This window comes from Clytia hemisphaerica, unplaced genomic scaffold (genome assembly GCF_902728285.1).
Source record: "Clytia hemisphaerica strain Z4C2 unplaced genomic scaffold, Clytia hemisphaerica genome assembly, whole genome shotgun sequence".
NCBI classification, from domain to species: Eukaryota; Metazoa; Cnidaria; class Hydrozoa; order Leptothecata; family Clytiidae; genus Clytia; species Clytia hemisphaerica.
The window spans coordinates 416739-487852 of NW_027104561.1; the positions used below are offsets into that span (position 1 = coordinate 416739).

A 71114-nucleotide genomic window follows, 5' to 3' on the forward strand; every position below is an offset into this window, starting at 1 on the left:
TTGTTAGGTAAAAGCCTAAAATAAAGCACCGCTAAACCTTCCAGTTTCGTTAAGAAATTCAACAACAGAACAAAGAATAGATTTATTTAGATTTGAAGTCAAACTTTCATCCCCATATAATAAAAGCCGACAGAAAAAAGGAGGGTTAAGTGGCGGATGAAAAATAATGCCTAGGGTCTGAAGTTTGTCGAACAAAGATTGTCTTGCATGGGAATATATAGAGCAGTGCAGAAGAAAGTGTTGAGTGTTTTCAACAGAGTTAGTTCGGCAACCACAGAAAGGGTCTAAAGTGTCGCGGAAGCCATGTCTAAATTTATGCTCGTTGAGATGGCTGAAACCGACCCGAAGTCGATTAAGAAAGATCACTCCTTGAATGTCAGGAACATCAAAAACATGGGATTGCTTGGGTCTCAAAAATTCATAGATTGCTTTTTTGAAAGTTTTAATTGAAGGTAGATCTCGTACATTACCTCCCAGAACATTCCACTGAGATATGCAGTACGGAAAAAAAGTGTTACGGAAACGTTCAGTTCGTATATTAAGAGGATAAATAGGATTTCTTGTTCTAAGGCCACCTGGTGCTGTAAGTCTTACTGGCAGGTAGTTACGTAAATACGAAGGGGCTAAATTGTTAATAATTCCATAGAAGAATGTCATTCTTCTAGCAAAGCGCCTGTCAGCAAGACTTTCAAGACCAAGTTCTGAATATAGTTTTTCTTGAGACGTTCCACGAAAACAGCCTGTTATAGCAAGGCTGGCATTATATTGAATAGATTCAAGCTTCTGCACAAAGGTAGCATTTCCTGGGCGGTCATATACGATATCACCATAATCAAGATGAGGCCTAATGAAAGATTTATAAATGGTTAGTAGAGATCTCCTAGGCACATGCTTGCGAAGTCGGTTAATAAGACCAATTCCTTTATTGGCCTTTTGTATCTTCTCATCTAGATGGCGATCAAAAGAAAGTTTTGAATCTAAGATTAAACCAAGATGTTTCTGGTACTCACTGGTCGCGATATTAGAGTTATTAAAGGATATTACTGGAGCATTAGGAGGAGTGAGTCTACAGGTAAAATAGACTTCAACAGCTTGCTTAGATAGGTCAGGGTTAAAAGACATCTTCCATTGATGAGCCCAATCAGTTATCCTGGAGAGATCTCTGTTAAGTACATCAAGGCTCAAGAGTTGATCAATCACAAGAGAGAATAAAGAGGTATCGTCAGCAAAGATCTTGGGTTTTGACTCAAGGTTTTCTGGAAGATCATTAATATAAATTAAGAAGAACAATGGACCAAGAATCGAGCCTTGAGGTACCCCTGCATTGATTCGCTTCCACTCAGATGTTTTCCCATTCAACACAACTCTCTGATGCCTATCGTCAAGAAAGCTGCGAATTAAGGAAAGTAACGGTCCAGTCACCCCATAAGATTTGAGTTTAAAGAGTAAGCCATCGTGCCACACCCGATCGAATGCCTTTGAAATGTCTAAAAACACCCCCCTGGTATCTAGAGAAGGATCTTTGTCAAACCCTGTATAAATATCATGCGTTATGGATAACAACTGAGAAATGCAGGAATCCCCCTCCCGAAAACCAGACTGACAAGGAGAAAATAAGTTGTTATTTTCAAAATATCTGTAAAGTGTATCATAAATACACTTTTCATATATTTTTCCAAACACAGGAAGAAGAGACACTGGTCTGTAGTTTTTGGCTATGCTCCTGTCTCCCTTTTTATAGACAGGAACCACGTTTCCTTTCTTCCACTGTGATGGGAAGATGCCAGAGTTGATAGAAAGATTGAATATACTAAGCAAAGGTTTTACTAGAGACCATACGAGTAGAAATATTATCCCACCCATGGGCCTTGTTAACATTCAAAGAATTAATAATAGACTCGATTTTTTCTTCTTCAAATACAAGATTATCGAGTCTGGAGTTAGTAAGAAATTGTTCAGGTGGCAAAACACTGCCAGTATCGATAAGTGAGCATTGGTTTGAAAAAAAAGAGTTGAAAATATCGGCCTTCTCAGAAACATCGCTTACAAGGACGTTTCTTTCATTTCGAATAGGTGGAATTTTCGGGGTTTTACGTACGTTCAGAAACTGCTTCAGAGTAGACCAGTATTTCTTACTTCCTATGTTTGGATCATTTAAAGAGTTGCCAAGACGAGAAAAATAGTTATCCTTGGCAGTCTTGATGGCCAATCTACACCTGTCAACCATGTCAACAAGTGCCTGACCATCTAAAGGATTTCCCCATTTTCTCCAACGACGATATATCTTAGCCTTATCTAAAAGCATCTGCTTTATCTCAGGAGTCATCCATAACGCATCTTTGTCTCTGATGGTGATAGTTTTATTTGGAACAAAATTAGAAAAAATATTAAGTATATATTCAGAGAGAAGGGAAACACGATCTTCTACGTTGAGTCCCAGAAAGGAGGTTTCCCAATCAATGGCATTCAGGGCAAGCACGATTCCCCTCTCATCAGCACGAGAAAAGTCCCAAATCTTGCGTTTATAGGCTGGAGGGAATGTAGTTTGAAAGTTTAGTTTTACGAAGGGTATCTGGTGGTGGCAACGTGGATTAAGTGAAGGTAAAACCCCGGAGTCTAAAATAGGAGTCCGCGAAGATGAAAAAATAAGATCAATGCAAGAAGGAGAACACCCAGGACGAAGATGAGTCGGCTCATCAATCAGTTGATGTAACCCATATTGTGAAGCTAACTCGCTAATGTCCTCTCCTTGAGAATTTGTGATATCACCAGTCCACCAAACTGAGTTTCTTGCGTTAAAGTCACCGAGAAAAATAGCTAAAGTAGGAGAAACATTATAAATTTTTCTGATAGTTTCCTCCAATTTTTGTTTAAATGCAGAAAATTCTTCTGCATTTTGACTAGGAGTTCGGTAGAGAAGACAAAGAAGAAGTTTTTTCGAACCAGATTTAACTTCAAATAATATTAGTACAAGACACCATTTAGAAACCATTTTGACCCTTTCCTGGCCTTTTGTAGTCTTAAAATGGGCAAAAAATGCCATTGTTACTCATTTTTCGCTTTAGTGCGAATCAAAGACCCCCCTAGGGAATGCTGGATGTTTGACCTAGGAGGTCAAAAATTGCGCAAAATGTCTTACAATAGATTAAATTTTCACAAAAAAATACTACACTTTGAATTTCTTGACTTTGCCATTAATTGACGATTTACCCTATTTAAACGGCTTAAGTTTGTATGAAGGTCTGATCTTAATTAGAAGTGTGCATAAGGTTGTTAAAGATGATGTTCTGTTTTTAAGTGATTTTTGATTAAATTTTCTTTTAGGCAAAATACTACATGGCAACAGAAACACGTGATCGTTTGATTGGAGGTCACATGAACATCAGACATTGCATGGAACAAATCCAAATGAAATTGCCTTATTGGAATGACTCTGATGATAAGGTAAGGCAATTCCTTCTTCTTGAGAGGGTTACTCTTTAGAAAAATGAAAAGAATAATTTTCTAATTTTTCTCGGTATCTTTTTTAAATCATGCCAAGATTCCAATGTTGTGTCAAAGTTTGCCATCTATACATTTTCTATTTAATAAAGGATATTAAAATTCATAAAACAATCCCAATTTTATTTTTCAATTGTATTTAATTTTTAATGACTTTTTTCCATTCCACTCAACGTTATTTTTCAATTGTATTTAATTTTTTAATGACTTTTTTCCCTTTTATTCAACGTTATTTTTCCATTGTATTTAATTTTTAATGACTTTTTTTCCATTCCATCCATTGATTAGAAAATATCGTCATACAGGGTGTCCCTAATTAAAGTATCGAGTTTGAACATGCGATTGAGTAGAAAAGTTTGTGGTCGTGTTCACACTACGACCTCCCTTAATAAAAATGTAGTTAGGAGAATCTTTTGTTGACTACAATACAGAACGTGCATTTAACAAAGAGTCGAACGCGTAGTATTGTAATTTTTAATCGATCTTCCTTAATTAAGAGTCGTAAGCTCTATTGTCTTAAGGGTAGGGTAGAGGCTTCCCTTAAAACAAAAGATTTTATTAAGGAAGCATAAACAAAGAATGCGTGCAGTGAACAAAAAGTTTTACGATTTCAAAAACGAATGAACTGAGGAAAAAATTAGAAATAGTGCAAATGGTGTTGTTGATGTGTAAGATGAATGCAGTTATTGAGTAAAACCATTAGAACAAATATGTTTGCGGATTTCAAATGATGTATGGATACCAATATCAACCAATCACAGGTGAAATCGAAACTCTCAATAAAAAATCAACCAATGAGAAGCCTTAAGCAAAATCAATTACCGTGTTATAATAGATCTCGTGAACCTACAAAGAACTGTAATAAACCAGTGTATTCATCCATCGTAAATCTCTTTGTTTGACTTTGATAGATTTAATTAAGTAAACTTTCCAGTGTGAACGCGCCCTGTGTGTGTTATCGCTAAAATATAAGAACGTTCTCCATCACACTTATTACAAAAAGTAGTTACAACGTATAAATTAATCGTAATAACAAAGAAAAAAGAGGGAGAGCTTAAAATACAATTTTGTGAACACGCACATAAAACTTTCTACTCATAGTTGTGTTTCGACTCGATACTTTAATTAGGGACACCTTGTATAAGTAAATTTCCGGAGAACATTAAAAATATTTGAGATTTCCAAGAGGCTATTAACATCAAAATTATCAAACTCTTCTTTAGAACCTTGTAATGAGCGTCAACATCATTTACAATGACATCACAACCCAAAAAACATTCGAACGTGCCTTAGCCTGGTACAAATATTATCATTGGAGAGCTGCCCTTGGTTTGAACTGGGTCGAACAGGTATGGTTTTAATTTGATTGATTTAGTAAAAATAATTGATAGATAATGATTCAGTATGATAACAACTCGGGTATAATGTCTTATTACTTTTTGTTTACATTTCATGAAAACATGGGGGCTTTTAGAATCCGTAGGATCTTTCGTGGAACGCAACCGCGTGTGATTTGTTACGAAAGGAGATGTTGAAAGGGGCTTTTTATGGCTAAATAACTAACTTTACTGGCAAACTTCCAAATCCCCAAAATAGCCTAAAAATTTTACGAAGTCTCAAAGTTGAATTCAACGAAAATGGTTGATACCATTGGATAGGGCATGAAATTCTGAACAAATTCTGTACTAAACAAATTTCATTAATTATTATTTTCTTGTATCGTCAGGTTCTGAATCAGTTACACCAACAAGTTGGTGACGCAGAGAAATCAGTTCGTGGGAAATACACAGAGTTGAAAAAAGAACGCTTACAATGTATTCAAGCTAAGCTGAAGGAAACAATGGATGTCGATTTCAACATCGAAGAATTGATGAATGAAGAAGAAGGAGAAGATGAAGAAGATCCACTCCTCATGTCTACCATATTTGATGTTTCTATGGATACACAAGAAAGTGTGGAAGAAATGCCGGCACCAAAAGAGAATGAGAATCCGACCTCACTAGAATCTTTTGTGGCTGACGCTGATATGCCGAATGAGCCGGAAGGAGAGGCGCCGAAGGAGAGTTCACCAGAGGGAGAGGATGTAGGAAAACCTGAAGAGACAGCTTCCACAGAAGAAACAGGAGTGCAAGCAGAAGAAGGAGAAAAACCAGAAGCAGATGCAAACGAAAGTGAAAGTAAACCGGCTGAAGACAAACCAAAAGCACCTCCAATCAAAACGATTCCATTGGAAGATTTGGCACCTTTGCCGTCTCAAGATGAGCTGTTGGGTAAGGTAGAGAAACTTTTGGCGTCCGTTGAAAATGCCGAAGAGACTTTAGAGAAAAACAAACTAAAGCAAGAACAGCAATTACAAGAACAATTAAGAAGGCGTCGATCAAGAAGAAAGCGAATGGCCGATCAAGCTAAAAATAATGTTCAAGTTAATCAAACTGAAACCATCCCCGAATCAGAAGAACCTAAACCCGAATCGGATGCACCTAAACCCGAATCGGAAGAACCTAAACCCGAAACGGATGAACCTAAACCCGAAACGGATGAACCTAAACCCGAAACGGATGAATCTAAACCTGATGACAAGCCTACTGAAACACAGGAATCAAAACCAGAATAAAGAATCGCATGAAATTCTTTTGAAAATTAAATCTAAGAAAACCAATAATCTTTGAAAAAAATGCTTTTGAGCTTTCTGGTGGTAGTGATGGTGGTGGTAGCCGAGTAAAGTACTGTTCGCACGCAGTTCTATCGTTGTACTGTCTGATGGGTCTTGTCGACCGCTGTTTCCTAGACATACGAATAACGGATTGTATAATTTACATATAAATCAAAAATCGTCAAAGTGAAATCATCACTATCCTCGAATCACATGATGACGAGTAAAAAAAGACATTTTAAATAATTTGCACTTTATTTTTTTAATAATTTATTGGATTGACACCTACCGCTTACTCTTACGTTCCAAATGGGGGGGGGGTCGAATAAACGGGGGGATTTTCGATTGTCGGGGGTTGGAAATTTTACTTCTGAAAACCCAAAAATAAGGTAAATATAGGCTGAAATCAGACTATTAAGAGCAAAATAGCCTTCTCTTTGACAACTGAAAATATTTTTCAAAATTAATAAACGGGTGGAGTCCTAATAAAGTCTTGGGGGTTGGACAAATTTCGAAAAATTAACAAGCGGGGGCCGTTTATTTGGAACCTAAGAGTACTTGGTTATTTATGTATATGGGTTCCTTAGTAATGGCTTTATTTGGTTGTGACAATGAAATTATATCTCATTCTGCTAATGCCAATAAGATCTTGTAAACCTTGATGTAATATTGTATGATGCTGTATATGTAATTAATTGGCTCTCGCTAATTCAAGCTGGAACGGAAACTATGGAGCTGATGTTCAGTTTTTCCAAATTTTCAAAAAATATTCCCTAGTTTAAAGCTCAGGCGGGAGTCTTTTTCTATAAACTCTCTTGTCAAACCATAAACTTTGAGCCGCAAGACAAACAATGAAGCGGCGCTTGTTCTTTATCACTCTCAAATTGAAGTGTTTACCAATGGGAAATGAAAGCCTTTCCCCCCTTTGGACGAAATTCTGTTGTTGAATTTGGTGAATTACATTTATATTAAGTGTGGTATATTTTGAATTATGAAATTGAAAAGTCGTGTTACTTTTTTGAAAATTTTGTAAATATTTTTTCTCGCACTGAATTTGTAAATATAAATTGACAATTTTTGTTATGTACCAGTTTGCGCTGTAAATATAATGAAATGAATTTAAAAACTTTTTTTTTTTACTTACTTCAAGCCCTGTACATGCCTACCGACCAAACGAAAAACTTTCAAGCTAGTGGAAATTGTGTATAGTATGAGTGACTAAAGTTTTTTGTTTCAGCACTTTCTTTTTTTTTGTGCTTCAAATTGTTTCGAATTCTAGCGGCAATTTTTACTTTCAACCCTCAAACTATGCAGAAAAGTGGTTTCAAATTACACATAGGTGATTCGATTTGACTAAAGGACCATATAACACTAAAAGTGCAAGGATGGAAAATATCTTAATTTTTACAGGTTGAACATTTGCAATAACATCCTGGACGAAAGGTTGAGTTTTTTAAAATCAATGAAAAAAGGTTAAAAATAACTTTCAACCAATTTTTAACCCAGTCCAATATGATTATTAATAAATGTTTTATTTTGATTAAAAGTGAGTTTGATTGACAGCAGGGGCTAGGTAACTTCAGCATTGAATTTAGGTGTTTTTTTTATAGAGTATATAGACCTTTCCAAAGTTTACTGGTGCCCACTACCACCTTAGTGCCTAAGATTGCCTTATTCCGCTATTTTGAGTAAAAGTTCTTGGTTTATACTTTCCTCGCAAGAATTTTCACTTAGAGCATAAATTCCAAACGGAAAAGAAGAGAGCTCCGAACCTCGTTTACTCGAACACAGAATTGCTTTCTAATGAAATGGTTTAGAGAGAATTACACGCTTCTTTTTTTATAAGAATAGTGTACTTTGGATGAGGGTCAACTATTCTTAAGAAATTGCCAAAAATGAGGGTGAAATATTCTTAACGTATTCTTACTTTTTTGGACTACACTTTTTTACAAACATGAGAAATTATCAATTTGACGGACTTTTGAATGAACTTTTGGAACTATAAGTACATTTCTGCCTCAAAGTTTAAGTTCAAGTCTAACAAAGGAAGCAGCTTTTTTCTATTAGTCAAATACAAAATGACTGTATTCGTATCAAATTCTGTTAAAATCATCCTAGAAGGTATTCTTAGGGTATTCTTACGATTAGGTGGATTTGGTCAATTTTCACCCTGATATACTTATATAGAAGATATTCTTATAAAAAAAAGCGTGTAGTTGGAATTAACATAATTTAAATATCAGAGAATTGGTAATAAAAATGAAAATATTTTATTATCAAATCGATTGGCTCTTACGTGTCACGTGATGTGAGGCTTAGAATTAGAGGAGGGCATTGCTTATCGAGATTTCATTCACCATATCACAACAGGCATACCAACAAAGTGTTCCGCCCGTATGTTTGTTTTGGCAATGATGGGGCTTGTTTCTGTTTGAGATTTTAGAGAATCTTAACGATATTAGATTTTAGAAAAACTTATTTATTTTGGCCATTAATTTCATGGTTTTGGATTCTTTCATTTGTGTAACTCAAAAACTCGGTGATGAAAATAAGTGTTTTACATTTCGAGGTTATTTAGTCACTCTTGGGAATTCTCTATACCGCGTTAAAAGACGAATGATGTTTCAGAGATTAAAACGAAATTTTATAACACCATGGATGTATAAAGAAAAACAGGAGTGGATTTGTTGGCAATTGGTCGTTAAAAGTCTTTTGATTTCTTTTATGAAATATATCAAAAGAAAATAGCAAGCTTGCCCGACAAAATACGACTTTTTAGTAGAACTCAAGATTTCTCTGAACATTCTTGCTATTGTCGTGTTTCAATGAAATTCTGAACCCACCACCAAATCAACCCTTGGATTCGTGCAGACACCCGAGGTTACATAATCTCAGGAAACCATTTATCCCCTTCCCCATTTCCCCACTTTTGCATGGTTGAAGTCAATATCAAATTATATTTGCTCCTCAGAAGGCTATTTGCCATTACTCCTTTTGTTTGACCCCTTTAACTACTTTCAAACCCCCTATTTAATTACCTTCCTGTTAAGCGTTCCCTATGTTTTATTTTACGACTTTGTTATTTCGAAATGCTAAGGCTAACGCCATTAACCCCAACCCATATTATGTAATCAGGCAATTAAAATTGAATTTATAATTTTCTTTGTAATTAGACAAGTAGACAAATGAAGTTATTTCAACCTTCATCGATTTATTTTCACAATGTAAGTGTAACATTTTTTTTGGAGCTGGTTATATTAAAGATTATTTTTATCGGGAACTAACTTTGTCAAAGTTCATTCTGCACTCGCCGTCGTCGCTCTTTTTATGTACTCTATCTGATCATGAAATTTAGTAAGTTCAGATGGAGGGCCCAGAAATCTCATTACACCACCCATTGAACCTAGTTTTGTTTTTGACACTGTCAACGTTTTAAAAACCTTCTTTGAGTTTGAATTTCTTAAAAGGTGAATTAATGTTTTCAAATCATTTCGACCAATTTATCTATAACCCCTTTTCAGATTTTCTCTGTTCTGATGAAAATTATATTTTTGTAAAGGTAAGACAGGTAGGGCCTCGACACTATCAGTATTGAAGATTTCTATCCTTCTAATATATGAAAATTTTTCTCATTGATTGATTTTTTATTAAGAGTTCCGATTTCGCTTGTGATTGGTTGATATTGATATCCATACATCCCCTGAAATCCGTAAACATATTTGTTGCAATCGCTGTACTCAATAACTGCATTCATCTTACACATCAACAACACCGTTTCTATTTTTGCGGAACGAGCGTTGAGCGCGCGAAGCGCGCGAAGCGAGTGGAGCATCCTTTCTCTAGATCTGCGCATGCGAGATGTGGGAATTTTGTTGTATATGCTTGAAAAATCAAAAAGTCAATCAGGTTACCACGTGAAATATCTCCTTTGCTAAACGAAAGCCAAAAAGATCTCTTTTGCTACTAAACGATAGCCAAAAGCTGAAAGTATCAACCAAATCGTATAGACCTTTTTTTAATGAGGCCACCCTGTTGAATAATTATGTAGTCCAGCAAAAAAAACAATGATATAGCCATGCATAATTATTATATCAACATAAAAGGGGTTGCGGAACGACCGTTCCGTTTTCGCAAAGCGAAGAAATTTCGACACTAACAAATTATTTTTATAAGTCAAACTTTTATTGATAATGTTTTCCAACTCAACTCTTTCTTTTTTATAAGAATTTTATAAGAACAATACGAGGCTCAAAAATTAAATACGCCGGGTTTTGAGCAATTCAAAAACAATTTCAGGCTCAAAGTGCAAAAAAGGCCAGCCAAACCTTTAAAAAAATTTACTGGTTCTTATAAAAAATAGTGCAAGTGACAAAAAAGAAACACCACTGTTTCTTGTGCAATGGCTGAATGACCAACAACAAAGATATTAACATTAGGCTTTAGGCTGGTAGTTTATCTGAATAATTGAAAGACTTTTATCCCATCTTTTTGTGAGCTTTTGAAACAATTACTTAGCTCTCTATAAAACTTTTACAAAGACCAATTTATCAACAATTCAAAATATTATACATTTCCCTTCAAAATTTAAAAGAAAATAGTGCGTAGTTTGAAAGATGATCTTGAGCTTTTCAGCCATTAGAACCTAGGTATACAATCTCTCAAAATGTGCTACCTCTTTATGATATCATTCACTTCAAATGTAGTATCAATTTTCCGAAAAGGAATCAGCAGCCTAGCAATAATTTCCAGTAACATATCAAGACTAGTGAGATTTTTTGCGTGATGAAATTTTGTCTTTTTGTGAGTCTATTTTTGCGATATTGTGTGTTCAGCAAAAAGATGTTCCCAATGTTTCATTTATAAAATCAATCCAAACCAGTCCAAACTAATTTTTTCAAGAATCTTGCCTTGCAGAATAAAATTAAAAAACTTCTATAATAGACCTTTTCGCCTTTGCGTCCGCCATATTGAATTGTATGCAAAAATTATGGTTGCCGAATTGCCGTGGTGAAATTCCCTTAGGCGGTTATAATAACAAGCATTATCTACAATCTACAGGTCAAAGAGTTTATGAAAATATAAGTTGATTTGCCAGTAAAAAACACTTTTTTGTGAAAGATATCTTGTTTGAAAATATATTCGAGCTAGCATCAAAAGTAACATACAGGTACTTTTATCATTTTTAAGTTGTCTTTTGGGCTAAAGTCATCAATCATGCTTTTGTTATCACTTTATCGTACAAATATAAATCGGCATTACCATTCTAATTGTTGATGATGATCAAGCTCCAATGTTAAACAAAAATCTCTCGAGAGTCAGCAGCAAGCGATAATATGGAGGAATCAACAATCAATCAAGCCAAATCAAAAAGATTCCATTTATCGAATAAATATTGAAGAAATCTTCAAAGACGAAAATAGCAACTAGTAATGAGTGATTATCACTTTGATTCTGCTTTCCAGTACAGTCTTCTCTTTTGTCTCGTAAACATTGCACGGAATAACATGGAACTGGCACAATTTATATTCAGCAGGATAGGACCATTTTAATATTCTCCGTCAATCACAATCTGTTCATACAGTCATAATACTATGTATATTTTGGTTTTATGCTGCTTCTTTGTTGTGCACGTTCACCCACCAAAACTCTGAAACACTGCTGATTCAGCCAGTCGGCCGATTGGTAGTTAAAAGTCACCCATCACATCACAAAAAATACTGTGTATCAATGGCTGTGTGTTTGAAAGTTTCATTGTCAAGTTTGAAAATCCAAAAGGGACAACCACCAATTATATCATCATGAAAAATGACCAAAAGTCCAAAATAGATCATTTTTACAGCATAAAATCATGAGTCGATAAGAAAATAACTACTACTACTACTATAGACCTTTTTTTAAAGAGGCAACCCTGTTGAATAATTAAGTAGTCCAGCATAAAACAATGATACAGCCATGCATAATTACTGTTTCATGCATATTTGCGGAACGACCGTTTTGAGGGCGCGAAGCGCCCGAATAGGGAGTGTAGCATCCTTTCTCTAGATCTGCGCGTGGCGTAAAAAAATCTGTATATGTACGAAAATTTCTGAAAATGAGCCGGTGGGATGGCGAAATATCGACTTTGCTTCGTGTTGGATGGGGTTAAAATTAGTTTAGCACTATTTGAAGTATCTGTTTCATAAATTACTTATTTTAATAGAATATAATCTATGTTTTGAGTATTATAATGTAAGATCTTTTATGAAAATTGCAACTTTTGTACAAATAATAGTAATAGTACCAAAACTTTATCTCCTTTGCTTTTTTCCCGCTTCTTCCAGATGTCTGGGCCCAGTCTTTTTTTCTGCGTTTCATTTTCAAAACAACAAAGATGGCCCTGAAAACGGTGAAAACCAACGAATCTCTTCGGTTTTTCTGTGCATTAACTTTTGGACTGATTTATGGCCCATTGAAAGGTAAATCTTCATTTTTTTTTCACCTTTATAGTTTCAACTACCTTTGGAATGTTACATTAGTACTTTTTCTTTGTGTTGACTTTTTTGTATTAAATTGGATTTCATCTCACAAAACAAAATGTTTTTTTCTCGGCCATGTGTTTCATGGATATCATATGGCCATGTTTTCTTTCCACAGGCTTATTTTTATTCATATGGGTCGCGTGTTTATTTCATTTTACTCTAACTATAATTATTTTCATCTCTTCTGTCTTCAGGGTTCAGGTGAAGTCGAGCTTGATTGATGTGATGGGTGACTTTTAACTACCAATCGGCCGACTGGCTGAATCAGCAGTGTTTCAGAGTTTTGGTGGGTGAACGTGCACAACAAAGAAGCAGCATAAAACCAAAATATACATAGTATTATGACTGTATGAACAGATTGTGATTGACGGAGAATATTAAAATGGTCCTATCCTGCTGAATATAAATTGTGCCAGTTCCATGTTATTCCGTGCAATGTTTACGAGACAAAAGAGAAGACTGTACTGGAAAGCAGAATCAAAGTGATAATCACTCATTACTAGTTGCTATTTTCGTCTTTGAAGATTTCTTCAATATTTATTCGATAAATGGAATCTTTTTGATTTGGCTTGATTGATTGTTGATTCCTCCATATTATCGCTTGCTGCTGACTCTCGAGAGATTTTTGTTTAACATTGGAGCTTGATCATCATCAACAATTAGAATGGTAATGCCGATTTATATTTGTACGATAAAGTGATAACAAAAGCATGATTGATGACTTTAGCCCAAAAGACAACTTAAAAATGATAAAAGTACCTGTATGTTACTTTTGATGCTAGCTCGAATATATTTTCAAACAAGATATCTTTCACAAAAAAGTGTTTTTTACTGGCAAATCAACTTATATTTTCATAAACTCTTTGACCTGTAGATTGTAGATAATGCTTGTTATTATAACCGCCTAAGGGAATTTCACCACGGCAATTCGGCAACCATAATTTTTGCATACAATTCAATATGGCGGACGCAAAGGCGAAAAGGGTCTATTATAGAAGCGTTTTTAATTTTATTCTGCAAGGCAAGATTCTTGAAAAAAATTAGTTTGGACTGGTTTGGATTGATTTTATAAATGAACATTGGGAACATCTTTTTGCTGAACACACAATATCGCAAAAATAGACTCACAAAAAGACAAAATTTCATCACGCAAAAAATCTCACTAGTCTTGATATGTTACTGGAAATTATTGCTAGGCTGCTGATTCCTTTTCGGAAAATTGATACTACATTTGAAGTGAATGATATCATAAAGAGGTAGCACATTTGAGAGATTGTATACCTAGGTTCTAATGGCTGAAAAGCTCAAGATCATCTTTCAAACTACGCACTATTTTCTTTTAAATTTTGAAGGGAAATGTATAATATAATTTTTGAATTGTTGATAAATTTGTCTTTGTAAAAGTTTTATAGAGAGCTAAGTAATTGTTTCAAAAGCTCACAAAAAGATGGGATAAAAGTCTTTCAATTTATTCAGATAAACTACCAGCCTAAAGCCTAATGTAATATCTTTGTTGTTGGTCATTCAGCCATTGCACAAGAAACATGTGTGTTCTTTTTTGTCACTTGCACTATTTTTTATAAGAACCAGTAAATTTTTTTAAAGGTTTGGCTGTCCTTTTTTGCACTTTGAGCCTGAAATTGTTTTTGAATTGCTCAAAACCCGGCGTATTTAATTTTTGAGCCTCGTATTGTTCTTATAAAATTCTTATAAAAAAGAAAGAGTTGAGTTGGAAAACATTATCAATAAAAGTTTGACTTATAAAAATAATTTGTTAGTGTCGAAATTTCTTCGCTTTGCGAAAACGGAACGGTCGTTCCGCAACCCCTTTTATGTTGATTTTTGTTATGTCTATTCGAGTTATGACTAAAACAACGTCTACAGCAAGTACTACATTGTTTAAAACATCTCAAATGCTTTTGGATATATTTATTTCAACCAATCAAATGATTTGTTTACGTTTTGACTAAGGATACAGTGAAATTATCATCGAAGAAAGAAAACCTGTCTTGTTTAGTAGCTAACAGCACCTACTGATGGAATTCACTCGAAATCGAAAAGATGGACAATTTTTTTCAAATAGGGAACAATTTTCCTTGGTAGAGGATGCCTTGAGGTATGTATATCTGAAGTTTCTAGTGTGGTCTGGCTCTTTTCACTGTGGTCTGGCTCTTTGAGTTCAGCCCATTTTTAAATTTCATGTACTCAACCCATCGACTAGGTAGTTCTTTCAGTTCTTGTTGTCTTTCACTTTGTTTACGTGATCAGCTAAAAGTTGGCGGTTAATTTCGAAAAGTTTGCTTCTTGGTAATAATGAAGGAAGAGATGGAAGAAGAATTTGAATTTCGTCGCAAACAAACAGCTGCCTTAGTAAAGTAGTGTAGATTATTATGCGGTTATGCGTCCGGTGCGTGATATGATAAGCCGATTCATCATAAAAAGTAAGACTGTAGAAAACTTAAAGAGACAGCTTCTTTTAAAGATGCTTTCAATGCTTTGGGAGTTGATATTACTAATGATGCTGTTGATGTTCATCCTGAGAGAAAATCTGTGAAAAGTGTAGAGTTGTTTGTACGAGTTTGAATCAGCATTGAAAGGCACCCAGAGGCACCCAAGCTGAAAGTAGGAAAAAAGAGAAAGCTAGGCATAAATCAACACAGTGTATATAAAACAACAACAGCATCAGATATTGATACCATTTTATATTTGTTATTGATTGTTTTTTTTTGAATTGGGTGAAATAAATGAGGAAATCAATAAGTTGGAAAGGCAATGCGATGAGGAGGGCCAAAAAGCAAGACAATCAGCCTCGCATGTTTTAGCTTTCATTGTACGAGCTATCTACACTGGATTACTTTTGTTTTTGTTTTTTCCCTACTGCCATCTGCTTCAAGTGATGAGTTATTTCCTGTTGTCTGGGAGCTGTTGAAGTGTTGGAATATTTGAGTTTGAAAGTCAGGTGTTTGGTATCTGATGGAGCCTCTACAAACCGTTCATTTTATAAACTCAAAGAATAAGGAAGATACTGTAATTTCTTCAGCATTAATCTATGTGCTTTGGATAGAAATAAGCTCTGCATATTTCATTTGTCTATTATTTCCAGAGGAAATACCTTAAATGATATCAATGATGATTTGTTTGAAATATTTATCACTACCAGGTGTTGAAATTCAAAAAAAATTATTGAAATTATATGGTCTAATTCCTTTCCTTTTAGCTGGACAAACACTCAATCAATTGGAACCATGTGGTACAACTCTGGGAGTTCAAGAATACTAAAATCCCAGGGCTTTATACATGATCAAATTAACAAGAGAACACATTGACTAAATATGATGAACGTTTAAACTTGCAGCTCAGGTAACTTAGATGATTACCATATTAACTCAAAAAAAGTGCCTATATGTTATCTAATCAGGCTAGGTAAAGTCTGAGAATTAGGTTTGTCTGAAATAAAATGGCCTTTTTATGACAATAAAAATCCCATGATATGTATTCAGGTATTCAGTTGTTGTCAATGACATTGAAATGACTATAGCTACAAGTCTGGTCTCAATAATTTTAGTTTGATGACTAGCTTGATATAAACAGAAATTTTGAATAATTTTTCTGGGCTCAACATCAAAACTTCTTGAGTGGCTTTTTCAGCTGTGTAAACACAAATATTGAATGTTTGGATGGTGACAAAGACTCTAGCTTATTTTCATTATTTGTCCTGGAGGATTCCTTTTGAAAAAGTTACTTCATTTTTATTTTAGTGTCTCAGTACTAGAGCATGCTCTTCAGTATCAAAGGCAAGCCCAAAACTAGAGGTACACAAAAGTTTGTCAGGATCTGCAACAAAATTTTTGATTGCCTAAATGGACAGTATCCTAACCAAGATATGGCAACAAGAAAACCGGCAAAACCTGCTCTCAGACAGTACACAGAAACAAAAGACAAATGTTTTGAGGTAATTTTTATCCTATATTTTTCGATGGGATTAGTTTTTGTAGGTATTCTCACTAGCTGCTAGTTCCCTTCAAGGGTTATGTAGGTGTTACTATATCCAGATAATTCTACTCCATACAATATGTGAATTGAAATAAAATACATCTCATGATTTTAAAGGAGCATTTTTATTTATTAGAGATGACGTGACGAGATGACATGACGGTTCACTTGTGTGTTGTGACCAAATTATAACTTTTTATCATTTTAGTGGCTGACGGATACATTTTTGAAAAGTGGGAAAACAGAGGCACCTACACCTGGCTTGCAAAGGAGGAAAGAAAAAAGGAGACTGTACCTGGCTATTCAAACTGTTGAAAGGCTGCATGCAAACTACAGGTTTGTAATGATTTTGCATTCAAAGGTCTTTTAGTATGAAATAGTACAATGTTAATTTTAAGCAATCAATGTTTCTGCGAGTGCTCCTGGCCTTGCATGTTTTAGAGGTGGTTTTTTTTTTCAATATAGAAAACCGACATTTTCTCAGTCTTTTATACTTTCAATCAGACCTTTTTCACTTTTTATCTTGCAGGAGCTGCTTGTTGAATATCATGGATTTTACATTTTGGATCATGGTCGTCTTAGTCAGCCAACCTCAACTTATGTGGGCAGGTCGTTCTGATGGTTTTTTCTATTGTTTAAATTATTGTTATTTAAAAAATTGTTTTTTCAGATTTTAGCTGAATTTGATTTGGATAAATTCCAAATACTTTTTGTGGAATTTCGAACAAAAATTCATTAAGCAGAAAAAGTAAATAAACAGAAAGGATACCTTTTACCTTTACACTTGTGACAGTCTTTGACATGAGATGAAAAATTTGAAGTTATAGTCTTAAAGTTTTTGATCATCTTATATCTGTATATCTTCTCTCTTTTCTCTCCAAACTGATCTAAAATTATATGATCTCAATACATTTGTTAGTAGATATTTATCTTTTGATGATAGTTCATTATGATCAAAATATATTATGATTTTTGTTGAAAAATATACATTTATAGCTGATAGAAAAAGCTAAAATTGACAACTGGTGCTAGATTTCTCCCTATACATACTTACCTTACCTTATTGGCAGCTATATAGACTTTCATTGAAGTAAACCTTTCTTTAGAACGTGAGAAAGTGAACGGTATATTTCAAGAGAGCTAATATCTAAGAATAAATTTCCAAAAGACTCGAGCTGTCAAGGAAAACAGCAGCCTCCATTTTTTTCATATTTGTCTCTCTGCCCGTTCTACTTTCGTTTTCAAGCACTTTTTTTACGGCATAGATTATATCTTTTTGAATAAAACACCGATTGTTTCAATTTAGTCGGTTCCGTAAAACTTTCCCTCTTTTTTTCTTCCCTCATTAATTATTCATGATCATAACTAACATAGTATAATAGAAAGAGAATCGTGCAACCTCCTCTATTTTCTATCTCTTTGGGTCAATGGAGTGTATAGTCTCGTTGACCTCTAACTAGTTTCTGACGTACTGAGCGCTTAACGCGATTTTTCGCAAGTTCGGCTCAATATTTTTTGCCATTGCTCAATATTTTATAGTATTGCCCCACGGGGGGGGGGGGGTACTTAGGCAAATGGAGGGTACGGTATGTGCCACCCTTAAGGGTACCTTTTTTGGATTTCCAAAGTCCCGCTAAGGGTTGGAAAAATCAGAAAATCAAATTTCAGTCCCACGAAGGGTAGGAGAAGTAGGAAATTTTCAACTTTTTACCCGCAGAAAGATCGAAAATTTGTCAAAATTTGTCCCGGTAAGGGTCTTAAAATTCACAAAATGTTCCTTTGTTTTCTCCTTTTTAGTCCCAGAAGGGTCCAAGGGTCGAAATTCGGACGGCACCCCCCGTCAGCTCGCAACCCTAGTACCCCCCCCGGGTATTGCCCTCGTAAATAGTAAACCGTGTTTAGTGATAAAAAATTTAAGATGTTACAGATCCCTACTATTGATATAAAGTGAAATGGAATTTTAGGCCAGGTAAGAAAATGTCAAACTAGCTGGATATTTATTGTAGCTATCGCTATATTTTTCAAAGTAACAAGACTTTGGTTACTACAAGCACTGTATAAAAACAATCTAAATACAAATTGATAAAACCTAAACACGCAATGTTCCGTCAAGAGGTCGGACAGCAGACGTTCTTTGGTTTGTGTAATTTAAGTTTTTTCCTGATTTTTCGACCTCTTTCTATCGCCTTGCCTTTCCGTTGTAATTTGTTAATCTCCTTCATCACTTTATTGTCGCGTTTGTCGGATGCCTCGGTGCCGGCAAAAACACGTTTTAAATGTGTATCTTCATTTTTATTTTGGATGTTGGGTGAATTGCCTGGCTTTATTTTGTTGCTGTATAATTTGTATAAGGGATTCTTTTCGTTGTTTTTGTTTGTTGTTTGTTGTCGTTGATCTACTTCTTCAGTGAAATCTGTCGAAAACAAGAATATATTTTACAAATGAGAAAGTTTACCGATAGCACTGTCTCTAAACAAAAAGATTTCAAAGTTCAAAGGTGCAAATAAAAATTTTCGGATTGTGTGTGACTGTAACCAATGTGTCAGTGGGGATGGATCTGGTAATACGGGGTATCTAAATGAAGAACATTATGAAGAACAGAAAAATTTACCTCACGGTGGGTAAGAGGACATTCTGCCTATTAGGGTTTCTAAAATCACCAAATCAAGAAAAAAACAAATGGTTCAAAAGAGTCAACTATTAATTTTAAAAGAATTTGTCAACTTTCGGCATTTCGGCAAATCTGACGCGATCGAAAATGAACCATTTTATAGGTCTAAATTTCCTCAAAATTAGTATATGAATTTGACAGGGTCCCTTTTTAATCCTGCAGGTGCATGTGCCATCAGTCGTCAAGATTGGATACTAACCTTCCTCAATATCACTCAGCTGTTCTTTATAAAATCCAAAAGGAGCAGATGTTGTGTTATCTTCTGGACTGAAATATCTTTGCAATTCTGTATCTGTCTCACTCATATAGTCCAGGTCGTCTTTGCTCAATAATTCAATTTTCTCATCTAAAATGAGGATGAAAAGTGTTAAGGAAAGGCTCTTGGAATTTATGGTTCATTTTTAGAAATTACAAAAGTACAAGATGCTCAAATTCATTGAACAGTGTATTAGCAAGTAAAAATTCCACCGAAAATTTATTTTCTCCTCGTAGCTTGATTTAGATTTTCAAGATTCAAGAATATTTTACTTGGGTTGATAAATTTGGGACTTCCAATTATCATTGAGGTGCTCAATTGAAAAAAGTCCCTACCTTTGCCCTTTTCTGTTTCCTTTTTGCAACAACAGCAAATCTTGTAAAAGAAATTTCCACTCATCGTTATTCAAAAAAAGAGAAAACTGAGAGAAAATTCAGGAAAGTCAATCAAAGAAAAAAAATTCTGAAAAAATATTTTGACGTCAAATTATTTCCAGTCAGGAACGTCAGAAAGAGATAAAAAAGCTCAGAAAAGATACCCGAGAATTTGTAAAACTCGCCAAAACCTAAACCAAGGTGCTAAAAGAAAATATATTGATTGTTAAAAAATTATATTGAATAATCTTTTTTAAGAAAATAGCAACGAGACAAAATACGAAAAATAGCGTCAAAGAACAGCGTTCAAGACACTGTACAACAAGCTCCTTTTTTCTTCTTCTTTTTGGAGCCTCTCTTAGCTTCATTTTGTTGTTCAATATCTTGCATAATATCTGTCGTTTCATCTGCATCCTCATTCCTATCCAGTGAAATATCATCCCAACTCACTGGATTTGTTTTCGCATCTTTGTCATTATTCAGTGATTGCGAGTTCTGAAATTCTGAAGCTTGAGTGTTTTCAGTGTCTTGCGATTTCCATGGATCGAAAAATGAGGTGGATGGGTTCGGTTTCCCTGTGTTATTTTCAGGCAACTCTTGATTTTGCAATATATCATTGTCATCACCTTGTTTATTCTCACTAGTTTTCCTTGAACCCTTTTTGAGTGCAGATAAATTCGATTCTTGATCACTTAATAAATCATCGATGACATCATCATTTTCACTTTCCACATTTCTTTGACTTTCATCTCCCTCCATATTGGAGACGAGGAACGTTTCATTATTTTCTTCATCATCCTTATTTTTCGGTGTTTCAATGGTCAGCTTTGGAAGAATATATTTATCAAAGTCTTGCGAACCGAAATGGTTTCCCTCGTTCTCTTCAACATTTTTACTGATCTTTTCACGGTCCTCTAACGTCAACATCTCATCTAGTTTTTCGAGATCGATCAAAATATTTTCGATTTGTGTTGTCTTTGTATCTTCTTCGCCGTGAATGTTTTTGTAACTTTCCCATACCTGTTTATAGAGCATCCTCGATTCGTAAAATTTCTTTTCCTTAAGTAAGGCGGCCGCAACGGACGAGCGGGCTTCCAGAATGTCGGCGTGTTGTGAGTCATCCGGATGCAGATCTTCGTATTCATGTAAAACATCACGGAAAGTTTGAAGAGCTTCAAATAAACGATTCTCTTTCAAATAAACGTGACCGATAATATGCTTCATGTGAACTTTCAGTTCGTCTGTTGTTTCCGGTAAGTTCAAATAAGAATCAAAAACAGCTCGATAGATCTTCAAAGCGTCTTCGACTTTTTCCTGTCTTAGAAGAGCCTCTGCGATGGATGTACGGATTGATAACGTTTCTGCACACTCTCCTCCGTGGCGTTCAATGTAATTGGAATATAATTCAAAATAGGTTCCTAAAGCGTTTTCAAAATCGTCCACTTTGCAATACAAATCTGCAATGTCCTCCTTCATTGCTAAGAGCTCATCTTCGTTGAGTAAAAACTCACCATGTCGAGTAATTGATAGAATCTCACCGTAAAGATCCAAACTTTTTTGAAACTTCTTTAACTTTTTATAGCATTTACCAAGTTTCATTTTTACTTGTACTAAAATTTGTAACGTTTCTTCAACCTCAGTAGACAGCTCTTTGTCTTTCAAACAGTCCTCCAAAATTTGTTGAGCTTCACTGTAATAGTCATGCTTCATGAGGTAGTCTACAAAAGGTTGTCTCAATTGCCAAGGGTCTGTAGCCTGCTCATCAATTTCCTGTTCTTGTAGCTGACAAAAGTTTTCGATTTCCTCAGCAATCCGGTCAACATTCCCTGACATTATCTGTGACAAAATATATTTCTCCGTTACACTGATAGCTTCTGCACTCTTCTCACCGAAATCCTCAGAATAAGCGATTTTCAAGTCTTCGAATAATTGACTTGACTCTTCAAACTGTGAGTTTTGAAACAAACGAGTGGCCAGAATGTGCTTAATATCATTGGTACGTTCATGTTGTGAGCCAAATAAAGTAGTGAAAGTCGAGAGGAGTTTTCTGTAATCGTCAATTTTCTGCTCATCGACTTTTTTAGATGGACCATGATTTGGTTTTGGAGTTTCACCATCTAGAGCGTCATGTTTAGGCGTCATTAAGTCAATCACCTTGCTTAATTCACTGTCTTTTCGTTTAATAGTGCCAGCACGTATCGTGTTTGCCGAGTGGGAATTGTTCGTTTTACCTTCATCATTCGACTTCGAATTGGTCGGAGATTTGTGAAAGTTTTCCGGTTTTATGTCCTTTTCCTCTTCGGCAAGATTGGCAGAAGAATCTCTTTCCTCCTCTTCTTCCCAACTCTCGAATGAAGAACCATCATCCCTAGACATTCCTCAATATAAAGTTATGTGCAAGTCAACGTCTCCAAGTCTTCTATGTATGCATGTAAAGTTCCTTCACGTTCAACTCCAAAAAGAAAACTTTTTTTTATAAAGGAAAAGTGAAATGAGGTAAGCAAGGATAAAGTCTCTTCTCTTAATAAAAAACGTTATAACTATCTTCCCAAAAATTGAATAACTCATACTTTATTCAAAAATACTTTTCATTGAAGGGCCTTGATTTGGACTATGATCAATCGATGAAGGAAAAATATTTTCGAAATTATTCAAATTTGATGTCATTTCAATTCAAGAATCTCAATGGGGAAACCCATCAATGTATCAAAGATTTACAACAGTTCACGCTTAACATTTTGCATTTATAAATCAGTTGCACAGTTTCCCTGTCAAAAGATTTAAAATTCATGAAGGTGTTTGGCCACTGTAAATTTTCAAACGTCGAAAAACACTGCTAAATGGCTGAACTTTATAGAATTATCTTTTGATTAAATTAATTAAGCGCGTCCATTGAGAATATATATGCTTTAGGTACAAAAATAAATAATCGCAAATTGAAAATATTTGCTTTTATAAAAGATTCCACTATGGTAGATAATATTTCTAAAAATGAAAATTCCAAGATTAATTAAAATAAATTTAAAACCTTGATCGTACAGCAGGATAATTCAAAATCGTATATCAAGTAAAAGGTCTAATACTAACTTGTGGTAACAGATAAATACACTATAAAGAGATTGCACTTCCTGGTATACATTATTGTAAAGCTCCAAATCAACCCAAATACTTCAAGGGACAGATAAGTTACAAATAAAACAAAACAAAAACTAGTTCCCAAACCAAAAAACGACAATCCAATCGTAACTAATTAAGTCTGAGTAAAAGATTTCGAACAGAAAATCGAAAAAAGTCTTCTTCTATACAGTATATGGCCCCCAAAACGGAGACGGCCCCCAAAACAGAGGTTTTCATAAAAAAGAAGATTCTGACTTGTAGATTTATCAGAATTAAACGATTTTTGTTTATTTTGAAAGAATGATGGTTATACTTAAAAATGAGCATGTTTTTGCTGGTTTGAGACGGATTCAAAATAACATATTTGCGTCTAAAGGAAATATTTTAACACCAAAATTAGATAAAAATTGCATATAACTCACTCTAGCTCCTTGGATATTGAAAATAAGTTATGAAAATGGGGTATAGGAAACTTTCTACACCTAATGCCGTTCAGAAAATGCAAATACATCTGTGACTTTAGAGGCTGGGTAAAAGATATAGCATCTTGAAGGTCAACCAGTATTTTGGAGCCCTAGAATCAGCATTGACAAAACCGAAAATTCTAAATATGAGAAAAAGCAAAAAATCTTGGAATTCTATACCTATCACCTTGAGTTAATAATTTACAACAAAAAATTAACATTATATATAAAATTTTTCGCTGAATCAGCAAAAACGGCAAATTCTGTCATTTTTTTGCAAAATATAGGAGAAAAATATCTTTAAAGCTTAATATTTTCAGTTTCAGTTAAGCTTTTTTTCTAAAATTTTCACAGCTTATTCCATACATGAATGGAACTATTTTCAAAAGAGATTAGTTTTCAAGAACTTGATTAAGACGTTGTTAAATCAAAATTGTCATTTTGAAAATTTCTAAATTTTCAGTTTGGACATTGTAATATTGAAAATCTTGAAATATTTCATAAAAATCATAAATTTTACATCCATCGGCTCGTAAATTTAAGGGAAAACACAAATATGTTCATAGTTTTCCCCCTTTTACCACCGGGCTTAATAATTTGATTTTAGCTATACCTCCGTTTTGGGGGCCCCAAACCTGCATTTTGACAACCAGTGGTATACTGTAAAAATTTTATCAAATAAATTTATGCCCAAAACCCTCTTAATCATATTTCAAAACTATGGTCAAAATTTTGTATTCATATCTTAAAGATATCTCGAGAAATCGCTAAAATTTCAAACCTCCGTTTTGGGGGCCATTAGAAAAAAGCTACCTATCTTTAAGCGATTGAAAAATATTGTTGAAATTGAAAATTTTGAAAAAGAACTTCCAGGAAATAAAGTAGAGATGTTAAAGGTTTTCATGCAGCAAAAATTTTTGTAAAATCTCTTTTCCTCCAGATTTGAGAGAAGTTTCAAATTTGATCGCCGTTTTGGGGGCCACATACTGTAGTATCCTTCTTCGTTATCTCGACTCGTATTTCAAGATTCAATTCCACCATTTTAGATACGAGTCCTTTGCGAGGATATCCCGACATTAAACGTTGAAATCATAATACCGTTCACTTTTGTAAGGATTTTTCAGTGACATTTTTCAGCTTTTTGTATTCTTCATTTTCTAGTGATAGCCCAAGTTTCTCCATCTGATAAAAAAATAAAATATAACACATGGTTTATTACTCGTTTGAAAAATATTTAAAAAATACTGTATAAATTTGATACTGGGTCAATCAACTCATAAAGGCACAGTATATTTACATCAAGGTATCTGAAAAGTCATAACAAGAACTATCCAATGAGTCTACACAGTTCACATCTTGTGTACATGAAAAAGTCTGTAGATTATTTAGTATTGGAGGAAGAAAAGCAAAGATAAACTACCTGGACACCGAATTCTTGAGCATCTAACAGCAACTGTTTTCGAATCTTATCCTCATCTGATGCCTCGCTGGCCTTGTTTGCCAGGATTGGGCTCGATTGTCCAGCGGCTGCCATTCGTTGCTGTTTCAGACGGAGCAAGCTGTCTTCAGTCTTCTTGATTGATGTCAGTAGCTCGTTCACCGAATTGTAGAATCTGTGAAAGGCGAAAGAACAGTTTAAAGATGAGAGAAATCCCTTCGCAAAAATGAGAATTGGGCGTTCAATGAGAATTATAGTTCCAATAGGATGATATGTTAACAGAAAAGTACAATTGACTTTCTCTATTTCGATCTTCAAGAGACCAAAAAACAAAAACTGTCTTCGAGTTAGAGAAAGATTCGAATTATTTTCCAGCTGAGAGGACCGATATTTTAGCTCAAAATATAGAAATATTCAAATAGCAGAGTTAGATGAATATGGCTTCCCATGAAATTGGTGTATACGAAAATAAGCAGGGCATGAGAATTTCATCATACTTAGAAAGCATGGTGTGAGCAGTATCTTCAGTAATTTTCTTTTGATATTTCACATCTAAAGTGCTCGAAGTTGATTTGAACGATTCCAGAGATTGGAAAGCCGATTGAATGTAACTTGATGGCGTGGTAGGTGGCTAAAGAGCGAGAAAATGATAGTGTGATAGTGAAAGTCTTTTGACATGATTTGTTAGAGATGACGTAATGATGACGAAATGAATATACTATACACAAAAGTGCGGAGAACGAAAAACAAATATCAACTTTCATTTATTGATTGAGATGTAATTTCCTTAAAAAGTTGCTCTTTAACGCCATTCCATTTTGTTTCGTGGAAATGGGATCCATAAAAAAAAAGAGACAGCTAGAAAACAGACAAAACTTTTTTCAAAAGATAACCGTAAAAGCCTAAACCTTTTTAGATTCGAGTGTTTTACAATTAAAACGAGTTTATTTATTAGCACTTTTGAGGCCGGCAGAGTGACTGAAGCGATTTGATACAATCCTCAAGTTTTGACCCAAAATCGGGGACGGTAACCGAGGTCCTCTCCGTTTCCGTCGCAGAAAAACACACATGCATAAACTTGCTAATATCGACAATTTACCTCTTTATTCGTGCGGCGAAATAATCTTGGTACGTTATTAACATTTTCCAGTTGTACAATACCTTCATCACTTAGCCTGTTGACCATATAAAGACATAAGCAATCGCAGGCTATGTGTAAAGAAGCTATACATTCGTCCACTGAATCTAAAAAAAAAAACACAAGGAAAACTGTAAAATACCAAACTTGCCGACACTGTTTTTACGGGTCTGCACTCTGGGCTGTACTCTACTAATTTTTTAGTAGTGGTTAAACGCAGGCAATGACACATAATCTGGGAGGAGTAAAACATATTGTCACCGATAATTGAAGTCCTTTACTTTTATTAGTAAAATATGTTTCGAAAAAAGAACGGATTCTTACCTTTACAACCTTTTAAGTTGACAGGGGATGCAGAATCGTTTAGTTTTGAAACTATATTTTCTTTGAAGTAATCACCAAACTATGGCAAAATGAAAGGAAGTCTTATTAAATACAATCAAGTTATATTACTACTTGATCACAATACGCAAAATCCCAACAAATTTTGTCAGCCACCGAGTTTAATATTAACCTGGAATTAGTAAGGTATGTATGTAGTCTCAATTCGCAGATCACTAAAATACATTTGTACTGTGTAGACACCTTGAAGGATAATTTGTAACTATTATGGGAACTTTGCTATATAAGGAAGTTCGTATCGACCTGTGAGCTTGCACTCTTCATAACATTAACAATACCTTTTTGCTGAAGTAAGAAGAATCGCCGAGAAGTAAAGTCATATTTTCGATGGTTAACCTTTCTTTTTCATCCTGTGAAAAATGATGTTTTATATTCAACATTTTTGTAGTATAGTTGTACAGTGTCTTTCAGATCAGGGTTAGTAGAAGTTTTTTACCTTTTTACCCCCCCCCCTAGCATTCCGGGAAAAATTCTTCAGGTACTTCAGAACAAATATAACTATGAAGTAAGTTATGGATGAGTAAAAAACACGAACCTTTTTCTCTGAAATGTTTTTCAAGAATATACATAAACGATTGGATATCTAAAAAAGCAATGCAAACTCTGAATTACTTCAACGTTACTTACGGGCCGTTTGTCGCTAAAAAATTTTCATCCGGTAGAGAGTTTCCGAATCAAGGGAACGATATACCAGTGTATCTATACCCCTAAATGAAGCGATTTTCAATAAGGCCACTTTATTATTCTAAATTGTTCAAAGTTAAGTAGTGACCGAAACAGAAAAGAAGCAGTTTTGAGTGAATGATCTTACTTGTAAAGTAAGCTTCCAGAACCTCCCTTTGAGTGGTGCGATATAAACTTCATCACACCAACATCTTTTGATACTATTCCAACAAGTACCCACAATATTTGTCATGAAAAGATCTGTAACAAAAATGAGAGGAAAATTACCAATTTTTTCTTAACTAAAGTGAAATGAACACTTCTTTTCTTCCAAATGGTAGTATGGCCTAGTTAGGTCCTATCCTGGTAACAAGACTACAAGACTATATTTATGTTGGAAGTATTTCCATGATGTACGTTCTTATAAAGGGAAGATAGCAGTGTCAGTTAACCGTCATTTCGAAGGAATGGTTCGAGACGAGGAGAGCTGTAAAACGCTATTACCTTCAGGAGATTTTTCATTGGGTCGATCCACCGACATTTCAATCTCGCCTCCTATATCTTGAAACCTAAACAAATTGACGAGGGATTTGTTTATCAAAAATGTTATAATCTTTTTTTTAAAGAATCTACGTAGAACAGACACGTAAAAATTTCCTCTTTTTGAGATATTTCGTTTTGCAGGATTAAATTTACATATGGTTTCTTTAGAATGAGAAGGCTATTACGGGCTTTTTCAGAGTAGAGAGAAGTACCAACGGAAATAAACGTAGTCCGACGTAGTGCACAGTTTTTATGAGAATTTTTATCATAAGAGTCACAAGGCTAAAATTAGCAAAATTTTATAAATCTTCTAAGAATATTGTTGCGCCTCAAAAACGTTGTTAATTTTTTTCATTCAGTTAGGATTTTTTAGTTTTCGTTTTGTTTTGGATAAGTTTTTCTTGCCTTTCACATTTTGCGTGTTTGAGACGATACTATTGAAGGAGTAATTATTCAACTATTTAGCTATTAATTAATTTGCTCTTCTTGAATAGAAAATTTTCGAAAGTCTCCGCTCGATTTATGCAATACTGTACCTGATCTGAAAATAAACCGGTAGACTCCATTTGACCATGAAAGAATGGTATCCGGGGTGGCCTCGTAAGGCCTTGAAGCACTCAGGTGTCATACATTGTTCTTCGAAATTGTCCATGAATCCCATCATTGTTTTGTATCGCTGAAAGAAAAGAAACATGTATTACTTTATTAAAAGAAACTAAAAATCCAACTGATAATTGCACCAATGACGTATGAACCCAGCGGTATTGTTCAAAAAAAAGTACTGTTTTTAGTAATTCTCTCTGTATTCAGTGGTAAAGAGCACTCTAATTTTGAAGAGATAATTTAAAAGACAAGTGACGTTTTATATTTATTTCACCACAAAATCTTTATTTTTAAGGTGATGAAACACCGGCAGTAAATAAGCAGAGTTTATGTGGGTCATGTTTTTTATGTTTCGAAACAACGAGTTAAATCTGGGCTAAAGAAATGATGAAAATTACATGTTGGATAAAAACATCTTTTCAACTTGGTTAAACTGACCAATAAGCCGAAAAAAAATACAAATTAAATATAAGACATTCTAGACTATTTGAACCAGTGAACCTAGCTAAAATTAAAGTACAAATTAAACACCTAATCTTCCAAAAGTCACAATACTCAATAAGAAACTACGAAACCCAATGATAACATTGGCATAGATCAAAAACTTGGCGATGCTGTTAATATAGATGAATGCACCAGACAAGTTTTCGAACAGTTTGAAATTTTGTTGTGAAGTCAATGATAGTTGGGTCATCTTTGAAATAAGTTTCAAAACAGTTTGGATAACAAAGGAAGGGTAAAAACAAAGGACGTAAAGAAGGATCAGGTATTTCAGTGTCTCGGTTGCAATGCCATTTCTTCTTTTGCTAGCCTCCACGAAAGGTAAGATATCTTTGAAATATTCTTGTTTTCGTTTGGAGAGCGAGTACAGCAGACACATGATGAGTGACGGACAGAAGCATTGGAAAAATAACTTCAAAACCTGTCTGATTAAATATTGCGAGAAATCTAGCTCGCATTCTTCTCTCTTCTGCTCGTTTTCATCGACCAAGGACTGTGCTTCAGGGCTATAATCATACACGATAGGTGAGTTAATCAGACCAATGGAAACACGAATCAGCAAAAGAATCAACGCATAGTTCAATTTAGTGATTTTCTTATTGAACGGTTGCACTATACTTCGAAATCGATCGTAAGTCAAAACAACAAGCGACCAAACAGAAATCATAGGGCAAATCTCAGTAGCCAGCAATTTCAACAATCTGCATTTGGGCGGCTGTTCGGGTGGTGTTGATAACAAAAGGGCGAAACCAGTGACGCATGTGGTGAGATCAGCTATGGCAAGATGGATAGTCAGAAAATGTGATGACGTCATTATTTTGATTTGACCATAATTGCTTTTCAAGAAGTAGAGAATGACCAAGAAGTTTCCCATGATCCCGAAAGCGAGGAAGATCGATGGGGTGTTCTTTCCAGGGAGCAAAATGACAGTGGTGTTTGTCTGCGTGGTGGAGAGGTAGTTATCGTACATTGTCCCTACCAGGAGTTTTCCAAAATTCTTAAGTAATATCAGATTTCGAACGAAGGTTGTAATATAGTACTGCGTTGCTGTGATCGACTGACAAATTGAAATATGGGAAAAATCGAGTACATCAGAGAAAAATTATAAAATCAGACCAAAAGAAATTTCAATGGAAAGTTTTGTTGACCTTTTGTTAAAAAACCCGGGACATAATCGCAATCAGCTGGATACAAACATCTGACTAGTCTTTCAAACAAAAAAGGCAACTGTGTCGAACAATAATAAAACAGTTACAACACAAGATGGTGAGCACAGATGTCCCATACCTCTCACTGTGAAAAAGAAAATCAATCGCAAAGTTATATTGGACATATGTACTCTTCATTAGGAATCTTAAACTGATCTCCATTCATCAGCAACAATGCCCAATTGAACAAAGAATCGCCAGAAAGCGAATAACTCCTTACAAAGATTCCATATATAATATAATCTGAAAGTACACAACTTACTGCTAAAAAGCTGTCTGGGTTTCCCGGTGAAAAGATGAGAGGTAAATTCTCTTCAAAGGCTTGAGCGATCTCAACCCACACGCTGTTCACTAAGAAATCGAACCCCTTCACTGTGTGACCTTTATTTCCATCTGCATCTTGGGTTGCCGTGGCGACCGTTACGTCATTTTTCAGCATTTCTACTGACGTCAGCTCGATTATCATTTGGCATTCATCTTCAACGAACTTTAAGAGGTCTGTGCAAATTCCTTCCAGTCCGTGTTGATCGAGGTACGTTTCGCTAATGACTTCATCCACGAACGGTTTGACAACATGATGTTTGAACATCTCCTCGGCGTGAGACGTCTTATCGATGAGAGCGTACGTACGCAAACACCGCGATATAAGTTCGATGTCTTTGCTGGAAATTCCTTGTTCGAAAGTAGTTTCCAGATTCTCTTGAAGTTTGGATGTGATTAATGCAACTCTCTGAAAGAAAAAATAATGCGATGCTTATTGTAAGGTGAATTTTAATCTACAGATTTCCCGGTTTTATCTGAATGTTTAGCTTCCAAGAATAATCTTTTGTCAAATCAATCATCTTTGCGGAAACAATATTAACAAGGACGCCTGAATCTGATATTAAGCAATTTTTAGCAAAAACCATATCACATGGTAAACCATTTTTAAAACTTACAGGTTTGATAGATTCGATTATGGGATGGCCTTTACTTTGATTGACGTGAAATTGTAGCTGGTTGAATTCACCTGCCACTCGCTCAAGAACATGTCCGGGATGAGTTCTGGAACAGAAAGAACCAGTAAAATTGAGCTTTCATTTATCAAGCTAATGTATCATAATTGTCAAAATAATAAAAATCTAGCACCTAAAAGTTTGGATGGATAAACTCAATAAATAGATACAAGAGGCAAGAAATTGGATAAAAAAGTAATATTGCAATAGCAATCCTTGTCAAAAAAGCGAACATTTTTACTTCTCAATACGAATAAAACAGCTTATTTACTTGTCTTCGTGCATAAAGATTTCCATATCAGGAGATTTGAGATCTGCCGTTAACGTCTTTTCGATCTTCTCCACTGAATGAACAACGGTTATCAAATGATGCAAGCAACTCTATGAAAAGAATTTCATCGGGTATTCATAGGTTTAGCTTGAAAGATTTTCTTTAGCCTTTAGCATTTGCGCAACCACAGAGACAGTTTCCCGACCAATAGATGGACAAGGAAGTCATCTTTTAGTCAGTGAACTAGGACTATTTGATTTTCGATCTTACATTACCTTCTTTTCACGGACTTTCCGACGTTGTTCGAGTTTCTTCTCCACAACATCTAGTGCTCCTTTTAAGTCTTTTTGGATTGCCTGTTAAATATAACAGTGAATGTTACTGTGGTTTTAAAAGAACTTTCGTTGGTCGAGAACATACAAGAAGTACCAAATGATTTTCTCGTGAATACAGCTTCGGTGTACTGCATGTGTATTAGTTTAAGTGTTTTGAATAGCTGTTTCAGGTGGTTAACTTCATCTAATTGGCCGAGACAGAACTTAATTTGGCGGATGGCGAAAAAAGTTTTTCAAAGGGCATCTAATTTGTGGATGAAGGATATTTTTAGTCCAAACACGCTATTAAATCAAGAAAAAACCTACTTTAAAGCCAGAAATAACATGCATTTGGAAATGAGAACAATAATTTAAATTTGGTAGGAATTTAATTTGGCGGATGCCGGGAAAAATTAAATTTGGCGGGAACTCTGTTTGGGAGATTTGGCGGGTTTTAACATACCAGGACTTGTTCTTTGAATTGATCAAGAGGACCACATAAGTTTCCGATCGTTTTATCTGTACCAATCTAAAAAGCAAAGTACAATAAGTAGGTAACTTAAAAAACGAAACAAATGATACTAAATTACTTCCATAGTTATTATTTAGTCTTTTCGTGCAGTGTAAAAATTGTTAGATTTTGTATGATTATATCAAAGACTGTCTCTTCATTATTTAGGAATTTGTGAGAAATAGTTTGCTATGTTGTCCATTGCTCAGATATACACTATTGTTCTAATATGTTGAACGGTGAAAAGAATGTGGCTATTTTTCTTGTTCGTATAAATATTACCATACCAGATTAGAGGATAAGCTGACAAAATCAGCATAATCTCGATTGATAAGCTCCACCAAAGCGTGTTGAATATTTTTGTAATGAGCCTCCAAATCTTCACGCAGTTTACTCATAGGAACACGGTCTTTGCATTTCGCCACAAATTTATCCACATTGAAGTTGCGATCTGAAAATTCATTTTCTTTGAAGCATAAGCTTGTATCTGGTGATAATAAGTTTTGCATTTTCTTGATCTTTTTACTTTTATATGATTATTTTTTTATTTGTATTCTTTTCTAAAAATAAACAAAATATGAAATGACATATAATAGAAGAACAATAAAAAGAATGAGAAGAATGGAAAAACTTCACTATGGATAGGAAATTCAGAGCTCGCACAACAAAAGCTTCTGAGTAGATTTTCAACCGTGCAACCACTGCTCTCAAACTTCGGCCAAAAAGAAGAGATATTGTAAAAACTTTCTTTGTAAATAAAAACTACTAAATCTATCAAATAATAAATCTTTACAAAAAAAGAGGTTAAAAAGTTTTTGAAAGTCACCACAAATAAAATACATCAATGAAAGTCTTTAAAGTTCCTCAAGAAGCACTAAAATTTGAATTCTTTGTATTTCTTTGCAGCTTTGCCACTGTCCGTTGGCTTCTTCCGTTTCTACAAAGAGAAAAATAATAAAACAAGTGATACTTTTATGGACCTACCTGGTTATGCATTTAAAACATATATAATTGATATCTACATAAGCGTGACCATTAAACAATCATTCAGAACACAAATAGTGACGATCTATTAAAATTAGTCGTTTGTTTCTTATAAAAAAAACACGTTCAGAAACCAAAATTTCATGCTCTTGAAATATTCTTTCATATTCAAGACTTCGAGAGCAAAAAAACATCTCATCAAAAAATTCAGTAATTTTAAGAACATTGATGTATGCTTATTAATAGTGATTCTTATAGATAAACATGCGTCTTTTGAGCCAATAAAATTTTTTTGCAAAAATTCGCTTAAGCCATCTTTTACCTACGATGGTACCCTACTTTCATGCAAAAAATCAGAAAAAATTAACGACCTAATTTTTCACAAAGTCCAAAAAACCCGTTTTTTAGCCGTTTTTTGGCCCAAATTTGCCCAAAAATTTTTTTTTTTGAAAATCGGGCTCCGTCACATTCGAGGGTTTATAGTTATGCATCTTTGTGCAAAAAATCAGAAAAAACTAACGAGCCAATCATGAGGAAAGCTAATAACGAACGAACGAACGAACAGACGAACGGACGAACGGACAAAGGTTAATTTATAGGACCTCCACCGGGGTAGGTCCAAAAATGAATTCCATAGGAAGGATGACAAAAGTCTATCCTTAACAGGTAAAGGTTTGAAAAGCATGTGACATTAATGCGAACCAATCATAATTAGCCCATCTTTATTAATGACACAGTTGGACCATTTGATTGGTTGAAACGCATTGAAATAGCCCTATAGAATAGCTTTATTTTGTTTTGGAAAATTTCAAGCTGTAAACATTAAAATATAACATACCTTTTTAGCGTTGTGTTCAGCCACCATGTCGGAGAAATCTTCCCTGTTGACGTTCGCTTCTCGTTCTTTCATCGTATCATCGTATTTGGCCGCCATTGCAGATGGTTCCAACTCAAGTTCACTCGGGTCAAGTGTGATCTCTACGCCATCGCCCGCCTTCTTAGAGGGCGCTAAATCATAAGTGTGTTGTGAGCCCATCATAGAAGCTCCAACATTAGTCTTTTTCTCATTCAATACAGTATACAACGCAGGCGTATCTCCGCCCGTTTCCATGGCGTCTTCGATTTCCTTACGTTTTCGGAGTTCAATCATATCGGGCGTTTCGAGACCAGCGCCAACCGATGACATACCGCTCGGCGTAACAAGACCGCTAAAATTGCGAGAAAAATAATCATAATTCAAAGGCTGAACATACAATATCGTTTGGTGTGCATCTGAGAAAGAAAATATAGACAAAAAAGTATCAAAATGGGGTCTGGTTTTCATATCAAAAGTAACGCAAATAAAAGAAAATAAAAGTTAAGAGGGTGAAGCAATTGAAAACATAATCATACGCATCGCCAGGAGTGATCAATCCTGTCTGGTCTTCATCGTCATCTTCTTCTTCCGACTCCATTTCACTTTCACTTTCGCTTTCCAACTCGCCCCAAGGTGTTCGATCGATTGTATCCTCCGTCTCTGCACCAGCATTGGGATCTTCATTCATGGTACCGAAGACATCTCCATAAAGTGGTTTACCCATTTCGTCAACTGGCGGCTTGCCCCAACCTCCTGCGTGGTAACCGAATGATGAACCCTGTACAATGAGAAATGAGTTTTTAATTGTAGTTTTTGCAAAGTTATATTATCTCTTAAGACTATTAATCCGTTGGATCCATCTTTATTCACAATGAATCAACATTAATCGTTAAAAGCTGTTGGAACTATAACATTATGTGACCAATGAAAAAAGTAACAATTTAAGACCTCCGAATGGAAAATGGAAAATTGTTAGGTATACAAAATTTAGCCTAAAAACTAGTTATCAAATGATAGCCTTTATAAAAAGCGTGAAAAACAATAAAAAAGAACAGCTATTTGTATTTCAGCGAAATGGAAAATACCTCAGGAATGGGAGCGTTTAATCCAGCGATTTTGAGATTAGGGTAAGAGGGTGGAGGACCATAACGTTGCATAGCGATCAACCAAGGTGGTGGAATCAACTCTTTTCCCTAAATAAAATGTAAAATAAGAAAGTCGTCAAATTTGCTTGTTGCAGAACAGCTTATCAGCTTATATAACCTTACAATCATGTACCCATTGTATTTCGTCTGTCTGCCTTGTATAGTACACAATACTACACGATGAAGGGATTTGCATTTAAAATATTCACTCTTATGTAAAAATAACAAGTCTGTTAATAAACAGAAGAAATTGAACTTACAGGGCCAACAGGCATACCAAGAGCTGTCCTCAAATCGTCTGTTAGATCACCTGGTTTCTTTTCTTTTAATTTGACTTCGAACTCCTTTCCCTACAAGGTACAAAATAACAGAGAACATAAATACCTTTAAGAAGAATGCCTTCTATAAAAACATCACAAAGAAATTTGCAAATCTGAATGATAACATTTTAAGGATCCTACCCGAATGGCACTTTCTTAAATTATTTCACATTAAGCTTCTTTGATAACATTGAATGTTATATAAAGATGAAGAAATAAAATTCTCAGGAAACAAGCTTACCTCGTAATATAAATCACCGTGTATTGTCATTTTTGGTTTAGTTTGAAATCTAAAAATAAAAGTTTATTTATTAGAATCTCGTTATAAAAATGACAATTCAATACACATCCGTCACAATTTCGATTTTAGGTGGCCAATGTATGTCCTTTAGCAAATCCTGTACATCCGAAGTGAGGATTTCATAGATAAGACAATGTTAATGTTACTTACTTGAAGAAAGCATCATGCAATTTTTGATAATCGATATCGATCTTTCCAAGCTTTGGCCTGATCTACAAAAAGAAAAAAAAACAGAAGGCATCACATCCAAGATTCTTTTTCTGTCTGTGAAAATGATGATTGTAAAGAGCAAAATGCAACCATTTTATTACCTTTCCTCTTTGCTTTGATTTTAGAGTTTTTGCATCTTCTTTTTCTTGCATAGCTGCCCTCATTTCCATGATACCAGTTTGCTGGAAGAATAGAAGAAAGCTGAATAGAACCGACAGATTGGAACAATATGTATATTGGGGAGAGACTGCTTTTATTTAGGCACATTTTATCAATGTTTCGAACTGTCTCTGTTTGTATTCAATGTAAGGTAACATCGATATTCTTCCCTTACACAGAATATCACTTTACTAGGGTTGCGACTTTTGTTTTTGAATCATCCTTTTACAAAATTCCAATCATTGAGAGATTTCCTCTGGACTCTAGAAGACAAAGGATTGATACCTTTATAAATTCTGGTAACTCAAAAGGATTCTTTAAAAAGCCACGTTTGCCAGCAAGGTATTTCCTCTTGAAGCACCAATGCCTGGGTACAGGAACAGTATTCTTGTAAGCCTGAAAAGGAGAACAAAAGTGCGTTTAAATTTCTACGAAAAAAGCTCAATGATAATTATCTGTTAAGAAACTGTTTTTTAACAAAAGTAAGCCTATCCGAGTCAAACAAAATCTTTTAATGAGAACGTCGATTTCAAATAACCTGAGATCACGAAAATGTTCTAAATAAAAAATAGAAAATTTGTACTTTTAAATAAACTAGAATTTGTGGATCTTTAGAGTTGACATCATGCATTTCAACAACATCTGGCCGTGTGACCATCTATAAAACGATAAAATCAAGGATTAGAAGGAATAATGGTCCATTTAGTACCACTATAAAAAGAGGCTACTGGTATTGACAGTAACCCCCGTAACTTTTTGAGCCTAGAGAAGTAGGACAAAGTTTATCTCTTCAGAGCAGAAAGGCCTAATCAGCATAAACATCCCAGGAATGTATTCAGAACTTGAGTCATTACCATGATGCACATAATGAATAGACAAATCTTTGTTTCTCAAGCTCAATCTTAGTTTCAAAAATAATTGTGGGTTTTCTACTCTAGTTGTAGAGAATTGACTGAATATTATTAATTTTAAGTACAATTTACCTGTTTCAATGTTGCAACTTCCATTCTACTTTGCTTCTTTAGTTGCTTCTTGGACATTTTCTCAGGCTCTTCCTTTTTCTACAAAGAAAATCATGTATCAGGGATGGTTTAAAATATTTTCATGCAAATATCTAAATACTTATAAACAAAGAAAAAGCTCCTACCAACGTCCTTTAATTTTAAAGCGTGCACTCTCATATCATTTTAGACTAATTAATAGGGAAAACCCTAAGGATTAAATTACTTATTATCAACATGAAAAATATGAGCAATCTGATTGGCTAATAACGCATACATAAATGCTGTATTTCATATTGTACTGTACAAATACAAGACCGCGTTCAAAAAAGGGGTCTGGTAGCGAGAAATCGTATTTTGTACTTTCTTACTGTAGCTTTTACGTAAATTGATTCTCAGGAACGTTTTCTTTTTCCTCTCAATACTCACAAAAGTTGTCAAAAGAATGTTTTGATATTTAAATGACCATTCGAATCATTTTCGAAAAGTCGAATGTTTTAATGTTGATTTCACCAAAATACAGGAAGTAAAAAAACGGAAATGGAGAGGGAAAAGTTGTTGATACTTTTCAAGTTGACAATAAACCAGTTATCACACAATACAGAGTACAATATGGGATATAATTTTCTATATTTTCCTCGCCTAAAGGAAAATATGACGAAAAATCTGAACTCATCATGAAAAAATATATTCCATATTGTACTCTGTACCGTGTGATAATATTACATATATAGTGGTTCCCACATGGTAGCAAAAAGAGTGTATACTTATTAAAGCAAATAGACTTATACTTGAAAGTCCTACCCAAGCAATTTGAAACAATTCACCCAAGAAAAAAACAAAACAAACCACAAAAGTATACCTCTTTTTCAGGATCTTCATCGTCATCATCGTCATCATCGTCATCGACGGCTGAAGGATTAATTATTGGCTTTTTCGTCTCCACTTTTTTCTCTGTATCTTCTGTCTTGATCACTGCTTTTTCTTCCAGCTACATTAGAAAAAATGACTCTTGATTGTTCTCAAATGGTAAAAAAGTCTTAACCTATTCTTGAATTTGGTTAATAAACATTTAGAAAGAGCTTTGATATTTGATATTGTTAGAATTAAAAACTTTTGGGAAGATTCTTCTCATTACATCCTAGTAAAGCTAGAAATAGGTTACCTTGAATGTCTCAAATATAGACTGGAAAGCAGCATAGTTCGGATCCCATTGTGGAAGATCGATTTTCTCGGAAACATATTCAACTTCAAAGTCATCATCATCGTCTCGTGTAATCTAGAAAAATATAAGTTAAGTTTATTCTTAATCTACACAATGAATACAATATAGTCTTTAAGGAAACTTTTATAAGGGTTATATACAATCGTTTATGAAAGAATTGTGCATGTTGTTCATTAATATAAAAGAAGAACTGTATTAATAATATATTAAAAGGGGCACAACGGCTATTACAGAATACCTGGACAGTTCTTTGTTCAGCTTTTGCTCGTTTCCTCCTTCGCTTCTTCTTCTTTTTACCTTTCTGTGATGGCTTTAAAGATTGAATAAAAATTGATAAATTTTATATTCATTGACTTAAAATATGCTATGAAAGCCACGCTAAATAATGCGACCATCTTATTATTCTTCCTACCCTCAAAAATAACAACAAAATTTTTAGTGTATGCTGAATATTTAGCAGCGTTTTCAATTGAAGGCTGTAGAAGTCAACATTATAGCATACCTCTTTCTCCTCAGGTGTTATTTCTTTAAATGTGTCGATTTTTGTTGTTTCTTCTTGATGAAAACTTTCTTCATTTTGAAAATTTTCTTCCCCTTGGGAACTTTCTTCAGTAGAAGGTTGGACTTTGGTAACAGTTTCTTGGACTTCGGTAACAGTGTCTTGGACTTCGGTAACAGTTTCTTGGACTTCTGGAGTGGTTTGGACTTCTGGAGTGATTTGGATTTCAGGAGCAGGGATGTTGAATTCAATATTTGTCTCCTCCTGTGAAGAAGATTCCTGATCCATTTCCATTACATTTGTATCTTCAACTGGTGCTGATTCTGTAATTGATGTTGCTTCTGTCTCTGGGTCTTCCTCAGTGATCCTTGGAGGGTCTTCCTCAGTGATCCTTGGAGGGGTTTCAGGTTGCATAGTATCTTGTGGAGGTGAATCTGCTTCTTCCATTTCTTGTTGGTGGGTTTCTGTTTCCTCACTTTTGTCGGATAAAGTTTCTTGTTCCATGGATTCTTGTTGTGGAGAGTCTACAGGCCCCTCTACTGAGGTCGGTTCAGAAAGAGCCATTTCAGGGGACCTCACTTCTGTAGGCTCTACATCATTCTCATTAAAAGTCTCTGATTCTTTCTGCGTGTTAACTATGTTTTCGTTTTCGTTTTCTGTTTCTGTTTCCTTCAAGGGTTCTGCTTCAGGTTCAACTATATTAGTTTCAATGTAAGTGTCTTCTTGTTCATTTTCCTTTTCATCTTCTTGTTTTTCCTCTCCTTCATTATTTTCAATTACAGACTTTTCAACATTTTGTTCAGATTGACTTTCTGTTTCAGCCTGTTCTGGTTCAGCCTGTTCTGGTTCAACCTGTTCTGGTTCAGCCTGTTCTGGTTCTTGCTCTTGAGATAATTGGAATTCTTGTGATTCTTGAGACCCCTGTGACTCTTGTGATTCTAGAAACCAAACATAAATTTTAAGATTTAAAGTTCCATGATGTTCTGTCACATAGTTCTCCTAGATGTTGAACATCACTCTCTTGTTTTGGGAGATTTTCATTGCATTGATTATCAAATTGAAAATAAATTCTAAATTCTAAATTTAGTTTACGTTAAGGCATGTTTTTCATGTATAAAGCTGCCTTTTAACAATATTACAATGTTTCACAACAAAAGAAAGTTGAATAAAGAAAATCACCTACAGCTACAATGAGTAAAAGGGGAGGGTGTACTTGATCTGAAATCTACGGTGGTTTGGCCCAAAATTAGGCCTTTAAAATCAGACTCGTAGGAAATTTTTGCCAATTTTAAAGCAAATATGTGTCGCTGCAAGCGATTTAGAGCACATTTAAGATCGGCCAATCGTTTTAATATACCAGTTTGATTCACAAAGTTGTATAACAGTACAAAAAACGATCCAGAAAAATTCTGCTTCGAATAGGAGAAGACCACGAGAAAAGGGAACGGGATAAAGAATAAAAAGAAGACCATATTATGTAAGATTGAAATCATTCTTTTTAATAATTTTCCTAACTTAATTGGAAAATAGATGATTTAAAACTTTTATATTTGAACAATATATATTTGAATAAAGTTAAAGATGAAGATTTTTAAGTTTCTTTGCTAAAATAAGGAATTTAAAATATAAATATTGGGTCCTGAAATTACACGCGCGATCGTAGCAAGTTTTCAAAAATCTGGCCTGAACATTGTCTGAAACTGCGCGGGCCCGCGCGGGCCATGCGCGGGCCATTTTCAAAAAGTATTAATCAAGAGGCCCGAACATGTATGGGCCATGCCGTGGGTTGTGACGTTTTGCGTTGTCAAATGAATATGGACGGCTCCCCTAAAGATTTAATATTTTATCAATTATCTTGGGATTTTCAGCGTTTATTCTAGAACTATTTGGGAGTAGAGAGCTATTTACAGATCTTAAAAAGGTTTACTAATTCTTTAGATATAGTCAAAAGTTTAGACATTGGTAAAACTTATTTCTCCGATCGAACATTGACACACACAGTTCCAAATTAGACACGCGTGTCAGCCTTGCACTCCATCACAGAGCCTATTTGAGATATTTTACTAACTAGTCCAGAGAAAAATTTTAAACCTTTATTATTTGAATGCATGCCTTTTTAATACTCAAATATAAAAAAATTAAAAAATTTTAACTTGGTCATTAGTCAAAAAAATCATTAAAATTGATTAGCCTCTGTGATGGAGTGCAAGGCTGAAAGCCACATGAATATGGTTAATCCTATAAAAGGAAGTTCATTCTATGGTGGCCTATCTTGAAGTGAAGGTGGTTGAACAAAATGTTTTTGGCATATTGACATTGTTATTGATGTCCAGACGGTGTCAATCGAACAACTTCGAACAAAAATTGCAATCGAACCAATCAAATGCAATCGAATGTGATCGAATATGGAATAATTGCGATTCGATTGTCGAACATAATCGAATCTCAATCGAACGCCCAATTCCTGGGCAATATTCGATTGTGTTTGATTGCGTTCGAGTAAGGTTAGATTGGTTCGATTGATAGCTGACTATGTTCGATTGGTTCGATTGATTACATTGGATTAATCTTTGATTTTGTTCGATTACCAGTCAGGCACATCCTGCCAAATGAACGGGGTATTTTTCACTTGCGATTGGTGGCAAATGCAAGGGGTCGAAAACAAAAAGTGATGTAATAGCACTGAATACCACACGCAATTGAACCGGGTTGGAAATATTTTGCTTCATTTCAAAGAACTGCATAGATGAAATTTTTTTTCCATGGGTCAATTTTTTCTTTGAAGAAACTTTTAACGAAAAAATGAAGTTCCCAGTTTTCTTCCTTTTTTCCCATTTTCAGTTTGAAGTTCATTTTTATTCATTTTCATGCTTTTAGCCTGAGACGTACTATCTCATTTACACTGGGTGACGAATACCCCATGCAAATGCTCACCCCGTTCATTTGCCAGGATGTGCCTGACTGATTACGATTATGTTCGATGAGTTTGATTGCGATTAAACTAAATTGGATCACTCTGTTAGAGCTTTTTAGCGTGGGTGGCCGAGAGCTTGAAGTACCATACCAAAGCGAATAAAATTTAATACAATTGAATCAATCAAACGTAATCGAATAGACCTTTTCGCCTTTCCATCCGCCATCTTGAATTCTATGCAAAAATAGAGGAACGAAAAAGCTGTGGTTGGATTTAGTTGGAAAGTATGCAAAACATATGCAAGTTTACGCAAAGATTAAAAAGACAACAAAGCATCCTATGAATAAATATTATAATCATTAGAACAATAAAAGATGGAATTTCTCAATCCAAAAAGAAATATTCACAGAACAGCAAAAGCCTTTTAGGAATTTGTTCTTAAAGACATTGCATATTCTGTTTTCATGCCATAAAAAAATTCCACGAAGACGGAGTACACACATCAAACTTTCTAAACACGCAAACTGAAAAGCAGTAATTATGACGTCACACATTATCAATGTTTTGATTTGATCATTTGGCGGCTCTATTCCCAGGAGCCCGTCAGCCAAATAAGGATTATTTTTTACCTTCGCTGATGATTTTTCAGTTTGAATTTATGTCTAATGTTATTGATTTTTGAAGTGCTTGTTCTAAGAGATGAGCAAATATAATTATTTTAAGTTTTCAAGAGAAGCAAATTTAATCTTTATTCTACAAGATTACACTTTAATATAATGCCAATTATGCATGTAAGTTTTATATTGATACTTTCTTTTTGCATATGTTTTGCATACTTTCTAAGGGAATTTCACCACGGCAATTTGGCCACCATAATTTTTGCATACAATTCAAAATGGCAGATGGAAAGGCAAAAAGGGAATCGAACGTAATCAAATACAATCAAACGTAATCGAAGCAATAGAACAGCAAATCCTGGGTAATATTCGATTGCAATTCGATTGCGTTCAACAATAGACCTTTTTGCCTTTCCGTCCGCCATCTTGAATTGTATGCAAAAATACAGGAACGAAAATGCCGTGGTTGGATTTAGTTGGAATGTATGCAAAACATATGCAAGTTTACACAAAGATTAAAAAGACAACAAAGCATCTTATAAATAAATATTATAATCATTAAAACAATAAAAGATGGAATTTCTTAATCCAAAAGAAAATATTTACAGAACAACAAAAGCCTTTTAGGAATTTGTTCTTAACCCTTTAAGTGCCGATGTCGTATATATACGACATGGGCTATATAGGAGGGCGAAGCCCTCCTGTAATGCCCAGTTTGAGTTAGAAATCGTTATTTTTGGTCGAACTCGTAGGAATTAGATTGTCCTTTATGGTCAAGCAAAAAAAAATTCAAAAGTGAGTCTTTCCAGCGAAATTTTAAGCAAAAAAGTCAAAAAAATGCAAAAAATTGACAAAAATTCACTTTTTTGAGATTCTGACCGTTTTTTTACTATTTTTGGTCAACGAGTGATCCAAGAACCTCCAAATTTGGCCCTGTTTTACTTTATTCTGTCTTCTAGTGAATTGATTTGAAATTTTACCACTGGGCACCTTTTCATCAGTTCAGTCAGGTCCGCGCAGCGGGCCTGACTGCTTTAAGAGCCATTTTCTGTAAGAATCAGGCAGGTCGAGGAAGTGATATCCTCAGATTTTACCAATTTTTGGATATTTTGCTCAAATACATGAAAATAACATCCTGTAAAATTTTTTTTGAAAAATATTTTTTCGTTCCCAAGATATGGGCCTTTAAAATTTGGGCCAATTTGCCCAAAAAAGTGCACTTTTGATAAATCTTTGACTTCAAGAGCAATTTTAGACATGATCAAGCCTAAGTTTCATTTCAAAACATATTTTCCTGGAAGAAATCCATAGGTACTTTGAAAAAATGGCATTTTGAGAAATCTTTTTTGACCCCATGGCTAGAAATCATTGCCTGAAATCACAACATTTCTAATTTTGAATAGATCTTGAGAGCAATTAGCTGGCTTGGCCACAAGTGTCACATTGACATTTTTGTATTTTTATGAAGTCTTTATGGTCATCTTTAACTTTCAATTAAAATTTTCATGTGACACTTAAGGCCACGCCCTAAAATGGCGGTTAAAGATAGCTTTTCGCTCAATTTTTAGTATTTTCAATGAGCTTTTAAAGCCATGGCCCTAAGTTCCATCACTGAAACAAACCATTTTTAGTTAGTGTTTTGGCCATATTACCCAATCCTAAAATCAAACCCATGTGCTCCAATACCATTTTTGCACAATTTATCTTCGAAAATATTTTTAAGTCATCAAGACTTAGCCAATTTTTCCCTTAGCAACGCAATGTTTTTCCCTAGCAACCAGGCATTCAGCTTTATCAAAATTTTCCAAACTGTTTCCTAGTGGTTCCAGACCATGGTAAATGTCTTAGATTGCAATATCAAGGTCTTGGACACAATTTCCACTGAATTTTAGGGCAAATTAGGGTCGCAGAGACAGAAATAGCAGACCCCAACAGGTAACGAGGAAGCAACTTTGGCTGATGCTTGTTGCAAAACCCTAAATCAAATCAAATTGATTCTAATGTTTTTAACATTATTGAAGAGGAAATACTAAGAGAAAATTAAGTGGGGGTACCTAGCATAGAAGTTGAAGGTTCTTTTAACAGGTGAAACGAGGCTTTTGACAAGAAATTTCACCACTAAGGAAAAACGCTAAGTCTCTTGTTTTTCATTGTTTTCAAATGCTAAAAATTATTTGCAATTGATCTTTGAAGGGAAGTCTCTTCTTGCATTTTATACCTTTGTACTGTTTTATCATTATAGATACTACACAGACCTAGAAAAGAACTTTGAAGAAAGTTAAACTGCCTTACAGATGAACTTTAACTACAGTAAATTCTGTATCCTCTCCTCCTCTTAGAGTTCATCTGTAAGGCAGTATAACTTTCTTCAAAGTTCTTTTCTAGGTCTGTGTAGTATCTATAATGATAAAACAGTACAAAGGTATAAAATGCAAGAAGAGACTTCCCTTCAAAGATCAATTGCAAATAATTTTTAGCATTTGAAAACAATGAAAAACAAGAGACTTAGCGTTTTTCCTTAGTGGTGAAATTTCTTGTCAAAAGCCTCGTTTCACCTGTTAAAAGAACCTTCAACTTCTATGCAAAGTACCCCCACTTAATTTTCTCTTAGTATTTCCTCTTCAATAATGTTATACGAGCTTCTAATTCCTTCTAGATCAGGAGATATAAGCCCTTAAAGTTTGAACTAGCGATTTTTTAAAAAAAACTTAGAAAAAAGGACCCTGGCACTCAAAGGGTTAAAGACATTGCATATTCTGTTTTCATGCCATTAAAAAATTCCACGAAGACGGAGTACACACATCAAACTTTCAAAACACGCAAACTGAAAGCAGTTATTATGACGTCACACTTTATCAATGTTTTGATTTGATCATTTGGCGGCTCTATTCCCAGGAGAATAATTTGCCGTCAGCCGAATAAGGATTGTTTTTTACCTTCGCAGGTGATTTTTCAGTTTGAGTTTCTGTCTAATTTCTGTCTGAAAGCAAGCAATTAAGGCCAATATTTTTGGTTTTTCTGAAGGACGAAAGGTATAGGAAGCTTTACTGAAAGAGGAATAAGGCTGGGACAATCTATTTTAAAGATATGGACAAAAAAAGGCACTTTTTTTGGGTGATAATTAAGATTTTACTTAGAAACTTTAATTCTCTTACCCCCGTCTGGGGCCCCCCTGATATGAGCAAGGGAACCATGTTGGCCACCCCTACTGAAAATTTCAGATCAAAACAAACAAGAAATTAATTCCTGTAACTCGAAGAAAATTGGAAAAAGCTGGTTTTTGACTGTTTCTGATCCTAAACAGTTAGTCACACTAGGAAATTAAGCTTTCAGAAAAAACAACATCAGTCATCTACAGGATGTATTTCAACAACAAGGATGAGAGTTACCTGAATCAAGTTCAAGATCCCAAGACAATCAATTAAAACTTGCAAACTTAAAATGAGACAAAATTACCGATTGCGAACGTGCATCAGCCAAATATCAACCAACCAAATTTTGTCATTCAATTCCCGAGATAGCGCTTCGATTTTTAAGGCCTTGTTTATACGCTAAAGTAAAAATAATTCCGCACATGTAAATGGGTCATTGTTTGAGGTCCGGCAAAATTTCCGGGAAAAAGCCTATCCGGCAGTGCGCGGATCTAGGTGGGTTCTGCCTCCCCCGTAGATCTTTTTCTTGGGAAGTTGCTCTTCAAATTAGTTTTCAAGGTTGGCTTGGCTTAAATTTTTTCATCTATGGCTTAAATTTTAGGCAATTTCTCAAAGTTTTTGAAAATGTTATTTTCATTAAAAAGCGCTGGGTTATTTTTTCATGAATCCCTTTAGAAGTTTTGCGGCGCATTTTTTTGCTTGAGAGTCAAGTAAACGATATAGCGCTTTCGCAGCATTAATCTTTGATATGCATTTTGGCGGGAAGCTAGTGTGACTAACTACTAAAGTGCTATTGACAGATAAAAGAATTCACTCCATTAAGCAGGCTTCGGCATAAGAAAAAAGAAGGCGTGTGATCATCGCACGCCTACATAGTAATTTTTAGTAATTTAGGCGTGCGAATCATGGCACGCCTCATTTTCTTTAGACGTGCGATCGCGTGCGATCGTTTTTTTATTTTATTTTATAAACATCATTAACAATGATGAGGCACAAACTTTTGAACAATTCCTACGAATGATCTTTCTTTTATCTACATAAAAACTAGACAACAGGAAAGAAGAAAGTGTATATTCAATCTTCATATTTGAAAAACAAAAACAGAAACCAAAAGAGCACTGAATAATCAAGAAGGAGAATACTTTACTTTAGGAAAACAAATGAGAAGAAGAATCATGCAGCAAAAGTAACTTTTAAGAAGAGCTAGTTTATTGTCATAAACCAATGACCTCATAAACATAGCATGCGAGAGGGAAGGAAAAAGATTTGAGAGAGGAAAAATCATACAGCAAAAGTGATTTTTTTAAAAAGGTTTTAGAGAGACGAAAAATCGTGCAGCAAAAGTTATTTTTGAGAAAGGCTTGTTTATTGAAGACCAAAGCATAGTATGAGAGAAAGAGGAGAGAGAAGATGTGTATCCATTAGAGTAACTTTTTTATAAGAAATTTTGTATACATATAGCAGTTTGAAAGAGTAAAGGAAAGTTTATCTTTCATCTATTTGGTTCTTATGATTAAAGTAGAAAATGATATTTGATCTTCTTTCAACAAGCATAAAAAATATTTCTAGAATAAATTTTTGCATGTGCGATTGATCGCACGCCTCGCTAGGTTTTCATGATTTATGGCGTGTGATAAATTGCACGCCTAAAAGGCTTTTAGGCGTGCGCGTGCGATCGCACGCCTAATATGCCGAAGCCTGATTAAGAATTAGTGAATAAGTTCTAGGGAAACTAATACAAATACAAACAAAAAATATTAACAAAACTGAACTTGTGTTGTGGGCTGGATGATCCATTCAAATCAATCACATAATCCGAAGTCGTGGATGTACAACTACAGAATCAACTTTGACGCTTCAATACCCGGCTGCACTCATCCCAGTGCAGCCTTCAGCTAAGTGGCTTTACTTTTCTGTACAATCCCAACAATACACCACATCATATTGACTTGTTATAATTATGAATCTCTCTCAAATTGCTCCATAACATATAAAGGAAGTACTTTTCTTAATAAACTTTTGCTTTATACTCTCCTGCACTCAGAACCATGGATTTGAGCGATCCTCCTCAGGAGGAGGATCAACCCCCGCCAGAAAACACAAAAGAATTAGAAATTGAAAACTTAATTGCTGAACTATGTTTAAATACCTCATCTGATCCAGTTAAATTCTGTTTGCGAAAATATAAGTATGGCAAAAGTGTACAAGACATTGAGAACGATATTTTTAAAGAACGTCATGATACCCTGAAAGCAACTGCAAATTTCTGAAAGTGCCAAATTTCAACGATAAAAACAAGAGACCTTTATGTCATCTTATTGTGTGCAAAATTCAAAATCTACTACCAGATGACTGCTCGATCTGCGATAAAAGATACAGAATCAGTTTAGAAGAGGATCCAATACTTGAATGTTCAGTATGTGGACAAGGTGTACACAAACAATGTTGGCTAAGCCTTGCAGCAATCTCTCCATATTACAATACTGATATTTCCGACACAATAGATGCTGACACTTTTAAGAGTCTTTATAACCCATTAAGCCTTCCTGGATTGTTTTATGTTTGTCATGCTTGCCAACCAAAAACAATTCCCAACGATAATGAAAGGGATAACAAGAGGAAACGAAAGCATGTCAAAACAACACTGACAATACAAGAAAATGATACAAGACAAAAAGACACAACACCAAATCAAAATAATAACGATCTGACACTAACACATCAAGTAGAGAAAGAAGATGATTATTTGGCAATTAATAATCTTTCTGATCAAACTGATGACAAAGGAAAGAGAAAAACGATCTGTCGCTTTTTTAAAACTGGAAACTGTAAGCATGGCTTAAAAGGAAAAGACTGCAAATTCTTACATCCGAGGATGTGCAGAAAATTTACCTTACATGGTACAAACAACAAAAGAGGATGCACCATGGGAAAGAAATGTAAAGACTTTCACCCAAAAATGTGTTTTGATTCAATCAAAAAAGGTGAATGCTTCTCTGAAAACTGCCGATTTGCCCATGTTAAAGGAACCAAAAGACTACCACAAGGCATAAAGAATAATATGACACATGGCCATGAACTTCTAATGAATAATGACGAAATGCCAAAAAAACTTGCTGAACCTGCCTCTTTTTTAGAGGTAGTTCGTCTGTTGAGGGAAGAAATTCTGGAGACCTTGAATCAGAAGATGGACTCAATGCAGAATCAAATACAACACATTCAACAGACGTACCAATCACCTCTACCAACCTCATTTCCAACACAATATCCAATTCAACCCATATCAATACCAAGACATCTACAAAATCTACCACATCAAAACCAATTCAATCCAATCCAGTGTCAATAAACAATTTTGCATTCTTTAATGTTCAAGGACTTTGCCCCCAAACTGTTCAGAGCAAAGTCCCTTTTATAAAAAATAATATATGCAATAAAAATTTACTGTTTCTTGGACTGTCTGAAACATGGCTTCATAAGGGCCATATGGAAGCAGAACTTAAGATTGAAAATTTTACCCTATTCCGATGTGATTCTTCAAGAAAGAAAAGAAACAGAGGGAGATACACAGGTGGAGTGTGCTTTTACGTAAGAGAAGACATTGGTGCAACATTTGAAGAACTCTATTCTTACTCCTCTAAAACTGTACAACTCCTTTGTATTTACTCGAAAGCTAAAAACATGGCTTTGATGGTAGCTTACCGCCAACCAGACGATAAAAGCAATGGAAATCCATCGACATCCAATGATTTTATCACCCCACTCAATGGAGTAAAAACAGCAATATCAGAGCTAGGAGCCACCCCAAACATCATTTTTGGTGGTGATTTCAACCTACCTAAAGCTACCTGGCCAGATGGCTCACCTAAACCTGGTTGTCCTTTGGATGAAAGAATCATCCTAAACTCATTGAATCAATTCTGCAATGATTATTTCATCTCTCAATACGTGAAAACTCCCACACATAAAGATGGAAACATACTTGATCTTGTTTTCACAAACAATGAAAACATTATCCATAACTGCTCAACAGTTCCTGTCCTTCAAAGTACCTCACACCACAAAATTGTCATGGTATCAACCTGTCTTAATGTTAACACTGTATCAGATGAAGATGAGCAGCCAGAACCTCGTACAGGTTTTAGCACCCTGAACTTCTTTGCTGATGAAATAGACTGGGAAAATATAAAAGAGACCATGCGTCATATCAGGTGGAAGGAAACACTTAGTGACGACCCAAACGAATTATTGGAAACCATAAATGCCCTGTGTTTCAAAATCTGTAAAGATAATGTACCAACCAGAACACCAATAGAAGGCAAAAGGAGATCAAAAGTTGAAAGGTATCGTAGATCCTTAACCAAAAGACGGAGAAAAATCATAAAAAAACTTATACTCACAAATTCTCAAACCCGAAAGAAAAAAATCAAAGAGGAGCTGCTGCAAATCGAAAAAAAATTGCAAAAATCCTTCCAAGATTCAAAAAAGTTTGCGGAAAATAAAGCTATTGAATCAATCAAAAAGAATTCTAAATATTTCTTTGCATACGCCAAGAAGAAATCAAAAGTGAGAACTAAAATTGGACCACTGATAGACAAAAACGGAAACCTTACAATGAAGAATAAAGAAATGGCTGACATCCTTTCAAATCAATATGCTAAAGTCTTCAGTGAACCCATGTCACCTGACGATCAAGCTTTCAACACACAAACCACTGAAATATCAGAAATGGTAGTCACTGAAAATGACATAATGAAAGCCATTGACGAATTATCACCATCCTCAGCTGCTGGTCCAGATGGTTTCCCAGCAATAGTCCTGAAACAATGTAAAGAAGAATTAGCCATCCCATTGTGCCATCTATGGAAAAACAGTTTGGAAAAAGGAATTGTTCCAAACAAATTGAAAATATCAACTATAACCCCAATCTACAAAGGAGGAAACAAATCACTGGCTGCAAACTACCGACCAGTCGCCTTAACATCACACGTTATAAAGATCTTTGAGAAAGTCATCAGAAAACACATTGTCAAACACATGGACGAAAATAACTTTTTCAACCCAAATCAGCATGGCTTTAGAAGTGGAAGATCTTGTCTGAGTCAGCTCCTTGAACAACATGATCTTATATTAAACTTACTTGACAAAGAGACCAATGTATATGTTGTTTACTTAGACTTTTCTAAAGCTTTTGATAAAGTGGATCATTCAATTGTTCTGTCGAAATTCAAAAGGCTAGGAATAACTGGTAAAATCTATAATTGGATAGAGTCCTTTTTGAGAGACAGGCAACAAACTGTAGTGGTTAATGGTGTGAAATCAAACATCCTAGAAGTTATCTCAGGTGTACCACAAGGAAGTGTACTTGGACCCCTGATTTTCCTGATACTCATTGGAGACATAGATGAGAATGTTATCCAATCTATCGTCAAGTCCTTTGCAGATGACACTCGCACAACCAAGTCAATAAAGAATGCTGTTGAAGATGTAAAAATATTGCAACAAGACCTTCAGATTTTATATCAATGGACAATCGCAAACAATATGAAATTGAATGATGCAAAATTTGAATTGCTACGTTATGGCTCAAATACAGAAATCAAAAATGAATCTCACTATACCTCACCATCAGGAGATAAAATTGAAGAAAAGGAATATGTTAAAGACCTGGGAGTTCTTATGTCCAATGATTGTCTATTTAAACATCAAATTGAATCAATAATTGAAAAAGCCAAAAACATAATTTCTTGGATATTACGTACCTTCACTTCCCGCTCTACACATACCATGATCACTCTCTATAAATCACTTGTGATCCCTATACTGGAATATTGCTCAGCGTTATCGAGCCCCAGTACTATTAGTCTTATTCAAAGACTTGAAGAGATCCAGAAATCATTCTTGAAACAAATAAAAGGAACACACCAAAATTATTGGGAAAGTCTAAAGAAGCTTAGAATATATGTTGGGTATAGATTTTATAAATCTTTATGTTTTATCATTGTATCTTCTGTATGTATTATATGTTATATGAAAGTGTTATATATGTACATAGTAAGCTTGTTAGATGTTACATGTATATTATATTTTATGATTGATAGCTAGGTCTACCATCTTGCTCTCTGCAATGGAGATCACATGTTTGTGTCTGAGAGTCTTGATCTCCATTGTCCCCCCCCCTGTGCACTCCTCCTTTGGGTCCTTGCTGGAAGACTGGGCCTGAGTGAGCTCTCCTCCCTGACATGTGTTTTTATAAGAGCCTGTTCTCCCCAGCAAGGATGAGTGGAAGCCTGATCATAACAAGACATGAAGGATGAATCTCTTATACTGATATGTTAACACACGAGGATCAACTTAATATAATATGGAAGTAGGATTTATTCAGACAGATGTCTTTTATGTTCAATATATTCAGTTTTTAAAGATAACATCATTGGTCTCCACCATATTTAAGATCAAAATAGCCACCCAACATTGGTAGCAGAGGGTTGTTATGGTGATATGGCAGGCTTCCTCTCATTTGCAACAGATAAACGTCACCACTGAAAATACCCTTATCACGACAAAGAACATCTACCGCGTCAAAAGAGACATCCATGAGAACTCAGAAGCATCACTAAGGCTGGTCGGGAGGTCGCTCCAAGTGCTGATGGTGGGTTATAGGACAAAGAAACCCGGAGAGCATTGGTGGATCAAGGCTAGACAGGGCCCATCTAGAAGGGGATCAAGCGGATCACGAGCTGAGCTGGTGTGTTGGCTACTGAAGTTTCTGGAGTTGAAAAAAAAAAACACTTCTATTCACGGTAAAAAAATTTTCATTAAACTTTTGGACAGAGGTTTTGAAATAGTTAAAAGTCGTCGGAAAACAAAAGTGATTATGTGAAAAATGGTAGATGCACGTATTGAATTTAATTTGGACAGTAAATTTTAGAACTCTCGTGAATTTAACAAACTTGATGGATCGTGGGAGACATAACAAACTTTTAAATTAATTTTGAATTTTTATTTGTTTACTGGTTACAACCAATATATCAGATCGAATAATGAATGGAATGAGCGTAGTGTAAAGAAAATCTTGTTTGAGGAAATGTTTCGTAGCAGATTAATTTACCATTTAAATTGAGTAGGAGGAGGAAGGGTGTAGAAACAACAGACTGCTGTGCAAACAATCCTCTTTCCCCACCCTTGAGACTTGAGAAGGTTTTAAAATTTCATTGAATTTGAATGTAAGCATGTGCTATAAGACAGGATTCCCTCCTGTTGACTTCTAATCCTGCCGCTGGCTTGGGAAGATTTGATTTGATAAAATTTGACAAATGGACGAGAAATGAAAATTGATAATGTTTAAATGAACTGTGATGTAGGCCATGCTGAAAGAGAGGTGGACCGCCCGTACACCGGTCATAAATTCCTGTCGACTCCCAATCTTGCTTGTTTTGCTTGGGGAGATCTCATGTTTATGCTAACATTATATTTTCTTTTCTTCATGTAAATTATTTGGTGACATCAATGAATCACAATGGTGTTTGATTATGGAGCGATGTCGAGTTGTTGAGCAGGGAAAGCGATTCAAGGACAATTCATAGAAAGATCATGGTGATTTACTTGCTAAGAACACACTGGAATGAAATTGTGAGTATGTATTCGGTCATTGGAAATTATGAAAACTGGATTTGATATTGGTGTTTATATTATATATCTTTGGACTATTATCAATGATATGATGGATTTACGTTCAAAGTGATAATGATTGATTGATGTTGGTACCTTTTAAAAAAGTTGGGGTGAATGTTGGGTATAGATTTTATAAATCTTTATGTTTTATCATTGTATCTTCTGTATGTATTATATGTTATATGAAAGTGTTATATATGTACATAGTAAGCTTGTTAGATGTTACATGTATATTATATTTTATGATTGATAGCTAGGTCTACCATCTTGCTCTCTGCAATGGAGATCACATGTTTGTGTCTGAGAGTCTTGATCTCCATTGTCCCCCCCCCCTGTGCACTCCTCCTTTGGGTCCTTGCTGGAAGAATGGGCCTGAGTGAGCTCTCCTCCCTGACATGTGTTTTTATAAGAGCCTGTTCTCCCCAGCAAGGATGAGTGGAAGCCTGATCATAACAAGACATGAAGGATGAATCTCTTATACTGATATGTTAACACACGAGGATCAACTTAATATAATATGGAAGTAGGATTTATTCAGACAGATGTCTTTTATGTTCAATATATTCAGTTTTTAAAGATAACATCATTGGTCTCCACCATATTTAAGATCAAAACAGCCACCCAACATATACTCACTTCAAAGAAGGAGAGAACGCTACAGGATCATATACACCTGGAAAATATTGGAAAATCTTGTGCCAAATATCAATGATTGCTTCAAATCTAAAGACCATCCAAGATTAGGACGAATGTGTTTTAGCAAATACGCCGGTCCAAACAATTCAAAATTACGCGACAGTACCCTGACTATACAAGGAGCAAAACTTTTCAATGCAATGCCAAAGAGCATTAGAAACTTGAAAAATTTAACTGTTGACAAATTCAAAAATGCACTTGACAAACACTTGCAAAAAATTCCCGATGAACCCCAAATCCGTGGTTATACAGGGTGCAGGAGAGTTGACTCAAACTCAATTTTAGACATGAAATCTCTCTGCTGATCCATTTTTTCCTTCAGGAATTATGGATTGAATGAAGATTGTGGTGTGGATCAAAAGATTCTTGCCAGAGCGGTACGCTCAAACACATCCAAAAGTATCCAAAAGTAAGTATTTTTTGGTAAGAGCTATGCAATTTATGTTTGGATTTCTAGAAAGCTTACCCATTCATTGTTAGTACATTTTTTGTTTGAAAGTAATCTCTTCATGGAATAAAAAGATATAGTCAAATCTTGTAGGGTCATTTTTTTCAAAAAATTGTCACCACATATCAATTCTTTTCACCAGAAAATATCGATTTTTGAGACGTTTATTCCATACAAATGTTACTCGTATATTTCTTTTCCTCCTTTTATCAACTAAGATCTGCTAAAGTCGCATCCTAAAGTATTCATTTCGCTATTTTTTAGAATAATTTTAACCAAAACAAACGACCCGATGTTTGTGTCATCGTGTTCCTTTTGTTTAGACAGTCCTCGCGCGCGGCCCTTGAATTTCAGAGACGGTCAGTCTTTTTTCTTTGAAATGCCGCTATTCTTTTGAGTATGATTACGAAGATAATTAATTCGCCCAACTTTCGGAAAAAAGTTTAGAAATTACCTCCGTTATATAAAGATGTACCGTAGCGATATTAAAGATGGCTGATGAAACAACGATGAAAGTGAAGGAGAAAATTTAGAGTTTCATCGATTTTTGACAATTTTTTAACTTTAGAGAATTTGATGGCTGTTAACGTAGAGGGGGGGAGGGGGTCAGAACCATAACGGCCATCAAATGCCGTTAAAAAATTCGAAAGTCGAATGTTGACGGCCCCCTAGTTGTTCATAAATTCAACTGAATGGGAAAGGTACTGTTCGAGATATTCTTGAGTTTAAAAGAACAAACCTTCAGATTGTGATGCAGAATTTTCCTGCTCAGTTGATTCTTGTCCCCTAGCAGCATTTCTTGCTGAAGAACGTGTTTTGCGACGTCGAGTCTGCGCCATTTTTTGAAATTCCTGACTTTGTCAAGTCGGTTTCATCTGGAATACACTATGATAATAACTAATCCAAAAGGTGATACAATATTAAGAATACCAGTTATCTTTCGAAAGAGGCCGACTGAACTTCTTTATCTTGAGCTAACCTAGCAGCCAACTCTTTCATATTTTCCAATCATTTCGGGTCGATTGATTACTTGAAAAAAATATCAAAATCACAGAGTTATGGTATTGGTTTTCTGGTTATCGTAAGCCTGCTCTGAGAATACAAGAAAATCTACAGACTCAAATTTTAATTCAATATTTATTGATTTGTATGTAATTTTGAAGAATTAAACCCATTTTTGAATTAAAACTTTTAATTTTTGGATTTTTTTTCTAAATAAAAAGGGGTACAATTGAATCTTAAACAAACAAAAAGATATTGTAGCTGGTCAGTACTTTGCGTCTTTTTCCCAAATTGCGTAACCGAAAACACATGTTTGCGTCAGGTCGAGGTTGCTATAATCCTGCAAGTGCAAGTGGCTGGCAAATGAGTCCACCGGTGTGAAAATGTACACCTGAAATACATAATACAAGACTTTGAATTGAAATTAACTTTACAGAAATGGCTTTTCAATGTCGATGTGGAATTCAAGTTGTAAAGAATGCGAGCAAGGTAATATAATAATGTCTGGTGATATTTTTAAGTTTAGGTCTGAAAACACCCTACATCAAAAATTTTTGTGAAGATTTTTCAAATTTTAATTTTTTTCTTCAAAATCTATCCTATCTTGTAGAGCTTTGAAAAAGAAAGAAAATGAGGGGTCATAGGCCTCCAGAGGATACCGTGAAAAAGGGGAACTTGCATCGGTGGAGGCTAACATGCATTATACCCCAATTCACAGACCAACTAGAGCAGTATTATTACTTCTCTTCAAAGTGTTGACATGGAAACATTATGACAAAATTACTTGACAATAGAAAAACGTACCTTTGATCAGATACACTTTTCTTTTCCCACGACAACATGTCACAAGTTTCGAAGAGCGTGATTGTAAATGTCTTTCGCCTGCTCTGCTCTGCACACTATCCCCCGTTTTCGTAGACAGGAACCCGTCTGCGTATTTTTTTTAAATCTGATGAATACTTGACGGGTCAGAGCTGTGAGTCCGATTTTGGACTCAAAAAAATTACAGTGGGAAATTCGAATTTAGCGCTGTCCTCACTTACTAAAATAAAATCCAAATTTCGGAACTTGCCACGTGCGTTTGGTTTGGGAACGCGAAACACGAACGCAAACTACCCATGTCTAAACTTTTCAATATATCTCCAGAACTAACAGATTTTTGAAATTCTGTAAAAAGGTCTAAGTTCCTGAATAGTTTTACTATGTTCTATGGAAAAATCATAAGCAACAGTCAAATACTCGTTCATCTATTTAAGATTGAAGACAAAAATTTGTGAAGAAAAATAAACCTTGAGCACAAAAAATGCTTTTTTAAACACTTTTTTCCACCGAAAAACAAATAACTTTTACAGACTTACCTTCCCAAAACATTGAAGAAGCCTCTACTAATTAAAGTAAATGAGATAAGATAAGATAAAACCTTAAAATCAACCAGAATTTACAACCTTTCGTCCAAAGCAAAAGACATGCTTTTCTCGCCGCCATCTTGAATTTAAAATGAGAATTCTAGAGAATTCCATTCGTTTCCAGCTCCCGCGGTCTTTTTTCATCCAATCAGATCGCGCGATTTCACTTTCGCTTTCTCTAGTCCAATAAGACTGCGGGATTTGAGTCATGTGACTTATCTATTAAAAAACCCGCGCGAAATACAGGGGGTCACAAATAGAAATACAGGGGGTCACACTACTGGCTACAGGAACTGAAAGCAAGCAATTAAGGCCAATATTTTTGGTTTTTCTGAAGGACAAAAGGTATAGGAAGCTTTACTTAAAGAGGGATAAGGCTGGGACAATCTATTTAAAAGATATGGACATAAAAAAGGCACTTTTTTGGGTGATAATTAAGATTTTACTTTGAAACTTTAATTCTCTTACCCCCGTCTCGGCCCCCCCTGATATGAGCAAGGGAACCATAATGGCCACCCCTACTGAAAATTTCAGATCAAAACAAACAAGGAATTAATTCCTGTAACTCGAAGAAAATTGGAAAAAACTGGTTTTTGACTGTTTCTGATCCTAAAGTGCTATTTTTTGGTAAAATCTATACAATTTATGTTTGGATTTCTAGAAAGCTTACCCATTCATTGTTAATACATTTTTTATTTGAAAGTAATCTCTTCATGGAATAAAAAGATATAGTCAAATCTTGTAGGGTCATTTTTCAATTTTTTTTTGCCAAATTCGATTTTCGCTTTTCGCCATTTTACCCTACGCAAACGCACGTGTTTGCGCTTTCTTTAAGAAAGTGTGAGCAGTGAAACAATAACAGGATTTGATTGGCTGTGTTTTCAACCGTTATTAGGATATGGGAAATTCAAACTGTCAGCCCATACCATGCTATATATTTCGCCATCAGTATATATAATAAGAAATCATAGCATGGATCTCCAGGCTACCGTTTTCGCCACTTGTTTTAAAAAAATGTCAAAATGGGGTGGTTTCCATAAGGATGCGTACTTATTTCTTTTTGCCGCCCCTGTCTCTCCAGGGTGGCTGAAGGGTGGTGAATATTTTACCGAGTGGATGGGGAAACCAGGCTCATATCTATTAAAACCAATCATATTTTGGACTAATAACATAATCGGGACTCATTCTTTTGAAAATTCTAAATAACAAGATGTCAGATTTTGAAGCGTGTAAAAGTGAGGTCATTTGGGAAACGCAATTCATGGTAATTATAATAATCTTTCCTCAATCAGTCTGGGAAATCCTCTCAATTGCACGCTTATGTTCCGAGGCCGTAAGCGCGCAATTGCACGGTTAATCAAAATTGCAGAATTTTTATACACGCTTATCGAAATTGTTCTGTAACGGGCGGTAAGCGTTAAGCAAGGTTGACAGGTGACGGCTTTTGCGGTAAGCGTGCAATTGCACGCTTTAAAATTTCTTATATTTTTGACACGCAATTCCTTACGAAAGCTCTGTTGAATTTCAAAAGCCTGTGGCAGTTCTACTCAAAATTTATCGTAGAAGAAGATTCCGTAAAAATGGATTGCCCGTTAAACCATGCCTTCGCCCCAATTAGAGAATTCTGAACCCCTTGAAATCCCTAAGCAATTTCAACCGGGGCGTGAGAGGTAATGATTGACCAAACTGTTACAATAAAAAATATCCAGCGCATTTTTTATCTTCTTACCTTCTTCATCTTCATTGAAGCACTCAAGGTTTACTGAAGTTAAGCACACAAGATATTCTTATAATTATTCATAATCACTGAAACACCGTTTGTTGTGCGCTGCGGCAGAAGTAGTTGACCACAGAGTTAAGATCTACAAACTAATAGAACTCTATTTGAACTCTTAACGGATTAATCAAACAATATATTGTTATTGAACAGTAATTTCCTTAAAGTTAATGAATTTAGATTGTTCGATTACAAAAATAAGTTTAATAACATTTGGTTGACATCGTCTGGAAAAAAGCTTCCCTAATTTTCCAATTTTCAGAAAAAAGATTCCCGAAATTTACCAGGCTAAGATTTCGAATTTCACTTGGAAATTTTTACTACTCTCGCGTAGTTCGAGTGTCATCACTATGCATCATGGTATCTGTGTCTCGCGTGCACAGAACCAGCCGTGTCTGGACAGCACTAAGCATAATCTCTATTCTTTTTCTAATAGTTGTTTTGGAGAACGTGTTCCAAAAATCAAGCAAGCTAACCAAAATGGCAAAAAAATGAGTTGAGTTAGAATCTGAGAATGTCTGTCTGTGTGCGTGTCTGTGTGTCTGTGACAAAAACTTTGGGGCAGGCTGGAGACTTCAAAAATGGTCTGATTTGGCTGAAATTTTGCACACTTGTTCCTTGGGTGAATATCTGGGGGATATTTTTCATTTTTTTGAAAATTTTCATTTTTAAGGGTGTGGTCACGAGTTTTCGCCAAAACGAGGCTAAAACTTTGGGGCAGCCTGGAGACTTCAAAAATTGTTTGATTTGGCTGAAATTTTGCACACTTGTTCCTTGGGTGAATATCTTGGGGTACATGTTTTATGCTAAAAAAAATTTTCTTGTGGGGCCGGGGGACAAGTTTTTAGCCTAAACGAGGCTAAAATTTTGGGGCAGCCTGGATGGAGACTTCAAAAATTGTTCGATTTTGCTGAAAGTTTGCACACTTGTTCCTTGGGTGAATATCTTGGGGTCTACAATTGGGCTTATGAATAATTTGAAACCACTGAAGTTGAGCCCAGTGCGTTGCGCACGTTTGACTATTCAAATTAGAGTAGTGAAGTACAAGGGGCAGTATCTAAACTTATTTTGTTGAGAAACAGTTAATACTGCATAATAAAAAGGTGGTGTAAAAATGTTGCAGGGCAAGTGAAATTAGTGCAGTGTACTAAACAGGTAGTATCAAAACTTAGTACAGTGTACAAAAAAGGTGCAAAAGGGAAGGTAAAGGTGATACGTAATAGTTATCGGAAAGTTGCGAGTACAGGGGGGGCACGCAGTTACTACAAGACATGATGTGTAGTAAGTGCTTTTTCAACACTTTTTTTCAGGACCACCACCCTTTGCAGTTACTACACCTTGGTAGTAACTGTTTTCAGAAAAGACTTCCAGGTACCACCCCTGTTTTTGAGTGATAGTGTGGTCGTGTTACAAAAGTACAGGCTGTTTGTAGGAAAAAAATAATATATAGCTGAAACTTTCTCCAGACCTTCTCTATAGGATGCTGATGCCTCAGGAAAAAATCCCCTAAAATCCCACTGGTGGAACCAGGGGGGGGGTCAGTACTAAAATGTAAGACATACATGAGTACTAAAAGGATTTTCGCTATTTTTTGACATACCACCACCTATTTTTCGAAAATGTTATTTTAGTACACATGTACTAAAATTATTTTGAGCAATTTAACATAGATACCACCCATTTTTTGCCCTTTTACGGCTTTAAATTTACCAAAATGGGGTCATTGTTACAAACCTAGTCGAATTTAGTGCATCAATCTGCAAAATAATATAATTTTATTACTAAACTGTGCTGAACTGTACATAAAAATATTTTTAAAAAATATTTAAAAAATTGGAAAAATTCTGAAAGATTTCTGAAGATTTTTTCGAAAATTCCTGAAAAAAAAAATCAAATTTTTTCCAAAATTGTTAAAAAAATGCTCCATTTTGGCTGATTTTAGAACAAAATACTAAGATTTTTCAAAATTTCTTTAAGGGACCACCCTTTTTGGTATTTTAGTACACATGGTACTAAAATTATTTTTGAGCTTTTTTGCAGTACCACCACGTCACTAAAAGTCATGATGTCTGAGATTTTAGTACCGACCCCCCCCCCCCTGGTGGAACATCCCTTTTTTGAGACATTTCTTTTTTTTCCCAGGCAAAACCCTAAGGGCGAAATATTTTGAAAATTTCAAACTCATTTTCAGACATTATCAAGTATAGCATTCGAAAGCTCTCGAAAAACTATATAGAAGACTTTTAAACGGGTATAGCTGATTTCATTACCTAACTCAAGATAATTCACGCAGAAGATGCTTTTTATTTACATGGTCAATTTTAGACCAAAATGTGGCGAAAAGTGGAACTTGCCTCAATGGAAGCTACATACTTGAAAATATTGGACAGCAAAGTAGCCAATCAAATGTCGCTATTTACACGCGTCGAATAATAAAACAGTATAGATTGATCACTGATTTTGGTAATTTTACAAATGTTTGATTTCTATTTTTTGCAAAGAGAATGAAAGATATAGCAAGTTGTCACCTCGTTTTATCTCAGAACCATCTGAAGAAAATAGTTCATTGTCATTAGTGTCTGGCTGAGTGCGGTTGATATGGATAGCTGTATCAGTTCTATTACAAACAACTTAGTGTTTCATATTTGTCACAGATATTCACCCGATGGTTTTAGGGTTTCTGTTTTAACGTGTTCAATTCTATGCTCAATGTTCATTTTTCTGTAGATTAACCAGGTAGATCCATTAAAAGTATCACTTGTCAATTTTGAAATTTCTGATTAATTCAGCTAATTTTTTTTAAATTAGATCAATCATTTTTTCCCAAAGTATTTTTCGACTTCATTTCAAGAGCAGCAGTTCAGAATATGGACTAATATGTAATTTCGTCAATGACAATTCTAACACTGATCCTGCCAGGGGGGGGTCGGTAGTAAAATCTCAGACATATATGAGTAGTAAAAGGATTTTTACGAATTTTTACATACCACCACCCATACTCTTGGAAGAGGTATTTTACTATTTTTTGGGGCAATTTGTCATGGAGACCACATTTGCTTTTAGGACTGATTTTGCAAAAAAAGCTAAAAAATGATTATTTCTGTGACACATTTTTCACGTAGTCCAAAAATTAATGTTTTACCCTTAGAATTAAAGTCTTTTTTATATTGACAAAAAATTTCGAGAATTTTTTGTTTGCAGCATAACAACTTTCCAACAGAAAATTTTTTCAAATTATAAAAATTTTCAGATTTTTTCAGAAAAGTCATTCAAAAAATTTAAAGAATTACAAAAAATAGCTAAAATTTGCTAATTTTTTCAACATTTAACACATAGATACCACCCATTTTAGTATTTAACTAACCTGGGTTGTAATTTTTTTTTTTCGATTTTTCATCACACCACCACCGTAGTAAACGTCATAGCCTGGATATCCAGGCTGTAAACTATTTCACAGTCTAGTTTTTGATATTTTATGTTCTGGTTTACAGCCTGGTCTCCCTAGAGCGATTTGCATTCTCTTTAAGCTAAAGCCGTAAGGACCAATCTACACAGCGCAGAGCAATTCTGAAGCAAAAATAGGATAGTCCTCCACTAACTAGTGAAGATAGAGTTTTCTGTTACATGAAAACATAAAAAAGAAGAAAACAGAGGCAAATTCATTTTTCAAGAAAACATGGTTGGTGATCATAATGCATGCAAACTTGTTCATGGACTCATGGTGTAATCTTTGGATGTTTTAAATGGTTTTAGATCTTGTAAGGCTGCTTTTTATTAATTTATGTTCTGCTGCCCTGGGTTGGCTAGGAAAGTTTTGGAAACATGGGTTTGCACTTTCATTCTCTAGGGAGACCAAGCTCTTTAATTTTAGAACATTGCATGTTGAGTTGAGGAAAATTTAGTTTTTTCTAAAATTTTGAGCTTGGATATCCAGGCTATAAACGTCATTATGTCTGAGATTTTACTACCGACCCCCCCCCCTGATCCTGCAACTTTTAATGTCTGTCCACCATGTATGTGTTGTTGACTTAAATTCATTTTCGATAATCGTTGAATTCAAATGTAATTCTCACAGCAATTTGATTCATGTAGAACTCACAATTATTGTTATTTTTTCTCAACTTAGTATATTATTATACTTATGGTTATGAATTCTGAAACATAAATGTATCACAGTTATATAAGTTGAAACAAGATTTCCCTACTAAAAAACAGGTGATTCCCTGGGGTTCGTTTTCGATAATTCTATAAATTATATAATGTTGAAGCAACTCTGAGAAATCCTTTGTCTGTTCTGGATGATTGAATAAGTTTTTAACAAAGGGTGAAAGTTTGGAAACAAAGAACATCGAGACAAAGGGATTACGATTCTTTTTAACATAAGTGGTGTCTACTACCACAGAGATTTTCAGTTTTTTATCATTTCCCTGTTGTAAAGGATGTTCTTCTTGGAATACTACTTGAAAATAAAAATTGTTAAAATTGTGGTGTTTTGATGTGATCTTCTGAACATGCAGGTACTTTTTCTTTTTACGCAGGGTATTTTTATATGTTTTTTTTGGGGGCGGTGTGAAATCAATACGAGGATGATTTTCTTTTCTGGGAATGGAATAATGCAATTTGGAACTGATACCCTCGCTTGCTTCAGACTAGGGCCGTGATTTTTTTTCAAAAATGCAGTAAATTGTATGTCTGGCTCTATTTAAAACTCATCTCCTTATTTTTGTAGGCTGCACGATTGGTGGTTGGTTCAAGCTTGAGAGGTGTGATTGCTTCACCATTACTTTCTACACAAAGAAATTTCTCTAACACAGAACACGCAACGAGATCACCTGAAGATCGATACGAGGTACGATTCTTTTAAAGTTTTCTGTGAGTGAACTTCTTCTGGTTGCTCTAACAGTGGTAATGCTTCATACTTTTTATACGAAATATACTTTTATCTGACGCCGTAAAAATTATTTTTACCAGACCCAACCCGAAGATTTAATTAAATGATTATATTATGTGAACTACCTGCGCGCTGACGTTGACGGTTAGAGTTTGCTTCCCATTATAAGTGATGTATTATTTTTTATGTTTTTTAGGACGTTGCCCAATTATTCAGTGATGTCAAACTAAAAGTACGAGGCAGTGATGAAGCCGTACTCGATAGTTACACACAATTCGTTCAACGAGCAGCAACTACTTTGAACCTCGATATATCTGGAAAGTAAGTCAAAAACTTTGTGTTTCAACACCCTCTTTATCATTGTTATTTCTCAAAACGTCTTTTTCACAGGGGTTCAATTAAGAATCACGCGGAAAAGCTCAACTTACGTTTTGGAGTCCGTTCACTAAACCGCTATAGCTCTATTACTTATTTCCAGTTCAAATAAATTGTTTAGACAGGTTCTTATGAAACTGTTTCTAATGATAAAATTCGTGCATTCCAGGTCATAGATGCTTTCATATTATAAACAAAAGACTTACGTCAAAGCTTAGCCAGCTTATTTTGACTTTCGTGGTGCTCACAAGGTGTTATCAAAATAAGTTCACAGTAGGGAAGGAACGGAAATGAAACTCTTACATAATTATAAATCTTTTCTTTTTTTTGTAGGATTGTTATTCCGATGCACATTGAGAAGAGAACGCTCTTGAAATCGCCACACGTTTACAAGACACACCGATATCAATACGAGTTACGTACACATGCTCGCATGTTGCAGGTCAGTCTTCACCCCTTTTGTCTTTAAAAATGTTTTACCCGCTTTTCCAAACCATGATCGAAATAGTACTCTACCTTATTTCCTAGATATATCATATAAAATGTCCCTTGGGTTGATCAGTGAAATTTTCACGGCTAGTCACTTTAAAAAATATCATTAGTCGATCTGTTGGAATGTCAAAAGTGCAGAAATCTTGTGGAATCACTATCTGTAGTCAAAAGCTTTCTTTAACGACCCACTCATTCAGCATTATTCCTAATCCATTTCAGCTACGACAAATGACTGGCAATACCGCTGATATCTTCTTTGAGTACATTCAACGAAACCTTCCTGAAGGCGTCAGTATGAGCGTTGAAGCAACAGAACTTGAATCGATGCCTGACTACTTAACAAGGGCCGCTATGGAAAATTCATCCTAGGAAAAACGACATAACATTACATTTTTATCAAAAATTTAGAATATTGAAAACTAGACAAAAACTAACCATTAAAAATATTTTTGAGTTTAACAGCGCGGCGTTTATTATTTAGTTGAAACAGAATATTGTAAATTTTATGAATAGTAATAAATATACGAACATTGTACAGTTTTTTTAACATCAAAACTGGGATTCCTATTTCTCTCCTATTTCTCTCGTCTGGTTTTTCTTTTGTTCTTATTTTAATAACTATTTCTTTGCTACTGTGATATATATTTCGCTCACCTTATCAGCTTACGAGAAGTTGCGTAATACGACGTCTAGCTAAAGGTGATTCCTTGACCGCGATCGAAAGCGAAATTCTGTTGTTTATATGAAATTCTATAGCAGTTGAAATAGAATCAATTTTAAACCGAAGCTTATCATATTTAAAACATCTTTGTGACCTGTCTCAAATATTTTTGTATTAAATTTTCTAACTTGACAAACCGGTTTTTTGAACCGTCTCTTAATACTTATTGGTCAATGTCTTGAAATTCAAATCATGAAAGAAAGTTTGACCTACCCTACATGTTTTTTTTTTATAAGCAAGTGTCTGTCTCTATGCCAGGCTCGTATTATGCTTAGTATTCTATTGTTCTCAAACAATAGAGCCATTGTTTAGGTACAAAAAACTGAGCCTGCATATGCTTATAAACCTTATGCTTATAATAGAAAAAACATGTATCAGGAAAGTATAGCATATGATTTATTAGCAGAAAATTAAAAATAAATGCAGGCGTATAAGCTTCAGGAAGGCATAAATGACAAATATAATGTATAAAGGGATGGGGGGTTTTCACTTTTACGGTATGACGGTATTGGGCCTTTTTACCCCCGGTAAATCGGTATTACGAGAAAAAAACGACGGGATTACGGTATTTCATTTTCTACCGGTATCGGTAAATTGCCTGTTTTTTTGTCGGTATTTCGATATTTTTATCAATAAAAAACGGTATTTCGGTATAAAACTATTTACCTTTTAGTTTCTTCATGAGTTTCATGCAGAAAAATTTTCAAAAAAGATAAGTCTCTTCCGCTATTTTAACCAGTAAAATTTTCTTGTTCGCTTCGCTCGCACAATCTAGGATGTCCTATTGAGTTATTGTCATGGTAAGGTTATTCAAAATAAGCAAAACTTTACGATAACTAAACAATTTTTGTTATTTTTCTGCGGGCGCATTTTTTTAATGACAACTTTTGTGATGCAAATACTGCATCCAGTAGTTCTAAAAGCATCTTGTGCAGCATCGAACGATTAAAAAATAATTCACATCATGATGCACATGATGCGTTTTCAGGCAATCTAGGCATTCTAAATTTTAAATTTTTTCTTGGGCGAAACTCTTGGAACGCCGCACCGGGTACGGCAGGTACGTCGCTCGCCGTACCATATTTTTGCCAACAAATGGTCAGTGTTAAATAAAATCAAAAATTGTATGACCAAACAAGGCATATACTTGGCTAACAATAGCGTATTAAGGCCGTTTTTCAATAACAAAGGAGAGCGAAAATTCTCGAAAAATTTTCGCGCTCGCTTCGCTCGCGTTCTTTTTTATATATTTTTTTCTTTCCTCCGATAGGGGGGGGGGTTAAACTTTAGAATTCGCGTCCTCTAGTTGCACCACAGCACCACCTCTATGAAGCCTGTGTTAAAGTCTACGGCTTCTCAGACCATGATCGGCCCAAATCTCGATTTTGAATTAATTCTTAATATAAAAGACATCTTATGGGTCTGCGAAGAAGAAATTATTGGGGGAAAGGCTTATTTCTGCATTTGCCTCCCGTAACAAGCAAGTAACTTTGGCGCGGCAGACCTAAAATATTGCTTTATGAAAGCTCAAATAGCTGTAAAAGAGGCCTTAAAAAGTGGGCGATATCGAGAATAAGGTCACAAAACTAGCAAAAAACTTTGTTGGCGAAAATGTTTGGTATAAGAATGGGACAAGCTGGAGTTTTTACAAGCTCTCGTTTGATTTGGTTGGTCGTTAACCTGTAATAAAACAATTTTGTTACTTTTTCTAAAGAACGCGTCATCTCTATTACTTCAAATAACCAATTAGTGAAGTCTCTTGTAAAAACTCCAGCCCATCCCATAAGAATAGGTCAATCTGTTTAAAAGAGACCATAAAAAGGTTAAATTTAGCCCAATAAGGTCACAATCGTTTAACCAAAGATGTAAAAGCAAAAATGTTTTTTTTCGTGCGTGAATACGTGAATTGGCAAAAATTTGTGCGTGAATACCTGAATTGAGAGTTGACTGGGGGGCCTCATAAAGTACAAAACTTGTTTGTACAATTTCTCATTTGTTACTACACAATAGATTTGATAACTGAAAATTCATTATTTTCGAGAAAAAAAACATAAATATAATATCGGTATCGGTATTAGGCTTCCTTCACCGACGGTATTACGGTATTTGACCCAAAATCTTGTCGGTATGACGGTATTTAAGACCCCTGAAACCCCCCCCCCCCTATAAAGTTTCGAAACGTATATTTGTCGAAATAAGCAAAATAATAGTAAAGTTGAAAATGTTATAAAATTCGCTAGTGTGAAATGAAAATAAACCTAAACGTGACATTCTGTTATGCTTTAGGGTGATGTCAGGGGTGTCATGCAATAAAAGACTAAACTTAAACCACTTGTTAGGTGAATGGGTTTTCGAAAGGACCCACATCTCAAAAACGACGACCAAAACTAACCACGCTGTAAATTCCCAAACCGCCATACTCTCGGGTACCTAATAGCCGGGGGGAGGGGCGCTAATTAATTTTTCGGAAATTTTCCACCAAGGACAATCTTATTCCAACCCCCCCCTACTCCGCTTATTCTAAACCTGCCGGCTATTAGATGGAGTAGAGTTTAAAATTAAAGCCCAAAATAGGAATGTTCAACTTTTTCTCAAAAAAGAAAAGAAAAAGTAGAGCCTCAAGACTTGCAGCGCAGCAAATTTAGAATTACGGATTGGATTTAATCTAGATCTTTCTTTGTTTTTTAAGCGAGGTTTTTTTCAAAATCTACTGATGGGTTTTTATTTCCATCTGGTATTTGTGTGAAAACCATGTGGGTCACGCTTTTCAGAATGGGAAATAAGTGGGTTCATTTTCCAACCAGAGAGTTTTCAAATCTAGCTCCTTTGAAACTTTGAAATCAGTGCAAAGCCTGACTCAGCCATAAAGTTGCAAAACTCAATTCTGTGACGAGGAGCTTCATCTAATTACGTCCAAAATTAGAGGATGACACGTGCCCAAACAATCTTAATGAGGATGACATGCAAACTTGAACCCAGTCTCTGATAGCACTAGACACTTCAGTCACGTGACTAAAAATCGCACTTACGATTGTCGGTTAGATTGTAAATGACTACCAAGGCGAAAAATTTTTCAAACTGCGGAAACGTTTAGACGGGGGTATGGTGGTTCCATTTAGACAGGGGTTCTGTAATTATCAGTTAGGTAGGGTCAGGGTTGCTAGTAACGGCTTGTCACTGTGCCGGGTGCATACTCGGCGCCTTGGGCCCCGCAGGGTTGCTAGTAACGGCTCGAATTTCAGTCAGGTTAAAAAAGGGGTACTTTTACCCATATTATAATAACATTACCCCCGTCTTTTTTGTCATTCTATAAGTATTTACAAATTTTGTGTTCTGCTGTGCGAGTGTGGCTCAACGGATAGCGCGCTGGGTTGCTGATCAGAGACTCTTTCATTTGGTGGGTTCGATTCCCGGTCGGGTCGATATTTGGAGAAAGTTTGAAGTATAGAAAAGTTAGTAGAAATCATCAGAAAACGAGTCTCAGAAAGTCAGAAAATAGAAAAGACAAGGAGATAGAATGGAAGATAGGAAGTAGAGAAAGTAGAAAAAATCCTGGAGAGTCATTTCCAATCTACACACGACCTGTTCCAACGTCCATCAGTAAAATCAAAAAGTGGTGCAAGTTGGCCTGGGTACGAGATTGGTTGACATGAGCTAAGAAATCATAATGTGGATGGCCTGGGTCCCAAAAGTCATTAAGTTGACCTGAACCATGTCTGAAGCTAAAAAGTTTTTTCAAGGTGATCTGAACCTAGAACGTCAAGGGGGGGGGGGTTCAGGGGGTACCCGATTCCGCAATTCCCCCAATTCTTTCTCCAATTTCCGTCAAACCGTCTTAAATTGAACCGAAATTCCGTCACCGAGAATTCCTTTGAAATTCAATATTTTTGTCGAAAATTTCGCAAATTTTGAATATCTTTTACCAATTCCGAAATTCCGCAAATTTTTTTGCTAAATTACGTTTTTCCGCACTAAAATTGTCTAATTTCCCGTCTCCGTCAGAGAACCCAATTTCCGTAATTCCGTCTAAATTTTCGCCAAATTCCGCCACTCCGTCCGAAAAAAGGGCCGATCCCGCTCCTCCGCCAACAATGAAACCCCCCTCAAGGAGGGTGGCCTATAAAGTGTCATGATAAAGGTGACCTGAGTATGAAAAGTCATAATGAGAATGATCTGGACTGTTAAAGTGATAAACAGGATGACCTGAACCACGTGAGGGTAAAATTGCTTTACGATAATTTGCATAAGAACTTATATTTGTTATACTAAGGTTGCTTGAGAAAAGAGGGCTATCAACACTTAACCTTTTGTGCCAGGGTGGTAGCGTGGTAGCAGGGAGCAACTATAAAGCCGATAAATCAATAAATCTTGGTCAAAAAGCAACAATGATATGGCATTGGACCTGGGCATTTTCCACCGGGTTGACGTACCGTGAAAAGCACAGGCCGAAATCATATATCGACCTGTGCCGACTAATCAAGATTCTATTCAGCGCGCAATCAACGCAGAGAAAAGTAATCATGACGACAATCGAAGGTCTTGGATGAAGTTCAAAGTTGATATTTCTATTCCCGTCGTTGAAAACACAACTCAAAAATGTCATCAATGCTTTTTAAGAAGAGTCAGTGATAGAGAATTATGACATAAAGTATGTCTATTATTTCGATTCAATTAAAGTAACATTTCCATGGTTGACAGTTTAGTAATTACTGTTATACATCTCTGGGAATCATGTAGAAGAATTCTTTTGAAAGAATCTCACTTCAATTATATTGGAGGTTTTGTGGGAATTCGTCAATAGTAAACTGCATAAAGATACAGTCTGCTAGACATTAATATGGTAATATTTGCTCTTCAACTTTGATTCTTTCTACAGTGATTAGATTGACACATGCGCGATAAAATTTCTATTATTGGTCTTCAGAGGTTGATATATTCTTTGAAAAATCAACCTCTGATACTCAGGGTAGGGTTGATGGATTGATGTAGCTACTAATTTAGGGTTGTTAAATTGAAAAGAAAGATTTTATTGAAGTCAAGTTGCATTTAGTTTTTCAAGATATATGTGCTAAAAATATGAAATAACCTTTCACAAATTGGAAATACTAGGCAATCAATTTTACTAAACAAAAATGGACGCTACTTCTCTGAATTTTTGATTTCAAACTGCAAAGAAAAAGATAAAAGAACAATTGAAACTTTTTGAATTTGTCAAAAATGTAGTATATACCGGGAGATTCTAATCTTTAAAATTTTATTTAAAAGGTTGGAAAATTGGTTAACCGGCTGGACCTTATTACTTCATGAACAAAACTCGTCTCGTTTTCAAATTGATGCCATGACATCAAATGACACCGTTATAAATAGTTCTATACAAATTATGTAAAAAACATCATTGCATGCATCAGATAGACTTGTGGTCGTGTTACAAAAAAATACACGCTGTTTGTAAGAAAAAAATAAGATCTAGCTGAAACTTTCTCCAAACCTTCTCTATAGGATGCTCATACCTCAGAAAAAATCCCCTAAAGTCCCACTGCTGGGACATCCCTTTTTTGGGCAATTTCTATTTCCCCACGCAAAATCCTAAGGGCGAAATTTTTTGAAAATTTCAAACTCATTTTTAGACATTATCAGGTATACCATTCAAAGCTCTCGAAAAACTATATAGAAAACTTTTAAACGGTTATAGCCGATTTCCTTACCTAACTCGAGATATTTCATGCGCAAGTTCCACTTTTCGCAACATTTTGGTCTAAAATTGACCATAAATAAAAAGCATCTTCTGCGTGAATTATCTTGAGTTAGGTAATGAAATCGGCTATACCCGTTTAAAAGTCTTCTATATATGTTTAGTAGAAAGCTTCTCCAGGTATGAAACATCCCTGCGTCATAGAACCGCTGGGACCCATTTCCCACTGGAACATTTGGCCAACATTTCTTCCCTGGTACAAAAATACCCTGGAATTTCAACCCCACTGGGAAATTTATTTTAATTTCATTCACACTCTAATTCAATGTTTAAAAATTGTACTCCAAAACTATCCCCATTGGAATTTTTAACCTTGGGACAACAGAATTTCTATCCCCATTGGAATTTTAATAGCAGTTTTTA

At 35.1% G+C, this 71114-nt stretch overlaps 6 protein-coding genes and 1 long non-coding RNA gene across 7 annotated transcripts in view; 3 read left to right on the top strand and 4 right to left on the bottom strand.

Moving 5' to 3' along the window:
• LOC136823201 (cyclic nucleotide-gated channel beta-1-like) overlaps positions 1-6478 on the top strand; it is a 12752-nt gene extending 6274 nt beyond the window's left edge. The window contains exons 6-8 of the mRNA XM_067079372.1: positions 3325-3444; positions 4725-4850; positions 5228-6478. Of these exons, the coding sequence (XP_066935473.1) occupies positions 3325-3444; positions 4725-4850; positions 5228-6115 (1134 nt within the window). The 3' untranslated portion in view covers positions 6116-6478. The remainder of the gene's footprint in view (positions 1-3324; positions 3445-4724; positions 4851-5227) is intronic.
• Positions 6479-14516: 8038 nt separating this feature from the next.
• LOC136823269 (uncharacterized) lies at positions 14517-17424 on the top strand. Its single transcript, XR_010849001.1, has 5 exons — positions 14517-14788; positions 15890-16032; positions 16431-16624; positions 16874-17001; positions 17195-17424. It is a non-coding gene; the product is annotated as an uncharacterized lncRNA (long non-coding RNA).
• Positions 17425-18676: 1252 nt separating this feature from the next.
• Positions 18677-20054, bottom strand: LOC136823259 (uncharacterized). The gene is made up of 3 exons (XM_067079442.1): positions 19928-20054; positions 19536-19682; positions 18677-19078 (listed from the first exon to the last, which is right to left on the bottom strand). The coding sequence occupies exons 1-3, from the start codon at positions 19989-19991 to the stop codon at positions 18774-18776; spliced, it is 516 nt and encodes a 171-aa protein (XP_066935543.1). The 5' UTR covers positions 19992-20054; the 3' UTR covers positions 18677-18773.
• A 218-nt stretch (positions 20055-20272) lies between these two features.
• LOC136823232 (uncharacterized) lies at positions 20273-22342 on the bottom strand. The gene has a single exon (XM_067079413.1). The coding sequence runs from the start codon at positions 22340-22342 to the stop codon at positions 20273-20275; it is 2070 nt and encodes a 689-aa protein (XP_066935514.1).
• A 2224-nt stretch (positions 22343-24566) lies between these two features.
• On the bottom strand, positions 24567-32696 carry LOC136823233 (conserved oligomeric Golgi complex subunit 2-like). The gene is made up of 16 exons (XM_067079414.1): positions 32422-32696; positions 32087-32152; positions 31585-31665; positions 31310-31419; positions 30982-31087; positions 30306-30773; positions 28268-28407; positions 27693-27757; positions 27337-27449; positions 27061-27108; positions 26804-26875; positions 26438-26526; positions 26085-26235; positions 25483-25616; positions 24968-25160; positions 24567-24729 (listed from the first exon to the last, which is right to left on the bottom strand). Exons 1-16 carry the CDS (start codon positions 32641-32643, stop codon positions 24649-24651), a joined length of 2139 nt encoding a protein of 712 aa, XP_066935515.1. The 5' UTR covers positions 32644-32696; the 3' UTR covers positions 24567-24648.
• Positions 32697-32866: 170 nt separating this feature from the next.
• Positions 32867-55301, bottom strand: LOC136823260 (splicing factor 3B subunit 2-like). Its single transcript, XM_067079443.1, has 16 exons — positions 55075-55301; positions 38838-39817; positions 38574-38645; positions 38276-38389; positions 37973-38101; positions 37093-37170; positions 36693-36767; positions 36395-36505; positions 36052-36132; positions 35891-35952; positions 35681-35729; positions 35380-35469; positions 35060-35167; positions 34511-34752; positions 33957-34326; positions 32867-33071 (listed from the first exon to the last, which is right to left on the bottom strand). Exons 1-16 carry the CDS (start codon positions 55172-55174, stop codon positions 33009-33011), a joined length of 2724 nt encoding a protein of 907 aa, XP_066935544.1. The 5' UTR covers positions 55175-55301; the 3' UTR covers positions 32867-33008.
• Positions 55302-63514: 8213 nt separating this feature from the next.
• LOC136823234 (small ribosomal subunit protein uS10m-like) lies at positions 63515-64839 on the top strand. The gene is made up of 4 exons (XM_067079415.1): positions 63515-63538; positions 63608-63732; positions 64120-64228; positions 64498-64839. The coding sequence occupies exons 1-4, from the start codon at positions 63515-63517 to the stop codon at positions 64645-64647; spliced, it is 408 nt and encodes a 135-aa protein (XP_066935516.1). The 3' UTR covers positions 64648-64839.
• Positions 64840-71114: the final 6275 nt, after the last annotated feature.

Bases quoted from the DNA above. Each gene is read 5' to 3' on its own strand.
- LOC136823259 (XM_067079442.1), bottom strand. From the start codon at position 19,991: ATGAGTGGAAATTTCTTTTACAAGATTTGCTGTTGTTGCAAAAAGGAA. The intron at 19,683-19,927 runs GTAGGGACTTTT...TCCTCATTTTAG, and splicing joins GGAAACAGAAAAGGGCAAAG to ATGAGAAAATTGAATTATTG. The intron at 19,079-19,535 runs GTTAGTATCCAA...TGTTTTCGACAG, and splicing joins GCTGAGTGATATTGAGGAAG to ATTTCACTGAAGAAGTAGAT.
- LOC136823232 (XM_067079413.1), bottom strand. From the start codon at position 22,342: ATGTCTAGGGATGATGGTTCTTCATTCGAGAGTTGGGAAGAAGAGGAG.
- LOC136823233 (XM_067079414.1), bottom strand. From the start codon at position 32,643: ATGCAAAACTTATTATCACCAGATACAAGCTTATGCTTCAAAGAAAAT. The intron at 31,666-32,086 runs GTATGTTAAAAC...TATATTTAACAG, and splicing joins AATTCAAAGAACAAGTCCTG to GCAATCCAAAAAGACTTAAA. The intron at 31,420-31,584 runs GTAATGTAAGAT...TTCTTTTCATAG, and splicing joins GGAAAGTCCGTGAAAAGAAG to AGTTGCTTGCATCATTTGAT.
- LOC136823260 (XM_067079443.1), bottom strand. From the start codon at position 55,174: ATGGCGCAGACTCGACGTCGCAAAACACGTTCTTCAGCAAGAAATGCT. The intron at 37,171-37,972 runs GTATACTTTTGT...TTTTCTTTGTAG, and splicing joins ATGAAGATCCTGAAAAAGAG to AAAAAGGAAGAGCCTGAGAA. The intron at 36,506-36,692 runs GTACAAATTTTC...TCTCCTTTTCAG, and splicing joins AAATTCTAGTTTATTTAAAA to GCTTACAAGAATACTGTTCC.
- LOC136823234 (XM_067079415.1), top strand. From the start codon at position 63,515: ATGATTATATTATGTGAACTACCT. The intron at 63,733-64,119 runs GTAAGTCAAAAA...TTTTTTTTGTAG, and splicing joins AACCTCGATATATCTGGAAA to GATTGTTATTCCGATGCACA. The intron at 64,229-64,497 runs GTCAGTCTTCAC...AATCCATTTCAG, and splicing joins CACATGCTCGCATGTTGCAG to CTACGACAAATGACTGGCAA.